The following is a 72,089-nucleotide window of genomic DNA, read 5'->3' as shown; positions in this document are numbered from 1 at the left end:
CATGTGTCTTCGTATCACTTTCGCTTTTTGTGCTATCCTCTCTCCCAAGCCACTCCAGTATCGTAATGTAACCGTTCACCCACGCCCTCTATTGATTGCAGATGCCCCTTGGGTATTTTATTATTGGCATTCTGTTCTTGCTTGGATCGCGATACATGGAACTTTTTTCATTTATTCTGTACTTTTAGAAAGTTGCAACTTTTTTGCCATAGCTATCTGGTGCTTGCAGCCTTTCTTTTGTCACGTGACTGGGTGCAGTTGACAGTTGGGCTTTGTGTATTCCTCCTTGACAGCCACACACAATGATAGCTTAGGTGTGACTGAATAGGCCATCACTGGCAGGATGGGAAGAGGAGCTGTGCCCAGCCTCACTTACACCCAAATAGGCTGTGTTACGTCTCCACACAAAAGGCTGCATACTCCCTGTAGGTAGTCTGGAGCCAGGGTAGGGAAGACAGGGCATTTGTGCACTTCAAAGGCATGCCTCTAGAATCTTCTCGCCACTTCAAAGGCACATCTGTGGATAGAAAGAGGACCTTAGGCACCACCACTTTAGTACATTTCTGAACCTGTGGATACTCTGCCAGGAATTAGGACTGCTCTGCTGCTGAAGGGCTGCAACTCCATTGGACTGCTGCTCTGAAAGAACTACTGCTCTACTGTGCTGCCCTGCTGCCCTCTTGCCTGGGTTAGAAGGAATGTACCTGCAACTCTTGAAACCTGAACCCAGATTGCTCCAGGGAGCCAGTTGGCTGGCCACCTGATCTGTAGCCTCAGGGACATAACATTCTTCAAACAACCTTGCATTACACCTGGACTCTGCCATCTGTGAGTCTACCCTGTCAAGTGGTGCCACCCCAATCATGGACCCTTGGAAGTGGGCCAAAGGGGCTTGCCAGCAGAACTGACGCATCTCCTCTGCTGAGCGGTGCATCTCCATGCAGAACTGATGCATTTCCTCTGCTGAGTAGCGCATCTCTGAGTAGATCAGATGCATTGCTGCTGCTGAATGGATTAGACCAATCGTAAAGACCCGTTCGACCTTCGCAGGCCATGGAAGTAATGCATCCCTCAAAGGCGCAGCACATCCACGGCCCATGTCCTCCCATCTGTCACTGATGGCAGCCTCAATGATGGAGTCCGCAACACAGCCACCCAGCTTCTTGGAAATGACACATCACCAGCTGCGCATCGCATCCGCAGCAGCGGGTTTCTCATTGCAAACCCTGTTGATGGGATCCTTGATGATGGGGCAACAGGACCATGCACTGCAGCCTCGCCACATCTCAGAACCGATGCATTGCTTTGAATTCGACTGCACAACTTATCTTTGACCTGAATCCAGGCAGCACTTCTCAACCAGGATTGTTCAGGAGGCCTAATGTGGTCCCTGTAGACAGCCTGTGCTCCATTGAGGTCGGCCTGAACCTATGACTTTGTTATGGACTGGTGCTTTTTGCTTTTTGGTGCTATTTTGACCTCAAATGTTAAAATTGAATATCTCCGGTTCTACTAATTGGATTTTTGTAATTGTGGTCTAGTTTCATTTATTAAATTAAGCTCTATTTTTCTAACATGCTCTGGGACTTTTTTTCATGGTAATTTCACTGTTTTGCTGTTTGAAGTGTTGCACAACTACTTTACACATCACCTCTAAGTTAAACCTGACTGCTCTGTGTCACGCTACCAGGGGATCGAGCACAGGTTAACTTGATGTTTGCTTGTGCCTCACCCTGACTAGTATTGTGCTTGCTGCATGACCAGGGCTCACACCCCAGTCAACCAGTAACCACATTTCTAACAGATATAGAGCAGTTTAAGACAGAGATGTAACTGTTCATCAAATGACAAAAACAATCAGGAGAAAGGAAAGATGCTTGTTCATGGAGGAGTGTAACACACCAATGTGATGGGTTTTTGTTGAAAGGATACTGAAAAGTTATTTCCGCTGAGTATATGTAGCCTCACTGATATATGAGATGGGGATAGGGAAGGATGCATGCTCAAAAGATGCGCCATGTTGAAGTGGGGGACTAGTGTTGGAATAACCTTCGGAGTTGGGGTGCTGCCATTAATGCAACATCATGGTGGTTAAACAATATTCTGAGTTGAAGTGCTGTGAAAAATCCAAGCACCACACACACAACAAGTAGAGCATCGGAGCCACGCCCATTCAGAAGAAGGGTATGGTATATAGCCGGTGTTTGGAACACACACAAATATTTTACTAAAGCATGGCGTGGAAGCTCTCTGTCACTTAAAGATGCACATATTCCATGAAATGGCCACAACATTTGCTCAGTCATACCGTTTTACCGTTTAAACTATATAGTGAACAACAATAATGGGTGGAATTATGTTTCAGAATATATTTATTATGTGCACATCATCAAGTATTGTGTCTTGAATTGTCTTGGCCCTGTTAAAATCTTTGTTTTAATCTCACTTCAGAATTACATAAAACGTGCTCCATTTGTGTTTTCTTAACTGCTGATATATTTTAAAATATTTCTACAGTTATTTTGAGGTTTTTAAATGTTGTTGAATGTTAGAAAAAAACGGACATACTATAGTCTTTATTTTCACACTTATGTACTCAAGCAACATTGTCAGATAGTTCCATTTCGAAAATCCTCTAACTTTGCAACTAGAAAAATGAAAATAAACTCCTATCACAGTGTTAAAGGAAATTGCAGCAATTTGCCAGAAGACATAGCCTGACATTTGATCTGTGTCTTTGAAAGCACAGCAAATGTGACAAGATAAAAACATAAAAATAAAATGTAAAGGCATCTTTATTTCTCATTCACCTTAGGAACTCCAGCAAGGGTATTTTGGGAATACTGCAACATCTTCACCACCCAATACTTCTACTCCCAGCAACTATGTGTCATCGAAGGGGAAGATTGCTTGGAAGAATTTGGGTTTCACAAAGCAGATTAGGCTTCAGAGGGTAGAGACAAGGCTGGGGTGTACTGTTTTTTCTGCCATCTATTTGATGCTCTGTGCAATTCTGCATTTACAGAAGAAAGCATGAATGAGGACTTCGCACCTCAAATTACGTTAGTTTTCTTCTAGTGAGGACGTGTGTTAGAGGATGTGAAGATGATGAGTGGGAGGAAGCATTCATTGTAGACTCAGTTTAGAGCACACCTTATTATGATACATGAATCACCAACAACTATAAAAAAAGGAACTTCACTGGAGAAATTGAATGGCTTTTGTAAAAAAAAACAATACATGAAGCCCATCTGCAGCCTCCACAGAAACTCCACATGGAACCACTCTTCTGAATGCTCTCAAGGTCAGCTAATAACAAAAGCATTACAACATTTCTTACTTGCTATCCTAGAGATTTCACAAAACAAAAAGTATTTATTTAGAAATGAAATAATTGTTATAGATTTGGTTTGTCAAAAAATCAATGTCTGACGTAAAGTAAAGTACTACACAATCTATTAGTATTTTTTAAATTATATTTAGGACATTATATTTTTCTTATGCAGGGCTTCCAGAGGAGCACCCGATTATAAATGTGGTAATTCACACTATGAGGTAGCAAAAGTTGATAACAAAAATAGTTACCCACTTTTGCTACATAATAAATGTCTTCCAGGTTCTTGTGAGATCAGCGTTGCTCGTTTGCTTTGTAGGAAAGCAAAAGCAGAGGTGTAGGAGGGGGAAGGAAAACAGAGAAATTGGTTTTAGGGCTTGTTGAAGATGGTAGGTAAGTTATGTTTTTTTCTCATTTAGGTCAGGGAGGCAAGACCATTTTATGTATGCTCCCCAATACTCCTCTGCTCATGCATAGCAATTGAAAGCACAGGTAGATGATTTCGGCAGAATACATAACATAAAACGAACAGTTAAAAAGTGAATGTTGGGATGTTTTTCAACTCGGGGTCTTTGTGACTTCATAGACAACTCGAGCTTTGCTTTTGTTTTCTATTTGAAATTACTCAGAACCCCTCAGAGAAAGCATCCCTGTAATTCACTGCTACCCAGCTATAATTCTATGGGACAGATTTAAGAAAGTGTCAACCAAAGCGGTTGCTGCCCTGAGGTTTATTTTTTTGGGAGTAAAACTGCACATAATAAGGGTAACCTTTTTGTTAGGTAAGGCATGTTTTGCCCGTTTTTCACAACATGTTTCTTTTCTGTTTTGCTGCAGATACTGTAACTTTCCAGAAGCCTTCTGTTAATTAGTGAATAGACAGTTGTTTTGCATTCAATAGTGATGTTCTCACTGGAAAGAGAGGGGACACCAGGGATTCATGAAAAAAACGGTCTGAACTGTAAAATGTGGACAAAGTATCTTTGCAAGGATTTGTGTTTGTGGCCCATTGTGAAGACATGAGAAACTGCGGAGTTTACCTTCTCCCAAGGGTTAACGGAAATCCCACTGGATGTTGTGAATGAAAAATGTAATATTTGTTTCCATCTGCAATATTGTATCTATATTTTAGTGTGTGTTCCTAGAGTAGAGAGGGGCTGCTCCCTTGTCTTTGCTGGAGATCTATCTCTAGATTTCTTGAGACCATATCTTCCTTCATGGGAGATTGCTATGAGCCTATTTCCTGTATTATTAGGATTCTGCTGATTTACAGCTGAGAATACTTTGCAGCTTGACCATTTATTTTAATTGGTGTGCAAAGGCTTTATTCTTAAGCATTTATTCTCTCATTAGAACTCTTTATTGGGTTTCTGGACTGACATCAAATTCTATTGCATTCTAATTTAATTTTAGATTAGGAAAATTAATTTATGGAACATGCATGATGTATTATTAACTGTTATTTTTACCAACATTGTATTTGTCTTTATATTGAAAATCGATTACTGGACTATATTAATTTCTGATGCTTGAAAGACTAATACTTATCGAATAAATATTAAAACCTTTTAATACAAACAAATTCTCTTTATTGACTGTAATAAAGTCTTTAATGATTTTAACTCTTATTTGGGATTGATGTAGATGATTGCTCCTTTTCACTTCTTCTTCTTGACGAGCAAAGGTCCCTATGACCAATGGCGGGGGCTATGTAATAATTATACCCAAAGATTAAGATATTGAAAGCCCCACTATGGCACAGCAAATATGCTGCACTGCTTTGTGTCACAGGGAGGGAATAGAAAAGTGCATTATCTATAGAGAACCGGTAGTAGTCTCCTTCCCGCTCCCTAGCCCCATTGCAAAAGTTTGCTGCTGAGCTCCACACACAAACCTTTGTGCCATAGTGTGACGGTGTGTGCGAGAGTCTAGCATGGGTTTTGTACTGGAATGGTTCCCTTCCAGTACAAAATTCTATGCCTGGATCAGTTTTTAAATGTTTCCTACTTTGCAGATGTGCTTTACAGTGCAGTGCACATGCAAAGCCAGGAAAGAAAGGAAAAATTAAAAAATGTTTTCAAATGGCACTAATTTTTAATGCAAAACCCTGTCCACTATGTACTAGATAGGGGTTTTCATCGAAAAGCATGGGTTGTTGCATGGAGTGGTTCGTGCTGCTTTTTGCTACTTTTAGGCAACCTTCCAGTGCAAAACAAGTTTTGTGCTTGAAAGTAAATAACAAAAGAAACATGTTGTGATGGTTTGCGTCACTTTTGTGATGCAAACCCAGTGCAAAATGTTAGTAAAACTGGCCTTCCATGTCATTTATGGCTCTCACTAAGAGCAATTAGTGTGAATGTCTAATTCTAAATACGATAATTCATTGCTGTGATGTAGCAATGGTGGTTTACAGATCTTGTAACTCATTGTTGCTACATCACTATTAAGGAATTCCAGGCTGCCTGCTGGGCTCTCTGAGAGCTCATCAAAGGGAGTAGTTTCTGAAGGAGAGGGAGGGGAAGGCACAGAGAGTGGCAGAGATGGGTGGCAGGAGGTGAGGCTTTAAAAAAATATAAGATAGGGAGGAGTGGCCATTTTATATTTGGCACCTCTATTACTCCTCTGCTACTGCATATCAGTTGAACGCTGGTTGTCTATTTTTAATGTCACTTAGAACACTGGTAGACCTGGCATCTTTGGCATGTTTTTCCCCTGTCTGTTTTTGCTTCTGACCTATTTTTGACTGTGCATTTCGTTTTTGCTGGTTTTGGAACTCTGGGCACTTTACCACAGCTGATCAGTGCCAAAGTGCAAATGCTCCCTGTGTACATTGTATAAGTGATTGGCTTATCCATGATTGGCATAATTGATTTGATAATAAGTCGCTAGTAAAGTGCACCAGGTGTGCCCAGGGACTGTAAATCAAATGTTACTAGTGGGTCTGCAGCACTGAGTGTGCCACACACATGAGTAGACCTGCAAACATGTCTCATACCAGCCACTGCAGTGTCAGTTTGGGCAGTTTTAACCCCTTCGCTGCGGCGGCAAGTCCGCCGCAGCGCTGGGGGGGGGCCGAGTGGCGCTCGCATGCTCTTGACGGAGCCGCTCCGTCATGAGCCGCGGTTGCGCTGTGCTCATAATGGAGCGGTTCCGTCACGGCCCCGCCCGCTCAATGGAATGCGCCGCGCAGGCGCGAAATCAGTGCTGCGCAGGCGCGGCGGCATGGCCATGACGGAACCCCTCCGTCATGAGCACAGCTCAGCCGATGCTCATGACGGAGCGGCTCCGTCATGAGCATGGGAGGGGTTAAACTGTAAAGTTGTCCTGGCAAGTACAACATTTTGCCAAGCCCAAACATTCCTTTTGATACATGTAAGGCACCTCTAAGGTAGGCCCAAGGTAGCCCCATGGACAGGGTGCAGTGTATTTGAAAGGTAGGACATGTAATGGTGTGTTTTACATGTCCTGATGGTGAAATACTGCCAATTCCATTTTTCACTATTGCAAGGGCTATTTTTTACATAGGTTATCGATGGAGCAGCCTTGTAATCTCTTACAAGCTGAACTTCCAGTTGGGAAGAGATAGAGATGTGGGGTCCCTGAACTCACAACTTAAAAATACATCTTTGAGTGAAGTTGTTTTTTAAATTGGTTGTTTGAAGATGTCACTTTTAGAAAGTGCTGCGGTAACAAATGATGGACCGAATGCTGAATGAATCAAACATTCACCCCCAGTCAATAGATATGGGTTAAATCCATCGTTCTTTTGCTAACTACACCACCCCAGTTTGGACCGAGTCATATGCAAATCTGTCTTGACCCTGCTCCTCACGAGAAATATTCAGGGAGGAACCTACTTGGCAGTTCCCATGGGGCCACAGCACTTTTTGCTTTAAGTGGGAAGGGTATGTACAGTCGTGGGTCCCTTGCTTGCTGTGCCACTAGATTCAAGCTAGCTTGACTGATGAGGGATTTTACTCCAAAACTGGTCCCAGGATGCTTATTTCTGGTCCAGGGAGGACCCGACTAAAGAAATTGATGCATCACCCACTTCGCGGCTGGAAAATCGACGCATCGCTTGTACCTTCGCATCGACCCAGCTTATCTGGATTTTCGATGCAGCTTTCCTATGTGCCAAGTTCTTCATCAACGTGGCCCAGCAGAAAGGAACTGAGGCAGCATGTTACGAGATAGACGCATCACCAACCCTGCGCTGCATTAAGGAACCAGAGCATCACCTCCCCTAGCAGTAAGGAACCAAAGCATTGCTTTGGGTTTCCAGCACCTCTCCTCACCTCGCCTGAGCCTGTTTTCATATTTGATTTTGACGCATCCCAGGTACTTTGTGCCAAAAGTGACACATTCATAGTTTCCCATGGACTAAACTTGCTAAATCTTTGAAAAGTGATATTTTTACTTGTGTATGTTGGATTTTTGTCGTTTTGGTCTTACTTTATTCAGATAAATACTGGTTATGTTTTCTAAACTGGTGTGGTGTTCATTTGTAGTGATTTCATTGTGAAACTGTGTGTATTTTAGCAAATGCTTTACACATTGCCTCTGAGATAAGCCTAAATGCTTGTTCCAAGCTACCAAGTGGGGGAGCATGGGTTATCTTAGCTGCAGCCGCGGTCCGAGCAGGTAAAAGCGGTGGGGCCGTGTTGGGGGGGGGGGGGGGGGGGGGGGGATTTCAAGGGACGATGAAGACAAATAATTATACAAATAATTTTCTCCCTCTCCATCGTCCCTCGAAATCCGCCCCCCCCCCCCCAACGTGGCCCAATCTACTGTTACCTGCATGGACCGTGGCTGCTTAGCTGTTTGACTCCCTTAATTTGACTAGAATAAGTGTTCCTACTTGGACAGGGTGCAAACCTCTGCCAACTGGAGACTACCATTTCTAACAAACCCCTTGGTGAAAACATCACTGTAATTCACTGTTATCTATCTATAATTCTATATGGTATGCGTGGTTCTCGTTGAGAGCCATTAGTATGAATAAATGGATTCTAAATCCAGTAATTCACTGCAATTATGTAGTTCCAGTTGATAACGGTACTTGTTATCCACTGTTCCTACATTTTGAAGGAATTCCACGCTGCTCTGCTGGGCTCTCAGGGAGCCGCTCAGAGCAGCACTTTGGAGCAGGAGGAACAGCTTCTGAACAGGAGAGAAGGAAAAGCGCAGAGCGTGGTTGGTGATGGTGGCAGAAGACCATGTGTTTCTTTTTTAAAGTTTGGGACAGGGAGGAGAGGCCATATTATGTACAGCTCCCCATTACTCATCTGCCCCTGTTTAGTAGTTGAAAGCCGAGGTAGATGGGTGGGGCCATAATAACATAAGCTTATAGCTGGGTTAAATGTGAGCTACTGGGATGTTTTCACTTGGTTTTTCTGAGTAACATATAGACAACTCGTACTTTTCACTCATTGATGATTTGATGTCAATCAGAACCCCTCAGTGAAAAACATTCCCATAATGCACCGTTATTTATGTAAATGTGGGTGTACTGGTTAAGTGCAATGCGACTCTATGGAGTATCCTGGCGCTGAAGACCGCTGGGGAACCCGTCCTGGTTTTCCCTGTGACATGGTCCCTTTCTGGGTATCTCCAAGGTGAAACCAGGCATCCCCAGCGTCTGTGGGGGGCCGTTATAGAGATGAGGCAAGCTTAATGCCCAGAGTTGACGAGTGTGTTCCCTGGTTAGAGTAGGCACTGAGGCGGGAATTATCGAGTCCGTTTTGACCTTGGTCCACGACCCTGCCACATCAGGAATTGAACCCTGGTCCCGGGCTGTTCTCTGCTTATGGGTCAGCCGCCTCTAACCAGTGAGCCACGCCACTCCACTGAGCCACGCCACTCCACTCAAATGTATCTATTGTTCAATGTGTCACTTAGTATTTAGGTCAGATATTATGATACTATACTATAAATTCACACTTCATCATGGTTTTCAAGGTCATTATTACTGTTCTGGAGTCAGTGAATTCATTCACACTTTTTGAGTTCAGTAAGACAAGAATGTGTACATAAGTAATGCAAAAATAAGTGCCCCATATTAAATAATCAGAGTTTCTGTCAGAGGTTTTTTATTATCTTAATGCTCTTAATCAGGTTTTACAAGCACAGTTTGACCTAAGCCAGGTCATCCATATAAGATACATTTACAAATGAGAAATCTAAATGGATCTTGCCGGGTTTGAGTAATATATTTAAGTTATGCTACCAACCAACATCAGAGCACTTGTCTTTATATACGGTATGATGGCAAGGCTTTCAGTAATGGACAGTTTACTCTACAACTAGATGGCCATTGGCACTCACAAATCTGTAAATTAAGACATAATATTGGAAAGCCAAGTCCATAACCCATCTCTGAACTAAGGCTGATGCATGAAACAGCACCTGCGCCCGCATCCTTTTTTTTTTTAAGTTTCAAAAACCTTTATTGTGTGAAATAAAAATGTTCACAGTACAATATCATCTTGCTGTTGTCATAATACCACAGCCTTTATTTTTGCACTAATAATGTTGATTTTCGGTATTCGGACCTATCATTCCCCCCCCCCCCCACCCCTCAGCCCCCGTCTCCTAACTTACCCCAACCTGTGTCCCCCTCCTATTTACTCTGGCATTGCTAAGTATGACAGAATTATCCACAGACAATGTCTTGGAACTTGATGTTCAGTTCTGAAGGCATTTCAATCTCTCTTCCAGTCTTTCAGAGGATCAGAATCTGCTTTCTGCCTCTCCCTCTTGTATGTATGTATGTATGTATTCAATGGTATGTCCTTTATCTGGAACACTTTCTTTAGGCCCTCTTCCCACATCCCATTCTGGACAATCTTATACATTCCTCAAAGTTACTCCCTCCTCCCCCTTGACCTCATCACTTTCAGTGTGCTGCACTAAAAGGTAGGACGTCAGAGGCCCCCAAATATCCTTGGGAAGGGGCTTCATCTGCAATTGCTCTGCATATGTGTGCAATTGTTCCTGCCAAGTAGTTAGGTCATGGATCCAGTCCTTGAATTTAGGGGACCTGCCTCTTCCCCATCTACGGGCCACCTGTCTCCTTGCAAGCAGTACTCCCATTGCCAAGAACTTCCTGTGTACTGTCACGATGTCTCCGGTCAATCTCAATAGGGCCCTAAGTGGGGACGGTTCTATCTGTACTCCTATCATATGTGTAAGGCCCACAAACACTTCTGCTTCTGTCTGAATACAGCACACTGCCCATTGTTCGTCTGTTAGGGGACTGTCAAGATCGTTATACCACTCCCTCCTTGCTCTCACGAGTTGAGTGGGGGTGCACTTCTCACTTGTTTATACAGCAAGGATATGGTATGCTTAGGGGCTTTGGCTTGCAAGATCAGGTGCAGGGGCGCAAATATGTCAGGCTGTCAGGAATCATGGGGTTTTGGCTCTCACACTCTGTCTGAGTCGGGTGTACATAAACGTATCCATGAATGTGGGTTCCTGCTCCCCAAAGAAATGTTCTTTTGTGCGGAAACGCCTCCCCACGTATAGGTCTCCCCAGGTTCTATACTGCAATTTGTCTAGCATTTTGCAGCATATCCCCTCATTTGTAACTGGCAATAGCGGAAGACGCCCCAGCGGCATTCTAGGGGAATACATCAGTGGCACCCCTCCCTCGCGTGCAAGCCACCTCCATGCGGGCACTGTGCAGTCTACTGTAGACGGGTCCCTCTCTCTTTCTTTAGTCTGTGTGAACAAGTATCCCTGTGGGGGAATCAGGCCCATATACCCATCCTCCACCGCAAGGTGTGGCATGAAAAGGGACGGGTGGAACCAATAAACTGCGAAGTGTGCTTGTGCGCAGTAGTAGTATTGCTCAAAATTTTGGACATCATATCCCCCTTGATGATACAGTAACATCAGTGTGGCCAAACTCAACCGTGCTTGCTTCCCCCCCCATATGAGCCATATGAGCTGCGTCTTTAGTGTGTTGAAAAAGAATCTGCCCGGGTGGTAAGGTATATTTATAAACAAATACAGAAATTTCTGCAGTATCGTCATTTTGATTAAAGATATTCGTCCTGCCATTGAGAGGGGCAACTTTATCCACTTAGGATAGTCTAGCTGGTGCTGAGCAGTTTTGTTCATCAGGGGGAAGACTGCGGACTTGGCCCAATTTACCTGCACTCCAGATATAGCCCCAAATTTAGTGATTTCACGCAGCACCAGATTAAGATTGTCCTGCGGTTTATGGATATACAGCGTCATGTGGTCCGCATATAAGGAGATGAGCATCTGCCTCGCTGGGTGCACAAGCGCTCTGTGGTTATGGAGCTGTCTCAGTTTCAATGCCAAGGGCTTAATTGCCAGAGCAAATCAAATTGAGGAAAGCGGGCACCCCTGTCTCGGGCCCCTAGTTATGGCAAATGTATCAGACCTGGCTCAATTTAGCAGCACCTTGGCCTGTGGCCGCTTGTACAACAGTTGTATCCAGTTTAAAAAGGTGTCTGGCATTCCCATGTGCCTCAGAGTCCCCATCAGGTAGGCCCATTCTACTGAGTCGAACGCTTTGGTGGTTTCAAAAAGACGGCCACCGCAGTGCTATTCGGGTCAATATCCTGCAGCACAGCCAGGAGAGTCCTAAGGTTGTGGGACATGGCTCGATTCGGGACGAATCCCGCCTGATCAGGCAATACCATGTGTTCTAATAGGAGATTAAGCTGTGTTGCCAGTACTTTGGCTAAGATTTTAGTTTCGCAGTTCAGGAGCAAAAAGGAGCGATATGACTCACAACTGGTCGGGGATTTACTGGGTTTCAATAAAGAAATTATTTGGGCCTCCCGCATGGTTGTCGGCAGGCTCCCCTCCTCCAGTGCCTCATAAAACACCGCTTTCAGGATAGGTGCAAGGATTTTCACATAGGTTTTGTAAAATTCAACCGGCAGTCCATCGGACCCCGGCGCTTTCCCTGACTGCATGCACATGATTGCCTCCGTGATCTCGTCCACCTCCAATTCTAGATTTAAGAATTTGCGCTGGGTGTCCCCCAGCCACGCTAATGCTGGTCCTCGAAATAGCTCTGCAAGTCCAGAGGGGGCCTCTCTGTGAGATATAGAGCTTTGTACAATAAGCTACAAAGGTATTCATCTGTTCTGGGAGGTTCCTGTGTGTCTGTCCCTGCTCATCATGTATTTCTGCTATGTATTTAGCAAATTTAATAGGGCTCACTGCATTTTCCAAGGCTTTCACCAGACGATCCCCCTCCCCATTGATCCGTGCCATGTAAGGTTTCCCTCTAAATCTACATTCCTGGTCTGCCAATTATTCATATTCTGTTATTTTGTCCCTCAGTCTGGCTCTCGTAGCTCCCATTTCCCCTCCACCTGCAATGTCTCTTTCAAGTACTTTTAACTCACCTTCCAGTCTGCGTTGATCCTTAAGGATTCCCCCCTTTTAGATATACACCACCCCGTGCCGTAACTTTAAATGCTTCCCATACTGGTGTTAAACTTGATACCGAGTCTATATTCCTCGCAAAGAAGTCCTGGATTGTCCTGCTCTATTTCAAACACTGCATCTTGTAGCTGCAGAGGGTTAAGCTGCCAATTAGTGTAGGGGGCCGGATCTATCGGGGTTCCTAAGGCCGCTAAAACAGGGGAGTGGTTAGAATATGTGCGGGCAAGGTGGGTCATCCTCTCAAGCCAGTGAGCCATGCCTACTGTCACTAGCAGATAGTCCAACCTGGCCCATGTCATATGCACTGCAGAATAGTGTGTCCCTTCCTTCTGTGTGGGATGCTTGTACCTCCATGCATCCAGTAGGTAATTAGAGTCTATTGAGTCCCGAAGAGTTTGCTGCACACTGGTATAGTGCACAGCAGAGGCGTGGGATCGATCGTATTGTGGGCTCACTACTGTATTAAAATCCCCTCCCCATATGACATACGTAGAGCTTATCGTCTGGATTTGACCCCACAACAGGAGCAATGTATGTGTATCGTCCGTGTTGGGTCCATGTTAGTTTGCAATGGTTACATCACGTGAGTTCAGTCTTCCCCAAAGCAGGCAGTATCTCCCATTGACATCCATTTCTATCCCGCACAATACAAACTGCACCCCGCGTCTAATAAGAATGGCTACCCCTCTGGAATATCCAGAGTAGGACGCAAAACATCTATGGGTTGCCCACTTAGTTGCAAATTGGGGTGTGCTGCTAGGGTGTAAGTGAGTTTCCTGCAGCAGGGCCACTTTGACATGATGTCGATCAAGATATCCTAGTACCTGTCTTCTTTTTCGCGGGTTATTCAATCCTCTCACGTTCCAAGATATAACGTTTAGCTCATTCCCATTACCTGTGGTGTCTGCCATTCCGTTTAGTTTTGTAGTTTCTACTCAAATGTGTGCCGTTTCCGTTTCTTAACTGTGTCCTGTTCGTCATGTTCCCATCAATACCGTCACCCCCCTCCCACTCCGGCTCCCCCAACATGCAGAGCAGTTACTCCCTCCCACACCCCAACTCTGTGATCAAACAGTCCCCTCCCTACAACCAAACGTAAAACAATTAAAGGGGTTCGCCCTCTTGTGGGTGTCACTAGGGGCTCACACCATGCCCACTCAACCTCCCTATTTCACCCACCTGCTGCACCGCTTAATTAAGCGGGCTGCATCAGCGGGATGGAGGTGAGTGCCTGGGCGAAAATGTTAACATATCTATGAACAAAGATAATACATCAACTCTGAGAATTTCCCAGGAAATCACTATGCTTTGTCAGTCCTGGGTCCGACAAGGGTGAATGTGATCTGGATCTCCTGCGTGATGCCGTCTCCTGGGCCCCTGGACAGCGTGTCTGCCGAAGGTAATCTTCCACCTGTTGAGGAGTAGTAAAGAAATGTTGCTTTCCAAGATGGTTGATCTTTAGCTTCTCAGGGTTCATCATGGCGTGCGATATGTCCTGTGCTTGAAGCTTTTTCTTCACTGCTGTGAACTTACGGTGGGCTTCTTGTACCGCTTGTGTAAAATCGGGGTAAAAGGCCAGGGTGGTATTCTTGCAACTTACTTTATTTTTCTCCCGGGCTAGACGTAGCACTGTGTCTCAGTAATTTAAAAAGCGTACAATCACTGGGTGTGTTTGTGCTCCTGGAGGCGAGCCCGCTGCCTGCGATCTGTGAGCACGCTCCACCGTCATATGCGCCGAGAAGGAGTCCTTGCCAAAGAGTTCTGTTACTAGGTTTTCCACGAAGTCCTCCATTCGCCCTGTATTAGTCGATTTGGCCAGGCCCAAAACTCAAACGTTATTTCTTCTGGAGCAAGCCTTCAACTCCTCATTTTTATCTGCAATTATTTTGAGCAATTTGTCCATTTGTAGCACACTTCTTTATTAGCCACCGCTCCATCTTCCAGCTCCGATACCCTGTGTTCTGCCTCCTTGATCCGCTGATCATGCTGGTCAAGCTTGGTTACCACTGCATCCTGTCTGGTGTTCATGGCGTCCATCTTTGCGTCTATGGATGTGAGGCTCTGCTTCAGGCCCACCAATAGTGCCTTCCAGTCCTCTTCCTGCTGTTCTGTTGAGTCTGATTCCGCCTGGTTCATTGAATTTGAGGGGGGCGTCCTGCGTCGGTCAAACAATAGCTTTGCCTGTTTGGCATCTGTCCTCACCATGTTGCCCAACTTTCTTGCTTTATATGCCCTTCGTGTAGGTGCTCTGCCACTTCTCTCGCAGCTGTTTCCTGTTTGGTGCCCCTCTCGATTATTGCTGCCTTTTATTATTGTCCACTATTCGTTCACTCTGCGTAAAGTGTTTGAGTGTGGAGCTGCCGAGTGGTCCCACCCTCACAAAATGGTTGCCTGGAAGCGTGTTTCTCTCGTATCACTCCTGGTGTCTGAGTGTGCTTGACCCTCTCACTTTCTCTTTTAGGGGCAGTGCATACAACTCGCCGAAGTCGGGTACTGGCCTCTATCACAGGTGTTCGCTCTTGTTGGGGTCCGGCACAGTTACAGAGCCATCCGTTTTGTGTAGGAGCGTGTTGTGCCTAAGATTGTGCCTCTGCTCCTCTGCCCCGGCACCAGCCCCAGGATTGGCAATGATGTCCACTCGCGGCGGCGCACTATGCGCTGTATCCCCTCAGGCCCTACATAGATTTGCCAATGTCCGTGTCCCCTCTGCCGCTTGATCTCTCCGCCGGCACTTGTCCTTCGCTCTCAGGCCCCAGGCGTCAGCGGCTGTGTATTGCGGTGCACGTCCCCCGGTCTCGCTCTCCCTCTTACCGCGAGGCGCATGAAGGGTCTGTATTTCGGTGGCCTCAGGGTCCCTCCAACAGTGCTGCAGCTATCTTCAGCTGTTCCGCTTCAGCACTCACAGCGCCACGGGCCGTTATCTCCCAGCGTCATTTTTCACTGATGGGCCCAGTCAGCACTGGCCTTTCCTGTTTCCCGCAGCCGGCGCAGCGCTCCAGGACATCGCCTCTGTCTCCCGCACAGTAATGTCCCGACCTGCTACTCCAGAAAGGCTCGTTGCTGCAGCGAAAGAGTGCTATCGCCGCAGTCAGTATACTTTCCGTTCTCCTTTGGTGTTCATATAGGTCTTTATATGCAATGCAGGATGAGGGTGAAGTTTATCTTTCCACCCTGTCCGGCGGAAGCCTCACTGGTGCGCAGCCATCTTGGCTGTGCTCCACCTAGCACCCCCCCCTGAGCCTGCATCCTGAATAATAAGCAGAGAGTTTATAACATGCATACCAGAAATATGGTGTCAGAAAAGAAGCTAATGAAAGCACTTCTCCCAGGTATTAGGAAATATTTTTTTCTTAAGCTCAGTCAGGGGCGGAGGAGCATCGCCCCACTGCCCAGAGCCAGCAGATACATAAATAAAATGCTAATAACAATGTTATTGTCATTTTATTTATTGTTAGCAGGAAGAGTAGTGGGCACTTATAAGTACACATGTCTGTTTGGCCGGCTATTTTAGGGCAGCCAAAAAGACATGCACACTTATGTTTTTCCAATCCAACTGTGTTACACAGATCAGTTGGAGAAAAGCCCAGGGTCCAAGGCACTGTCTGATGGCAAATAAGATCGCTCAGACCAATGCTAGTGTTGCTCTCATGAGAGCAGCTTCTGGATTGGGAGTGGAGCCTGGTCTCTGAGGCCCATCCACATCCGGGGGGGGGGGGCGAGAGGAGCAACGTGGCAGACAGGAGAATCAGCAGGAGTGGAGCAACAGGTAATTACTTTTTTATTTTAATTTTAGTACCTCAACCCCACTCCTCCTTCCCCGCCCAACGCACCACCGTAGCTAGGCTGCGGCCGCCACTGAGCTCAGTGTATATGGTGGCTAATGCTCTCAGGATTTGTGACACAAATTGATGGGCCGATCCTAAAAATAAATGTTTTCAACCTGCTACTTTCACCAAATATTGTGACGCTCTATAGTCAATATTCTAATATTCATCCCTGAATACAATCAGACAGAATTACCATGTTTACCCAGCTTGTTCAGCTGTGACCTAGGAAAGTTGAGAGATTTTGTGGTAGGTTACTAAAAAGCATTCTGGATTTATTGCTGCTGGTTAATTACGATCCAGCCGGTAATGTAAAAATGCAACAAAATGTACAATTTAAAATCAAACATTGGCAAAGCCATCAGGTTTATATCTTAGGCATTACCAATGAAGAACAGGTTTGGCAATCCTTTTTGCTGATACTGTCTTGTATCTGAAAGAAATGCTTATTTGCCGATGCTGAACAGCATGAGCCAAAAAATAAAAAAAATTGAAAACCCCCCACAATGATGTGTATGTATGAAGGCCTAATCACACATGCATATTTATCCATTATGTTGTTATGTCTCCCAGCATGATGACATGTATGTGTGAATTGTGAGGCTGCTCGATGCTTAGAACTCTTTCGGTTTCTTGCTGAGCCTTGGTAGACATTAACATGGCATGTCAACAACCCCTAAAAGCACTTTGGTTCAGACACAAAAAGATGGATTCAGCGCCTTAGTGCTCTCTCCCCTTCAATTGGAAGTTTCATTTGCCATTTGCTGAAGTAAAAATGAAGCATCTTCGATATAACATAACGGGTATTTCTAAAGTACACTTTCATCGGTGGGCATCTTAGCGCTGAATAACAGATGTTTATTGTTACCCAACTCAATGGTACTCATTTTATTGACCTCGGGAGGATAAAAGGCTGAGTGATATGATGGATTAGCTAATTTCTTATTTCTGTTTGATGCAAAAATCCTGGCACATCCAGATTACTGTAATCCTAGGTCCTGCCCTGTCTGGTAGAGTGGCTCCATACCACAAAAAAACAACATACACCAGTACCTTTGGAGTACAGAGACCAAGTTAGACATACCTGCAGGTGAAACCGGCCCAAACGCATATCTTAGTATCTTGGGAAAACATTTAGATGTCTTTATGTCACACAACACTGTAATGAGGATGCAACCTCTAGTAAATGTTAGTTCAATTCATTTCAGACCTTCTTCAAAGCAAATGTGAAAATCCGGCAGAGGAGTGAACCTGTGTCAACCCAAATCCACCTGGCTGAGGGAAGGAGTTCTCAACTGTCAACCAATTTGACAATAAAGTAGAGTATTAAATAGCCTTTGGGGGTTGTCACTGAAGAGCTCTGCTTATTTTGTAAAACAATGAGAGGCAATGACCAAAGCTGTGCTCAGAATCCAGAGGTAGTTGCAATTAAATGGCATGGCATGCCAAACATGTAGACAAGAATCCACCTTATGCCTCTTTAATCCACCACCAGACACACTGTCCCTTTTTTCTCTCTCTTGCAGCTTCCTGCAATCTCCCCTTGTTACTGTTTAACCACTTTTCTCTTCCTCCTTTTTTCCCTGTGTTTGTTTTTCCCTCTCTTGCTCTCTGTCAGTTTCTGATGAGGAAAAATGAACCCCAAAAATGAGTGCTGGTGGGTCCCACCGCCAACCGGATCAGTTTAAGGGTTTCTGAGGAGACACTGAGCAAACTCAATCAACAGTTAACGTGCTCCTGGAGACACAATCAACAACAAGCATGAAGCAGATGCTCTTTGATGGTCTTAGAACATTCCACCACACACGAAGGGAAGATTGTTGTAAACATATGGAACAAACAGAAAACATGTGAATAATGGAGCAGAAGGTCTATAGCGGCTGTTATTGGCCCTTATGGCCCTCCATTGTTCTCAAAAGAGCTCCATACACTCCAATATTGTAATAATACTTTCCAAAGTAATGCCCTAGATCCTAGGATCTCTTCTCTCAGTACCTTTCATGACACGTTAATTACACTCATGACAACGGCTTGCCTGTTACATTCTTGTTTTTGATCTATGGGTCCTGATATTGTGGTGCACATTCCCTTATAGTAACTCTGTGGAGTTACCATATCCTATGTTGTTCTCGACTATGATATTATTGGTTCTATCTGTCTCTTCTCTCTGAACATTTATAAAGTGCTCTGATACCAGCAAGGGTCATGTTCATGCTATATAAAGCTTTTGAAATAAAGATATGACAGGAGCAGCTATAACAGTATGAGAAACTTTTAAAAGGAAAAGTGAATGACTGTTCTTGTGAGAGAATCCGGGAGCATAAAAGTGGGAACCAAATATTTAGGGGTACAAGGAGCCACTACTCCAAGGTTGAAAATAATCACTGGCCAACTGCACAAATGAGGGTGTTGGCCAGCATTAGCAGCATCCGAAGAATTACAATAAAGCAATAAAATATGGCATGACCTCGGAAGACGCTCAAGGACCAAACTCAGCAACCAACCCATTCTGAACTAAGTGTCAGGATGGGGTGGGGCCAGAGCTGCAGAGTGGCAGTAGGGAGCTGTTAGCTTAAGTTTTAAATGCTCATTTTCCTTTGGACTGCCAGTCAGACATGCAGATTTTAAACTTCTCTAACCTAGCTGTCCTAGACAGCGTAGTTAGAGAAAGCGCAGACCACCAGGGCTTTGAGAGCACTGAGTGAGGCCACTCCCTCCAATCTTGGCGCTGCTGTCTTGCGGGTAAGAGTAGTGCCAGTATTGGTTAGGGGCATTTACTGAGTTACACATTGGAGACTGCCAGAAGACAAAAGGGAGAGAGCTTGACAGAGAAAAGTAAGTCTATTTTATTGTGTTTTAATATTATTATTTTTTTGTCCCCCACCTACCACCCTCGGTACATGCCAGCTGCCACTGATGTCATGAGTGGTTTGTTGGTGTTGCCCTCAGAAGGTCACAATATGTTTCAGGTAATGGGTGAAATTATAATTAAGCCTGAGAAACTTGCGAAATTCACAACATTTTGTGATACTTTGCATTGCACAGTTCTGCTTTCCTTTTTTAAGCAAACTTGCACCTTGCATAAAAAAGTATAATGAGATGCCAGTAGAACAAATCCGCAAGTTACCCATCATCCTTATCATTTATAAAGGCCAAATCGTCCTTTGCACCTTGTCCCAGATCATTGAACACAAAAAAAACACTTTCCATATAGCAGCAATATGGCACCGTAGAAGAAGAAAACAAAACAAGGCACCCCTGCCCTTCCACCTTCCCACCTCACCATACCCTGAGTCCCAGTCCACCTAGTCCCAGTCCACCCTCCACCCCCACCCAAACCCCTCCCTTCCATCCATCTCATGAGGAGTAAGGACTATCAGTCCTCTGTGATGGAAGGCTGACTTCTCTCCCCCTTTCTCCTGACTTCTCGCCCCCCCCCTTACCACAAAAAGAAGTAAGAAAGAATCTTCTCCGTTAAAAAAGGTAGGATTTGAAAAAAAAGAAAAAGAAAAAACAGATTTTCATTGACCAATATGAGCATAGACCAAAATACATGTAAATGTCAGTAAATCAGCAAAATAGGCCTCCTATTTATCCTACAATGTATGTAAAAATTCCTTTGCTACAGCTTCAGATAGGAAGAATTTTGCCTCCCCCTTAACCACTACTTTTAGCTTAGCAGGGTTCAGGAGAAATACCTGGCCCCTTTTTCTTGGAGTCGTTGGATTAATTGGCGAAACTGCCATCTTTTCTTAACTGTTGCTGGACAATAATCAGGTCTCACAAAAAAATCACATCCTTTTCCTGTCCTTTTCCTATCTGGTCTTGCTAAATCACACAGTGCCTCTCTAGCTACAAAGTTATTGATAATATAAGAATAGCACGAGGCTTTCCATCAGTTAAACCAGTATTTTTGTGTTGTTTAAGTGGGAACCGGTGAGCTCTTTGAATCTCAATTTTCCAGTCCCAATGCTTTAGTTCGGTGAATGCCTCTGTAAAAAGTTCAACAACAAATTGACGAATGTCTGTGCCTTCTTTGCCTTCTGGAATACCCAGTACCCAGAGTTTATTTCTCCTTGACCGGTTTTCCAGATCAGTCAGTTTCCATATTGTATCCGCTTTCTGAGTTTCTAAAGAGTGAGTAATATCCTTTTGTTGTGTTGTTAATTCATCCTCCAAAAAAGAAATTCTAGTTTTAGCCAGTCCGATCCTGGCAGCTAAGTCCGAGCAGGTCTTGGCGACTCTACGAATTGAATTTTGTAGCTTCCAGTATGCACCTTGGGTACGTGAACTTTCTGCACAAGTCTCTTCTCTATGAGCAAGAATGCTCTGGTAGATAGTGGAGAGGGTTATTTCACTGGAAGTGGGTTGTTCTGAACCTGAGCCTCCTAAATCTGCCATTCCATTCCTTCTGTCATTCCCACCCACTTGAGAGGAGAAAGAATAATCCCAGATCATAGAGTCGGCTAGATCGGAAGCTTTATCTAAAATCAGAGCACAGGTTCTCTTTTCTGGACAGTTGCAGAAACATGGGCAGAATTCTCTTCTGGCTCGTTCTCATTCAAGTGGATGCTGCTTGTATCACTCTCCTCCTCCACATAATCTCTCCCAAGACTTTTGTCCCCTGAAGAAATGGATGGGTCAGACTTAAAATATAATCTGTCCCCTGAGTCTCCCTCCTTCACAGGACCTATGGCACAAACTTCTTCGCCATCTTCAGCTTGGGATTCAGAGGGAGGTTTTTTGCTATTGGTTCTGAGTTTAGTCCATTTAGCACATTCCCCTTATCAACACTTGGAAGGACTATGTTACCCATAAGGCACTGCTCCTGTATTTTAGCAAAACAGATTTGGTTTATGCAGATCGATTTGCTATGTATCCAGGAGACCCACATACCATGGGGTAAGCGAGGGTGGCTGAGAAATCTTGGAATGGAAGTATTGGTGTGTATCCGGCAGGGGACTACAATCAGGGGGGTGGCCATTTTAGCTCAACAAGGGGTGGGCCTATCTAAATGAACTAAATCAGATAATCTGGGTCGGTGGGCCATAGCTGAGATCACTTATTTATTGCTGAAGCTCCAACATGTGCTAGCCCATGTGCCATCTGAACCATAGGTTGTACAAAGGCTATAGGCAACTTCCATCTATCCATCTGCTTATTCCACCAACAACCCTCGTCATGCAACTCTCCTTCTTCTGACCATTGTTCACGTTCCTTTACAGAAGCAGATTTCTGTATCTCTCGTACTTCCTGCCTAGTATAATGCCAACGCTCAGCCTGCGACTTCACTCCATATATGGAAGCAGTGCTTCTCTGTGTAGCAGTTTCACGTGCCACCTGATCTGCAAAGGCATTACATTGTCCAATCCTGTCTGTCACTTTCTTATGCGCACTACACTTTATAATAGCTATTTTCTTCGGATACATCAATGCAGTCAAAAGATTATGCACTAAATCTCTGTGCATTATCTGCATTCCATGAGATATAAGAAAACCTCTTTCCTTCCAGAGTAGGACGAAATCGTGCGCCACTCCAAAAGCATAGCGGCTATTTGTATAGATGTTCACAAATAAATCTTTACTAAGCTCACATGCTCGTGTCAAGGCTATCAATTCGGCTGCTTGAGCCAATTTCTGTGAAAAGAAAGCAAAGACAGAGTGTATTTTTCACATTGTTCAGGGGTATCGGCTGCCAACAAGATATTATCGACATATTGTATGAGAGCCACACCTTCAGGCAAGCAAAGGAATCAAGCTCTCTTTTCAATGCTTGACTATAAATACTCAGACTCTCGGTATAGTCTTGAGGAACTCTACAAAATCTATACGACTGATTATTCAAAGTGAAACTGAACAGATATTGGCTATTAGGATGAATAAGGATAGAAAAGAAAGCGTTCTTCAAGTCTATAACAGAGAACGTAGTCGCTGTTGGAGGAACCAAAGTAAAAAGTGTCGTAATATCAGAAACCACAGGGTATTGTGGTACTACAATCTTGTTCACCTCTCTAAGGTCTATAATGAACCTGTAAACTCTAGTGTCAGTGTCCTTTATCAATATCGGGAGAATCGGGCTGTTAAAGACATTAAATGAAACTTCCTCAACAACTCCAACTTGAATGTGATCATGCACAATTCGTATGAGTGCTTTCTCACCCTCCTGTGAAATTCTGTATTGTGGGAATCGTGGTAGCACAGCTCCCTCCTTGACAATAATGTGTACCGGTGGAATGACCATCAGGCTCACATCAGTGTCCGAGGTAGCCCACAAGGTTTCAGAGTGAGTGAAGCTAATGCAATATCCTCTTTGACAAGACAAGCTCTTTCAGGCACGGAGTAATTGTCGTTCAAAATGTCACACACTCCTTAAGGAGAGCATCGTATTGTGGCTCTGAAATACTTGAGCATATCAAGACCCACAATATTGTCTGGTGTGTTTGGGGAAAGCAAAAACAGACATGGAGCACTAAATTTATCAACATGAAATGCAAGTGGTTGTGAGAGTGGGCTAAGGGAAGGTGTTCCATCGAAACCTATCGAAGTAATAGTTACGCCAGACAGGGGAGCCCTTGGAACCAATTGTTCAGACAAAGCGCTACGAGTAGCTCCTGTATCAACCAGAAACCGATCAGTAGAACCCAAAACATATGCTGTAACATAGGGACCCGTCTGATCTACTGGAACTTCATCTGATTCCCTACCCCATACTAGGCAATCCTACGCATGAACGGAATCGTAAAGGTCGGGTTGCACATAATCAGACATTTGATACTGGTTTCGTCTATCGAAAGTGTTAGGCCTATCCTGTGTTCGTACATTGGTATCAAATCGAGCACGATCATTTGCGTTTTCTCTAGGCCCTGAGTAGCCAAAACAATTCCTCATTTGTCCCCGGCATTGTGAGCCCTGTTGAGCACGCAACACTGGACAATCGGCCATCCAGTGGCCAAATTGCTTACAATACGCACATTGATTGATAGACAAATTTGCACGAGTATGAGGGGGATTAAAAGAACCACGTCCGCCTTGATCATAGCCTCTAGAAGGCGGCCCATAAACTTGAGCTAACATAACTTTTGTTTTTAAATCTTTAGATTTCTTATCTTCATTGTAAATGTACTGGAATTTATATAGCGCAAATCACCGAGCGGTTTCTAAGCACTTGCTTAGAGAACCAGGCATCCCACCGCAAGGGGCCGTTGTGGAGATTAAGCAAGCTATTGCCCAGAGTTGCAGAGTGTGAACCCGTGAATCGAGTAGGCACCGGAGCGAGAATTGTCGAGGCCATGGACATTTTTAGGACTCAAGACCACGCCGAGCCGGGAATTGAACCCTGGTCCCGGGCTGACCTCTGCTTCCAGGTTTGCCTCCTCTAGCCAGTGAGCCACACTTCATTACCTTTCGCTTCTAATTCTTGACGCTCCTAATATTGAGCCATCGTTAAAACAGATGCTGGAGAAGATGTAGTCCAGGAACTTTCCCTGGCTTTTAAACGGCTAGCTATCCCTGGTAACAAATTCGTAAAATTTTTGCCGACAAACAGATGTCTGCCTGTATCATTGGTCAAAGACTGACCGCTGAAATCATGAAAAGCTTCTTCGAAACGTGTAAAGAAATCAGAAACCGATTCATCTACCTTTCGTTTGCACAATGCTAAGACAGTCCATTCGATCTTTTTAGGGGGAATAACTGTTTTAAGCTTAGTTAATATGGCTGCAGGGAGATCTAAGATTAACGTATGTGGCTTTTGAGCGGGTTTCCTCTCCACATCCAATTGTTCTTATTCTTTCCATTCCGCGCCAAAAATAGCACAATCATTAATTCTACGAACGGTCCTCCACATATCCGGTGGTAATATTAACCCGAAAAATAAATCAATGTCACATAAAGTCATAGTACAGGAATGTATAGCGCCTTCAACTTCCTCATAGAAAGAGGCTGGATTTTTACGTGGATCAGGCAATGCTACTTTAAGCGCCAATACATCTGCCCTATTCCAAGGAGTATACACCTAATTATAAATAAAATAACCCTTAGCATCGGCAGAATCTTTATCGTCATTGTCGTCCGCTCCTTTAGGAGGAACATACAAGGGTGCGGCTTCCTGCATAGGCTTCATATAAACAGCCATTTGTTTATCTGCCCCGAAGGTAGGCGACTGCGACTCTCCGGTCTGAGATTTCCGCACAGCTTCGTCTGCAAGCTTTTTCTTCTTCAAGTGAACTGCATCAGTTCATAATTTGACCAACCGTCTAATCGTGTCAGCCACCTGAGAGAAAACAAAAAGACCGTCACGCATATTTTTACAATCATTTACTACATCATCATGTTCTAAATCTAGAGAGAATTTCCGAAATAATTCAACAACTTCTGAAGAAAACGTTTCAGTAAAATACAACTGCTCCCTTTCCGTCCACCCCTGTATACTAGCTAAAAGATCGGAAGCAGGATCAGTGTTACGTAATGCTTTACGAGCAACTTGTCTGATATCGGCCGCACGTTGTGCAGACAGCATAGAACGGGTGTCCCGCGCCTTTCGTTGATCCGAGTCGGAATCCTCACCACCTTTTAACGGAGCGGACGGAACGGCATACGGAGGTGGAGGTCGATCTAGTAACGAAAAATCATCTTGTATATTATTAAGGACAGGATAGAGAGGCTGTCGGACAGGGTATTGGCCAGATACCTGCAATCTGTGTTCTTTTTCCTCTCTCTCTTTCAGTTCTTTCACTTCTTTCTTTCTCAACTCCAGCACTTTCTCATACACATTCTTTCTCTTGCTCACACTTTGCTCGTTCACGTACTTCTTTCTCCCACATACGCAGACATTCAAACATATCACGTCTAGACTTCCGCTCAAACACCCGCTCCACATACTCAATCTTTCGTAAATCAAATGACTCATGCATTGGCCAACGTAACTCAGGATCCTTTTTGGTATATCTATTTCACAATGTGCTGTACATTATGGAAGAAATACCATATTTAATATACATGTCTCTATTAGGCGTCCCCTCTGGGGGAGCCGGTTGTGAGCCTTCAAGTCTAAGTCATGCCACATTACAAAAGCAGCACATCCTTCGAAGTGCGCTGAAAACAGGCATGCCAAAAATAATGCAAAATATGCAGTATTATATACCAAGTAGCACTTAAGATACTTCTAGTACGTTGCCCGTTCAAATTTGACTCACTTGAAGAAAAATCTCCACATTGCCTGCCTATATGGGTTGCAACTCATATATTAAATCATACAAATACTCATACAAATAAGACTAATCTTTACCAAATACCAAATATGCCACAGTAAGTGTTCCTAAAACTACCTTACCATACAAGGGCATCTAAACCCATAGTACGTGCCGTAAAACGGCCCTTACCAATCATAGGGTGTCCAGGTTCCAACTGCCAAGTTCTAAATTCGACCAAATGGCCACTGCACAGCGAATCGACAGAAGAGACATCAGTCAAGGACCGGCGCCACCTGGATGGTCAGATCGGAAAGAAGGGAAAAACGACTTGGTTTGCCAAGACTCGGGTCTCCTCTGGCAATGATCATCCGCGGCGAGATCCCAATCCTTCGGCGCGACCACTCCTTCGGGCATCCGAGTCACCGATGAGTTCTGTAGGGCGCCAATTGAAGTAGCGTGCCTCAGCCAGACCCACCAGTGCAAGGGGTTCGCCCTTCTCTGCACAAAGTCCTCAGACCATCAGGAAGAAGTTGGCACAGAAACTGGAATAGAAAAAGTAACATTTATTACACCTCATGAGGTGGTGCTATGGTTCAAACAGTACCCTTCGGCATTGCAAGAAGTAGCACCATGAGCCAAGAAAGCATGGTTTATTTATACCCGCACAGGGGCTCAAAAGAAGGCGGTACAAACACAAGAGCACAGTTTATGTACATATAAGGTAATATCGAGGGGCACAATCGATCAGTGGGAGGAGCTACAAGGTTTGGGGGTCGACAAACACATTCCTATCTGGAACGAATCACTAGCAGATGTGGACCCTACTTGACATGCGCGAAAGTGAGGGATACTAAATATAACTTGTTGCCGGGCAGATTTCAAGCGCTGTGGACAGTAAGATAGGACAAAGCACATGGTCGACACAAGGCACCATGCAGCAAACAAAATGGCTGCCATGAACGCAAAATGGAGTACACAGAATGTCAAGTTAACAGCTAGAACTAAGATACTAAGATGTCAAGATATTAAGATATTAAGATGCTAAGATGTTAAGATGTCTTCTACTAATGCTTTCAAATTACCACAGCGGGGGGCTTGGCTATTCCCAACTTCCTGCTGTGCTATTGGGATGCTATTTTACAACACATGGATGGTCTGCTAGTTGGAACCAAGGCTGTCTTGCCTATAGAGAATAGCCCGTCCATATATGAGTTTGGGCTAGGGAATCAAGCAAGTGGGTGTTTAGTATCGATTCTTGAGCCCAGCTACTATAAAAATACCACATTCAAAATTGTGAAAGTAGCTTAATAAGGTCTGGAAACAGATTCGGAAGAAATGTAAGATTTACAACTTAAATGTATATACTCAATTTGTAGCTACTGAGGTACTCCCATCAATATTTCGGGACCAAGTCACCTTTAAATGGGCTAATAAAGGCATTTATCTATTGGGGGACCTACATAAATATGGGCAATTGATAATATTTGAAAAATTGCAGGAAAAATATGGTCTTCCAGGGGTGATTTTTTAAAAATATTTACAGATAAGGAGCTTCTTGGGGGAAAACAGGCGCAAAATGATATTAAACTTTGGGAAAATACCCTTGGTTGAAGCTCTGCAAAAGAACTCTAGGCTAGGAAAGATCTATCACATACTGCTTGTCTCCTTCCCCGATGACCTGGGTGTACAATCAGACAAGTGGGCAAGTAAGCTTGGGGAGGGAGCAATAGATATGGAGGATTCCCTTATATCAGCCAACCAGGTCTTGATTACTGGGAGTCTTAAGAGTCAATATTTTATGTCAATCTTTGACTTGTACTATACCCCCACGAAGATTGTCAAATGGAAGGGGCTGAGAGGAGGGAAATGCAAAAGATGCGATCTTCAGGCAGCGAACACTATCCACATGTTTCATTATTGCCCAAAATTAGCTACTGTTATAAATGATATAGAAACACTCCTAGCTACGATTTTGGGGATATCAATCTCTGTTACACCGACTCTTCTAATTTCGGGAGTAGGGAACAACATTGAAGCAGATAGTAGGACAAACTTCAAGATAGGTTTTGTTTTTATAGCTACGGCAATTACCCATCTATGTATCATATCCCAATGGTGGAGCCCTGATGCTCCAACTTTCTATAATTGGCGTGCAAAATTATTTGCTATATACAATATTGAGTCATCAATATATAAATTGAGAGGACGAAGAAAGAAAGTGATGGGACAGCAAATATGGGCCCCTATTGCGGACCTAGTTGGTTAAGGCACCAAGGGCCAGATGTAGGAGCCTTAATACCGGTCGGAAACGGCCAATTTCGGCCGTTTCCGACCTGTATTTGGCTTTTGAGATGTAGGGGGCATTAAATTTACAGAATCGGTATATTTACCGATTCGGTAAATATACAGAATCGGTAAAATACCGAATCGGTAAATTTACCGATTCTGTAAATCAAGATGTAGGTGGCACTGTAATCAGTGCCACAGGCCCTTACCGAATCGTTATTTACCATGGAATACTATTCCATGGTAAATAACGATTTCCAGTGTACATACACATCTGTGCATGTACACCTGTGCCATGTGGCACACAGACATGCCCTAAGGGCATGTCTGTGTGTCACATCGCACACAAGCCAGAAACAGGAGTGCAATAGGGTGTCAAAGTGACACCCTGCCCCCCTTGTAAAATCGGTATTTTTACTGATTCTGTAATTACAGAATCGGTATTTGCCATTGATTCCTATGGGCTTCAAGGCCCATAGGAATCAATGGCAAATGCCGATTCTGTAATTACAGAATCGGTAATTACCGAATCTTACAGATTCGGTATTTTTACCGAATATTTTACCTACATAGCAATTACCGAATAGTGAATACCGAATCTGTAAAATTCGGTATTTACCATTCGGTAAATTGCTATTACCTACATCTAGGCCCAAGAGTGATATATGTACCCCTTTACAGCACTTAGGCCCACATGCATCATTGTGACATTTTGCACTTCCTAATTTGCGAAAAATAAGGAATCGCAAATTAAGAAGTGCAAAATGCTATGCATCATTTTTTTCGGTATTTCCTTGTGATTCGGTAAAAATCGCAATTTTTACCGAATCCCAAAGAAATACCGAATTCTTAAGTTAATTTTCGCAATTCCCATTGATTCCTATGGGCCAAAAGGCCCATAGGAGTCAATGCAAATTGCGAGTGGCACTTAGAAAATTTCATGGGTGCAGGGGGGGGTCCAAAGGACCCCCCCATGCACCCCTGAAATGTATTTTTCGCATCATGTTGCACACACACATGTCCTAAGGACATGTGTGTCCGTAACATGAATGTTGAAAAAAAAGCATTTTCAACATTTTAAACACTTTTTCCAAATTTACCGAGTGGTTCAACCACTCGGTAAATTTGGCACCCTATTTGCGAATTTTCACTTTTTAAAATAATGATGCATTGCTTTTAAGAAATCGCACATCTGCGACTTCTTAAAAGCACCCGCAATTTTAGAACTCGCAAACATGTTACGAATTCTAAAATTGCTTCATGCATCCCAAAAAGCACTTTTGCATTCGCAAACGGCCGATTTTAAGAAATCGCACCGTTTGCGACTACAAAAATGCTTGATGCATGTGGGCCTTATATCTCAATTTTTGGGTAGATTATCTGATTTTAAGGAAAAGTTATGCAATAGGACAATAATGTGTCAAATATCTGTTATATGTATATAGAGATATATAAGTCTGACAGCCCTGCTTATCTAGGTAAACAGTATAATTATTGATTGTTATATTCAGTCAAAAAGATCTTTATTTCGGCAATGTGCCTTAAAAGAAACAGATATATAAAAACAGTACACAGTAGATGACAAAGTTCATGATATATGTAACAATCGCAACAAATGTTTCCACACAAACAATTGGTCGAATTTCATAAGTATCAGCGACAGTTAAAAAAGTTAAAACAATAAATAGATTTCAGAGACCCGTTTTATGAAAATGTAAAATAGTCAAAAGAAACAGTATGCCGCATGCTAAAAATGCAGGCGGGTGCTCATGTAATTAATCGCCTGCGCTTAAGCCACATAGCAGCCAAATATTTTGAAAGGGCAAACACAATCAGACCAGTTGTGTCAGTTTTTAGTATTCTAAATGCCTGCATGCATTGTCGAAAGCCAAGGTTTTTACATATCGGGACAAGCCAATATTTCCTGGCCTTGTAATATCCTGGACAAAAAAATAATATGTAAAGTTCAGTTTCGGTATCATATTTACATGCTGGGCAATTTTTCGGTGCAGAGAGTGTCCACTTACTGTTGAACGCTCGCAGTGGTAATACACCATGCCTCCACTGAGCATATAGGGGCATATTTACATGTTCTGATGCATCTCTGCAAATCAGCAGGGATGCGCCAGAACAGATGCGTCATGCAATCCTCTCCTTCCGCCATCACAGATGCGCCACATTTACAATGCGGCGCACCATGGTGCAAGGAAGGGAAGATGCGTGACGCATCTTGTGGCGTATGAGAGGCGCATTGCTGGAGTCGCGACACAACTCCTGTAATGCACAGGGGCCACCCATACTCAACGTGGTGCGTCACTCCTCACGCCTGCTTCAGGTAGGCATAAGGATTTGACGCAGCAGCGTCGTAAAACTGACTCAGTGAAATCTTGTAGATTTCACTGCGTCAGTTTTACGGGGCTTTCCTGCGAGGGAACGCCCACCCTGTGACAGAACGCCGACATGAAACCTGACACAGGTTTCATGTGGCGCAGGGCTTTACAACGTGACGCATCTGACTAGATGCGTCACATTGTAAATAAGTCGCAACGTGGCGCATTGTTTACGCCGCCGCCGCGTCACAAAAGTGACGCAACGGTGACGTGAAAGTGTCGCAAGGGGCTTGTAAATCTGCCCCATAGTTTTTTAGCTAGAACAGGTAGATGTTATCCAAAAATTGCTCAAATAAATAGATATCTTTGACCAAGAGGAAAAAGGCTTTTGTAGAACCAATCTGTGGATTGCATTGTACAGCATCAAGTCTATCAGCACGAAATATATGCGTGAGCTATTTCCGTGATATTTTTGAGAAGCCCTGCTCTGGTTCGGACCATTGGTCGATGATTTCTAACCTTGTAAATTCTTTCCTTATATATGCAAGCCAGGGAAAGTTCCCTGATCCGGTATGAGTCATAATCTCCTTGAGTTCTTCTCTATATTGATTCAGCTCCGGGGTAACCCAGAGCCTACGCCAGAATCTCAGGGGTTTTAGTGCTAACTCATCTTTAATTGGTCTGATGCCCAGACCGAGCATTAGGGGAAGTAGTGGGGTACTGGACGGTAATGCTACTAATCCGCGTAAAAATGTATTTTCAGTCGTGGTGATTTCAGGCCTGACGGAGTAAACCCATAGTTCACCCCCATACATAATGGCACCCCTAGCTTGAGCCTTATAAATCCATAGGGGGGGCCAGAGGTTTCAATGTAGAATTGTTGGATAGTTTGGGAATGCCACCCGAGAGTTGGACCACTTTTAACTGTGACTTAATCTGTTGGGGGCCCTATGTAAGATTTTCATTAATTGTCTCCCCAAGATAGTCAAACGTGATTACCCTTTGCAAAGAAATAATCCCTAAACTAGGGTTTGGGCGAGTGGTTCTTGGAGGATTGAAGATCATAAATTTCGTTTTTAAAGAGTTGATCTCCAAACCTCGGATATTACAAAATTCCTGGAAACCATCCAATATTCTCTGTTCTGTGGGTTCTAGACAGCAGGAGAGTGTCGTCGGTGTTCCCTGCCAGCTTTGGGTCATCATTATAGGGAACTCCATTGAGGTGCTTGATTACTCCGTTAACATAGAGGCAAAACAGGGTTGGTGCAAGTACACAACCCTGCCTTACCCCCCAGCCAACAGGGAATCTAGATGAGAGTGTGCCGTTTTTCCCACATCTTACTTGGCCAAAATTGGCCTCGTGTAGCCTCATCAAAATAGATAGAAGGCCTTGGAGATGCCAAGATCGAGAAGGACTGCCCAGAGTTTGCCCCTGGGAACAAGGTCAAAGGCGGAACGAAGGTCAACGAATACCATATAGAGGCTGCCACCCTCTATTCTCACTGTTTTCCAATAAAGAAGCTGTAAATGGAAAATGTGGTCCACAGTGGAGGTATTCTTTCTGAACCCCACCTGGTAGGGGCTGAGGATTGCAGACGCCTCTATCCAGTTCTGAAACTGATCCAGAATTAGTCTAGCAAAAATCTTCTGGGGGACATCAATGAGGCTGATCGGTCTGTAGTTGGATGGGAGCAGAGGAGAGCCCTTTTTAAATATGGGCACTATCTCTGCGCCCAGCCAAGTACATGGGACCGCCAAATATGGGCACTATCTCTGTGCCCAGCCAAGTACCTGGGACTGCCATGCCTCTCAAAATCGCATTGAACAAAATCTGGAAGTATGGACGCCAGATTTTCGGTTCCTGCTTAAAGAGGTCCCCCGGAAGTTTGTCCAAGCCCAGATTTTTACCTGAGGCAAGTTTGGAGATGACATTACAGACTTCTGGTACCGTGAACTCAGTCATCTCATGGGGCATTGTCAGTGCGACCTGGGCGACTGAGTCCTGAGTGTGGTCAATTAGTCCCTCAGAGGAATATAAGGCCCGATAGTGACCTTCCCAGACTTCTGGGGCTATGTTTGGTTCTATTGCTGGTTTCCTCTCGCTGGTACCATTATTTATTATGGTCCAAAATTTGCGGGAATCTCTAGCCACAAGCGCCTGAGATAAGCTAGACCATTTTTCGTAGTCCCACTCTTCCTTGGCGCAATTAATCAACCATTTGTATTGCGCCCTCCTGAATTTAATTATAGACCTGTCGTTTTCTTTTATGGCCAGCAATAATTCTTTTTTGGCTTTCCTGCATGCCGGATTATACCAAGAACAGTGAGGCGCCCTTTTTGTCCTCCCCGACACCCAAGGAATAAGTATCTCCACCAGGTTTATCAAAACGCCCTCATTGCATGCCTCCAGCTTGGATAGATAATCATGTGGTAGTGGTAGGCTGGATAGAGTTGCAATCTCACTGAGCAAGGGGATTATTGAGCTGTAGAGTTTCCCCAGTAGTTCAACTAGTTTGTGCCAGCTAACTCTGTGCCTATCATTGGAGACGGGAAGATTGCCGTCATTGGCATCAAGAGATAGAGGGTCACTCCCCCTACTATAGGATATACCCAGTTTTCATATGAGGGCGTTGTTTTCACTTTCTGCTCTTGTTGTAACAACATTAAAGTCAATGACAATTGGCCATAACCTTGTCTCAACCAAAATATAATCAAGAAGAGACATTTGTCCTGGTTTGTTATAGGTGTACTTAGATGAGATATCGAAAGGAGTACGAATGTTGCATGCTCGTAAAGAGTGGTTTAAGGTGAGTGGTGTAATTTGAATCGCTAACGGGGACCATGCCTTGGGAGCAGGAGCCTGGGATGCAGGAATAGACCAGTGCTCATCCTCTGCGGTTATTGCTTCATCATTTAGACCCTTGAGGGATTCATAAAGACAGTTTAGGTCTCCGCCCACCAGCAAGCGGATACCACTCGGAATTGTTGGAATAAAGAGGGATAGGTCCTCGATAGTGCTTAACTCGCTGGTGGGACTTACAGGGCGGGAGTATACATTAATCAGCGCTAATTTAAGCATGTTAGGCCAGGTGAGAACCACACACTGGATGTCTTTAGAATGTGTATCTAAAATTTTAGCTGCACAGCCAAGGTGGGTTCCAACCCAAATTGTAAGGCCCCCAGACGGTCGGCCTTTTCCTCCCCAAACAGCCGGTACATAGAATGTAGCAAAGCCCGTACGATGTAAGCTGGTACAGGCCCATGCCTCCTGAAAGAGACAAACATCGCTTTCGTCCACAAAGGATCCCCAGTCAGGACAGGTCAGTTTGTTTTCGGAGCCCTGCCACATTCCACGATAGTATTTTAAGTGAATCTGGCCCAGGACCACCACCATTAGCCTTCGGTTAAACCATGCTACCTGTGTCTAACCGGGTAACTGCATGCACTAAGGGCAACTGTGGATTATTAGCCTCGACTGCGGGGATACTAGATTCGCTACTTCTGTGGGAGGAGAGCTGGGTATTGCTAAGATTACATTGTGTTGGTGTAGCCTCCCTAGTCCTTCCCACCAACTTGTCTTCACTGGAGCTTTCTCTTTCCCTTTCTTTTGTATTTCTGCCCGCCGCTTTACCGGCCATGTCGGTATCTGTCACTTCCCCCTGCATTGGCCACCGTCAGTCCACCTGGTTCAGGCTACTGTATCTTTTGTGTAAGCTTATTGCAACAGGGCCTGGAGAATCTCTATACCTGCACTCGCTAATTCCAACCGCCCTACGGCGCCCTGCCTGATTCCAGGGTTGCTCTAAACCTTTACTGGGACGTAATTGTCCCGGAGGGTAAAAGTAGGACAGGGGAAGGGACTGTATAGCTGTAACAGAGTGTGACTCACCCGATTGACAAATGTGAGACACCGTGCGTGTGTCTCTGAAATTTATTAGTACACAATCCCCAGGTAAGTCCTTGACCCTATTGCCCACCCATGGCACCCTACGAACAAGTAAAATTTCACTAGTTACAGTGGGCGGGAGAGGTCTATTTTGATTGAGCCATTCTGTGACTTTGTTCTTGAGTGAGGTGTATGACTCCTCACTTTCATTGTTCAGTGCAGCGACCCCAGCAAGAACCACCACATAGGGGCTACATTTGGGTGGTAGATTAATTTGGATGGGCCTTGAATTGCCAGCACGCTGAGTAGATGATTGGGATCATTGGGTGGTAGTAGATTGTGTCGTGCGTTTAAGCCCTGGCAGGCAATGGAAGTAGCCACGGTACACCCTGTAGTGCCCATTGCCACACTGCCAGGCCCTTGTGATTTGGGGCCAAATACAGGTGTCCCGGCCTTGCCTGCAGCACCAGAATCTAGAGGAGCTGGTTCAACTGGAACCATAGTATTTGGACCATTTGAGGTAACAGGAAGATGTTTATCATTGGCTCTTGGTCGTTCCCCTAAAAGCCCTTCAGACCGTTTGGAAGCTTTAGTTAAAATTAATAGGTTGGCTTCAATTGCAGCCAGTCTATGCTTAAGAGGAGATAGAAGATCTGAAAAAAGGCCCCTTACTTTTGTCCAAAAGTCATTGTTCACTCGGGTATTTTCCATGTCAGTCAACGTAATGTGGCACTTGTGCCGGTTCTTCTGGAGATTCCAATGGTTCCGGCTCAACCTCCTCCAGCCTCCTTTTCTTTGATTTGGTGAGGGGCCTTTTCATCGAGTGTCCAGTGTCCCGTTTCTTTTTCACAAATTGTTCATGGAATCTCATGAACATTCACAAAAATTTTTTTGCACAGGTATATTAATATACCTGTATGTTCTATGAAAAGTTATTTGGGACAAACGCCCACTAAGAAAAGCCCCTGGCCAGGTCTGGAAAATAAAATGGTAATAAACTTTATTTATTACAATTTTATTTTTCAGCAACCAACTCATCCCGAACTGATTGTCAGGACAGGGCAGGGCCAGTGCTGCCAATTAGCAGCAGGGAGCTGTGGACTTCACTTTAAAATGTATGTCCCTTTGGCCGGCTGTCTTGTGACGGCCAGCCAGACGTGCTTATTAGGTTGAGGACTCCGCCGCACTGCTGTAAGCAGTGTGGACGGAGCCCGAAGATTTAATTTTTCCTAGAGGGGGCTTGGAACCCGCCCTTCTCCATTGGCTGGCCTAGTAAATGGTGGCCAGCCAGTGGAGGACAGGGGCGTCACTCCCTTTAAGCCCCATCTTTTTCGGATTCGGGGGTGTGTTTTTTAGGTTCTTTCTATCTGTGACGTCATCCGTCACTCAAACCTAAAAAATATCACAAAATGACCGTGTGTTTCTCCGAGGCGAGGCAGCCCCTTCCCGTGCCTGCCCCAGTCATCAGAGGCTTGTAATCTCTCACCTGCGTTAGTAAACCTCCTGCCTAACACAACCTGGGATGTTCAGCACAAATCCTAATTGCAGCTGGCGGTAGGGAGTGGTCACTGAAGTTCTTTTGCTGTTGCCAAGCTGATGAGTCAGCCACGAACATCGTTCCTAAATCGTGTTCCGCCGCAAATCGCTGTAGCTGCTTTGGAAGCTGCCAAGTGGATTTTTTAATGAAGTGGCTCAACATGTGCCGCAGCTGAGATGCGGCAACAGCAATACAACAGCATTCCGAGCCGCTGGACAGGACGCAGCCGAAGAGCTGCTGCGCGGTAACCACAGTGTGCGCCTCCGAGGGTGGGTTCAAGTGCCCGCCTGAAGCATCTTTGCTCAGGATCTAATACCTAGGCCTTGGTGCGAATACCTCGATGGCGATTACAGTCAGCGGGGGTCTGATATTGGGGGTCTTATCTCGGCGGACTCCGTGGGGAAGTGTCTCTCCACGCGCGTCCCTCGCCGCTCCCACCCCCGTGTGCGCTTGAAGGGAGCCCAGTGTGCGCAGCCTGGTTTCCGGCGACCACAGGCCAGGTCGGGTCAGCTGTATATTTTTAGTCGCTCTGCTAACAAGGACTTCCTTCTGACACATGGGTGACCGTGAGCAGTGCGCATCAAGGTCCATAAATGTACTCCTGAGTGACCGGAGCCTTCATCTAACATCTAAGCCACAACCCTGTTCACTCTGCCCGGTTCATCAGCGGTTTTTGGCAGTCGACGACAATTGACACTTCCGTCTGACTGCAGTAGCTGGTTCCCTCGTGTTCGTGAAGGCAGGCATCATATACAAGTCACTGTTCTTCATTTGGAGTAGAAATAAAAAATGCATTTTTATACCAGCTGGGGTGGTCGGGTATGCATAGGTAAAAACTAAACATGACCACCCATTAAAACATACCGGATTTTGTACTAGGCATTAACCGATAGTCTCACGAACTTTCAAACGCCTAGTGAGCTGTAAATTTGGTAACCAACAGCACTAATGTGTAGACTTATTTCTTTTCAACTAACTGTACATAATAATAATGTCCGCACACACCTCTTTCAAAGACCGTCACATCAGATCTTCCAAATACAGCTTGTAAATATCTGGATGGTTGGCGCTATGACCAGGTCTTTTCACCTGCAAGATGGGTGAAATGGTCCCATCAAAACCAAGATACTGTCCTTTCATTTAATATTGTCCAGCACGGAGTGCTTCTAAGAGTATAATAAGTGACTGCTTGGGTATCAAAGTACCCTTGCATCTTCTCTTGCCAGACAGGTAACTGCTTCCACTGTAAACTACCCTTTACCCTTTTCTATCTTAACCTACACTGCAATCGCTGCACACACTACATGACCATAACTATCGAGGCATGTGCGCCCCATGATTGTCATGTGACTGACTGCTGCCTCCCGTCATGTTATGACAGCGAGGCAGCTGTCAGTGCGGATCTATTCTACAAATGACGGCCTGCTTACACAACAGAACCCCTTCCGTCCAGCGGGGCAAGCACTCTCCCCTCCTGCCTGACAAGCAGCCCGCTCTGGAAGAAATGCGCCTTCCAGACGACTTTCCCCAGGGCAGTTGCGATGATTTTTGCCGCCCTGGGTAAAATGTCATTTCGCTGCTCCTCCCAACAGTGATGGAACCTCCTCGGATGCTTTTAAGAGTCTCATGGTGCCGCCCTATTTAAAGGCGCCTAAGCAGCTCACTACATCCAAGCTACTCTAGGCTGCTGCCTTAGGGTGCCACACAAGATGCCCCAGGAAGGTGCCAGATAATGATTACACAAAAGGCTGTGTTGCTAGTGAGGAGAAGCACTCAAACGGTAAACTGCAGTGGTGTTACTATTATTATTCACATATAGTTACTAAGTATTATACCTAATATTATAATGTTGTTACCGTCATTATTTTTTTAAATAATTTACACAAATAACTATTTTTGTTACTTGTATTAATACGAAGAATCATGATAATATGATAATATTAGCTAATAGTAGTGGTGGGGGCAATACTGCATTGAAAAGTTACCCTGTGTCAGAGAAAACAAAAGTAAACTTCAGTAGTATGTTCAGGTAGACAATCCCTCGTTATCATTGCCAGGGTGTGTACTTATTTGTTATCATTTGTATGTTTACTTGTTCTTTGTACTGCTACTTGTAGCTTTCGTTACCTATAAGAATTGCCACTCAAGGAGGACAGTCCTCTTTCTATGACTAACATCAGCGGGCAGGCGTTACCTAATAATAGCCTATCGTTGCTCCGTCCCTGTGGAACCTAGGCTCGGCTCTCCTTTCATGCATGAAAACGCTGCCCAAATGGTAATTTTTTGTGCCATTCCTTTGTGGTTGCAGGTGCTCTTCACGAGCTGTACGCCCACATTTACTTTACTTACATCGTGCTTTGGCCGATTTTTTAACTACTCATTTTAAAAGGAGCGAATTACTTAAGTTTTTTTCTCCGATTTCTTTTCATTTGAACAGCTGCCTGAACTGTGTTGAAAGGAGCTTTGGATGTACCAAAAGAATATTGAATCGCGATAAGGTAACTGTTGTAGGCTATTAATTAGCCTTGTTCTGACTTACAATGATCCAGCTCAGTGGACTGATGTTGCCTGTAATTCTCTAGATACTATCAGCCCAACTTTGGCGCATACATGGAACATTGTGCCCACCCCTTAATTGGATGATTGATCCGTCTACTATTAAGGTAATTTCTCATCCACAATGACTCACAAACATGGGTTGGATGGATGATCCATAAACTAAATCGATTAAGTCTAGACGTACTGTACAATTTTGTTTTACAGGAGCACGCACTGTTGTAAGAGGATACATACCTTGTTGGTTCTCCAACCTAGGGTAAGCGCAAGGCTCCCATCTCTTTTGTTTGTTGATTGAATCACTATTGCCACTACTATTGGGTAATACCCCCCCATATTATTATTTTTATAGGGTCATCGACACCCCTTGGTTGCCCATCTTCCATTTGTCCTGATGAAGACTCGCATGCCCCAGGTTCAAATGACCGGTTGGCCCTAAGTCGAGTCGAAACGTCGAAGCTCTCCTCCACCTACCTTGGACCATAATCTCGACCTTATATAGTGCACACTGAGGGCATAAATGTCCCTGTAAAATCTTGAATGTAATGGTTTTATAATAATTTCTGTTTGGCCAGGTACTCAATACGGCAAAATTAGAATACCGTTATTGACTGACAAGTAATGTGAATTTGTGATGTTTATTGCTGTGAATCTCTTTTCTTTTCTTTATTCACTTAACACTCTGATCACTCTCTTTTGCACGCACTGTTTGGGAAACCTATCTGTTGGTTTTTACTTATTGAAACAACTTATTATTGTATAAAATGAATTCAAAAACATGAGACAATGAATTAAATACATTACATCTCTGCCTGGGTTGTAGTGTTCTTTCGCCTAAGACTATTAACTAAATTGGAGCAGATTCAGTTGAAGTGCTCTGGAATGTCAAATTTAATGAATGAAGGTTGATTGGGTCGAGTATCTTTATCAATAGGTCTAGGACCACTGTTTATTTATATCGACATAGTCCAGAGGACTTCCTGCGAAGGAAAGCAGTAGCCGGCATGTGTGTGTGCGTGGCTCTGTCTGTGTGTGTGCGTGGCTCTGTCTGTGTGTATGCGTGGCTCTGTCTGTGTGTGTGCGTGGCTCTGTCTGTGTGTGCGTGGCTCTGTCTGTGTGTGTGTGTGTGCGTGGCTCTGTCTGTGTGTGTGTGTGCGTGGCTCTGTCTGTGTGTGTGCGTGGCTCGTCTGCGTGTGTGCGTGGCTCTGTCTGTGTGTGTGCGTGGCTCTGTCTGTGTGTGTGCATGGCTCTGTCAGTGTGTGTGCGTGGCTTTGTCTGTGTGTGTGTGCGCGGCTCTGTCTGTGTGTGGGTGTGTGTGCGCTGCTCTGTCTGTGTGTGTGTGTGTGTGGCTCTGTGTCCGCGAATACTCTCCACTACTCTCTAATGCTCACCTATTGCCATTGTAAATGACAATACCATTTATTTATGTTTTTTTAAAAAAATGGAAAAAAATGTCATGAGCAATGCCAATAGCTCTACCTTTAATTATGGCGAGACCATTGCATTGTAAATGCTTGTTTAACTTTTCTAACCCAGCTGGGTTAAAAAAAGCCAGGCCTCCAGTGGTCTCCCCCCAATCCTGGCGCTGCTCTCATGCTGGTGAGAGCAGCGCCAGGATTGGTTAGGGGAGTTTGCTGGGTCTTACATTGGAGCCTGCCAGATGACCGAAGGAAGAGAACGTAACTTCGCAGAGGAAGGTAGGTCTATTTTTATTTTTTTATTGTCACCGCTTCACCACCCTCTGTGCAAGCCAGCTGCCGCTGCTATACATGTATAATGGACTGATGCATATTGTACTTCATTACTGACTTTGTATTCATTTCCTGGTGATTTCTGCCCATGTTTGCTGGTATGCTACTGCCCTTTAAAACCATTTCTTCATTGCGCATCCAGAAAATCAGGTAAACATATGCAATGATAAGGGCTGGATATGCATTTACATTAATGCTGCTCTGTATTTTTTCTCCTGCAATTTATTTGTTCTCTGGTTTTTGAGGTAATCAGTTGTTCTCCTATGCAGTCCTTGAATCCATTCACATTATCATCACACAACATTTTGCCTTTGCATCATTGGCAATCATCAGTTGCCTGGAAATTAGATATAATGACCCGTTCTTCTCAGTATGTCTTTCAGGGGTGCATGAAAACGCAGGTTGCGACAGATCAAGGGCCAGAACCATCACAGGCTGCAAAAAACCATTAGCTTTGAAACGTATAACACACAACGACTTCAGAATGGGTGGTAAAGTTGTTTCAGGCTGACGGTTCTTATGCATTTAAGGGAGTATCAGCCTGAATCATAAAGCCGAAATCGGCTCGCAAAGGGCCAGATTCTGAGAATCTGGCCCTTTGCGAGCGCTATTTTTGCATTTGGGATTCATCATCCCAAATGCAAAAATCGGTAATAGCGATTTCGCTATTTTGCGAGGAATTACATTTAAGGAATCTCTATTTGAGATTCCTTAAATGCAATTCATCATCCATTTAAAAATTGCGAATTCGCAATTTCGGCCCGCTATTTACCGCGAGGTCAAACCTCGTGGTAAATAGTGGAAACTTAGAAAAATGCTTTTAAAAGCATTTTTCTAAGTTGCATGTTGCACGCACACATGTCCTTTGGACATGTGTGTGTGTGCGCAACACCTGTTTGAATTTGCATTTAAGGGGTGCTACAGGGTGTCCTTTGGACACCCCTGGCACCCTTTAAATCGCTATCTTATTTGTGATTCGCTAATTGCTAATCGCAAATAAGGAATACTCCCCATTCATTCCTATGGGCCTTTTGGCCCATAGGAATGAATGGGGAGTTATTCCTTATTTGCGATTAGCAATTTGCTAATCGCAAATAAGGAATGTGTAGGAATCGCAATTCTTTTTGCGATTCCTACATGAATCCCGTTTTGCGAGTCTGTAATAGCGATTCCTTATGAATCGCTATTATAGACTCGCAAAACGGGTCTTTGATGAATCAGGCTGTATGGTTTTATAGATGCTTTTTTCTTTTTAAAAAACATAGCTTAATCACCATTCTAATTCAAAGTACATTTTGCACTCAAAAGTTGACGCAAGCGCAAGACAGAACGACTTTGCTTAAAGTACTACCAAGTTCTGAATGATTAATGCAAACCCGACAGCAGCAGAGCAAATACCCCTAACATTTCTTGCAAAGGTGTATCGACTAAAGTAGCTCAAACTAAGGTGTGGAACCAAATGTCATGACCTAAATATCATCCAAGGCCGGGCTGGTCTTTTACTACACCAGGCATTCCAGTGGTGGGCTGGGACCCCTAAAGGCCGGTTTGTAGGGTGGGGGGCCTTTCCTGATGCCTCTGTCACTTTCCTCAGCTCCCCGAGGTACAAAGAGGCTTCAAGACAGAGAAAGAGGGAGGGGAAAGGTAGAGGAAAAAGAAAGACACTGAGAAGGAGAGCAAATGGATGTATGGAAAGAGAGATTGTGTGAGGAGACGAAGGTAGGTTTGAGAATTTTTGACGGGTCTGCTTTGGTTCCCCAATTAGTCCCCGTATTGTTTGAACCCCAAAATTTGCTCTTAATATTGTTCAGAAAAATATCACCCCATTTGGGTTATTAATAGAAATCCTACACACAAAGGAGTGAGATTTTTGTAAATATCACCACATTGGAGTAATTTATGTCATACAATATTTTTGTTATCAATATTCTGGCATACAGCCCAACCTTGTCTTCCGTTAAGTCATTGTGTCGACTGGACTCAATCCACAACAAGTGTGTAGAATGCCACTCACATAATTTTCATGAAGATACACATCACTATTGTCTTTGCGTAACAATTTGTACTAGACACTGCAGGCCTCGTATAGCAACTTTTTGGTGCAGGGCAGCACTACAAAGCTTCTTGCTGCACTGCCCTGCATCAAAAGCATAGCACAGGAATGCACCATATTAATGAAACACAGCGCATTACTGTCATTTCTACCAGCGCCGGTGCACAAATTGGTGCCTAGCACCAACACAGGCACTGTGCAAGGGTGTCTGTGATGTTGGGACGATTATTGTTGTGCAGGAAGGGACACTTTCTTGCACAAAATCATTTGAGGCATTTTCCTCTTTCTATGTGCGCTGCATAAAGTTATTTCTCCTTGTTACGCCTCCCCAGTTGAGACGTACAGTTTTGATGCATTATGTTTACAGATCCTTGTACATCTGGGAATGTATCAAAACCCTCCTTGATGTAGAGTAATGCAAGCTGCCTTTCCTTACTCCATATCTATGAGGCCATCCAAAGCCACGCAGGGTGGCTTTGCGTCACGTAATAGACATCATTAAGAGATCTGCGCCACTGGAAAGGTGACACACCGGCGGTGCAGACCTCTCATAAATAAGGCCGTGTGCCTCAAGTACAAACGTTATCCGGGACCGAGCTGCCGGGCAAAATGTGTAGCAACACACGAAACTAACAGCGGGATTGATGACATAATTAGCAGACAAGCTTTGCTAAGACGGAGGTGCACAATTTTCCTTTATTCACACAACTCAGTGCCTCATGTTTTCATGCAGCCCTGGGAGTAAGGCTGGGCATGATGAAAAGTTAAAACACTGGAAATGTATTTAAATATAGTGGGCATAACACTCGTGTGGTTTTCGATTCGCCTCCAACGTGGTCATTGTCTGGGTTTTGCCCTCTGATGGATGACGTGATCAGCTTGAAACTGCATGATCTGTATGTAGCATATGGTCAAGACGTATCCCATAGCTACTTGCTTGGAGGAATTTGGCAGGCTGTGTATGGTTGCCTTTCGCCTTTACAAGATGCTGCAGTGGATTTAGGTCTACCAGGCATTTAAGGTAACGTTATAAAAAAAACTAGTGATTTTTATAACTTTTTAATAAAGTTAAATACAAGTGATTTTCTGTCAGTGGTGTGTCGGATTTTGAATGTTCTAATTTTTTTCAGAAACTCTGTTTTCGCACTTTTTCTTGCCAAATCTTTCAATGATATTCTGTTGAATTTTTAATTCCAATGAAAACTTCGCTTCCTCTTTACCAGCAGATTTTACGATGTCATATTATTTTGCCCCTGGCATAGGAGATTGCCGGTGTCTCTCCCAAGATGCAACCAATTCCTTAAATCTTTGAATCCAGTTTGTGTTATCTTTTTGCTGTCATTTTAATAGCCCCTCCACAAGCGAGCAGAGCATCACCTTTCATACCCTGAACAATCGGTGCTGCCTATGTTCAGTAAGCTTCATCATTCATTGCTACCACTCTGCAGTATCTTTCTCTGTTCAGCTTCGACGACTGTTGCCAAGGAGAAGAGAGCGATCCTACCTTAAATTATTTTGTTTTGCCCGTGGGTCTTTCTGGGTGTCAACTAGAATTGCTTTCAATATTTCAAATCTTTAAGAACTTAGCAATGATTTCTGCCTGTGGAGAAAAGCCTGTCCGAGTCCATCAAAGGAATGTATGACGTTACAATGCATACTTTTACCACGCATGCCTTTACAACGCAGTATTTACAATGTAAACCTTTACAACGCATAGCGCTTAAAGGTGCTGGATAGTGAATAGTTTAATTTACTATTCCAACTCCAGTCCCCGTGGACACTAGGGAAGGTGTTGGATAGTAAATTAAACGTATTCCCTATCCTAGAGCGCCCCCAGCGCAATGCGTTGTAATGGTTGTCGTTGTAAATACCGCGTTGTAAAGGCACTCAGTTGTAAAAGTTGCGTCGTAAAGGATGTTTCCCCCATCAAAGTGGTAGAAACATTCCCAGCCTAGTGGGTCTGTGCCAATACCTTTATTCACACTGCCCCTTGATCATTATAATTAATATTCACCTCTACGGACGTTACCAGTCTCTTCTTCTTGTATAAGAGAGAAAGCCCATTGCTTCAGTGGCAGGTAAAGAGAATGATCCTCCACGTGGCCTCACTTTGTTGTGAATTTAATATCCCTTTATCCATCTCTTTTGGGATTTATTGCCAATGAGCCACTCCACATTTCAGGAAAAATTCCACACTCTGATCCAGGATATCTAGCAGTGACTTTTTGGGAAGCTAGGCCGTTTGTAAGACGATGGAATCAACAATTTGCGATAACCAATTAAATGTCCTTACGGTCTATGATAGGAATTTTCTATGTTCTGAGAATGTGGTTGTTGACCACTGACATAAGTGGTCTAAATGCTCTGTATGCTGGAAAGCACAAACTAAAAGCTCACCAGCCAAAGTAAAACATGTCCTCTCTTGTCCCCTTCCTCCTTGCAAATTAAGAGTCCACTTTGAGCCATGTCCAATAGTGGAGATGTGGACAGCCACTTAAGGGCTGACACAAATAAAAAAGGTCTGAAAGAGAATGCCTTCTCTAGAGAAATGCTAGATCCTCAGAAGAACTGTCCCTTTGGAAAGCACCAGAATGCCCAACGTTGTAGACCAGTTGATCATGATTGGCTCAAGAGGACTTTGGACGGACACATCAACTCCAGAATGGTCTATTGTCTGATGTTGACAATGAACAGTTTTCTTCTCCTATGCCTTCAAGTTTGGCAGTTGGCTTACTTCTCCACCCCCTTTCATCTTCACCATTGCAAGGACATTTTTCCACCTTCTTCTACACTCTTCATCCACAACTAATAAGCCCTGTACTTCCTCTAAAGTTTAAGTTCCCTACTGCCCCAAGGACTACATGTAACACAGCATTATACTTCCAGGAGTCCTCCTCACATGGTTCAAAATATGCACCATATGCCCCTCATTAATCACCATCTTAATTTAGCACCATAATATTTAACACTTCACTCACACTCCACTTCAACTGTGTTTTCATACTCTACCTGTTTCACACTTCTCATCTCCTAAGGATAGCCAGTTTACATAAACTTCCTATGGTACAATGGTGCACATTTTCTTTCATACTGTCTTTGTTTATGGTTGCCATATCATCACTTTTCAGAACAACACTCTAAATCCAGTTCTGTGCTTTCATTTCACAAATCTTTTTTGTCAGGTAGACAACTTTGGTCATATAGCTCAAGCAATTTATAGTAGTACCAGAATGGCGAGATGTGTTAAACTGGAGCTGTGTGGGTTCTTTATATGAATGTATCATCCATGTAATTGCTGCTTCTGCAATCAGCGATTGGACAAACTGGATTTTTTCCCATCATAGGGACTTGGTTTAGTTCACTTGAACCCAACCCTTTTACTACTTATTGGAATTCTCAGTCACAGGACTGTGCCTGGAACGCTGTGCAGGTTTCCAAGTGTAATCCTGGTAAGGTCATGTGATATCCTATTCCCACTGTGCAGAGGTCTCAATGGCAGAGAAGTCCTCAGAGGAGGAATTGGAAGAAACTCCTGTCTAAATGCACTTTTTGTCTCTCCAAGGGAAACGGAAGAGTGAATGCTAATATGCATATTGGTGGGTGTTCCTAAACTCTCAAGCTAGACAAGATCTGTGAATGTAGAGAATCAACCCCTAGATTCATCAAAGTTCCGTTTTGCGAGTCCTTAATAGCGATTATTAAGGAATCGCTATTAAGGACTTGCAAAATAGGATTCATGTAGGAATCGCTAAATAAATTGCGATTCCTACACATTCCTTATTTGCGATTAGCAAATTGCTAATCGCAAATAAGGAATAACTCCCCATTCATTCCTATGGGCCTAAAGGATATGTGTGTGTGCAACATGCAACTTAGAAAAATGCATTTAAAAGCATTTTTCTAAGTTTTCGCTATTTACCACGAGGTTTGACCTCGCGGTAAATAGCGGCCCGAAATTGCGATTTCGCTATTTAAAAATGGTTAATGAATTGCATTTAAGGAATCTCAAATAGAGATTCCTTAAATGTAATTCCTCGCAATTTAGCGAATTCGCAATTACCGATTTTTGCATTTGGGATGATGAATCCCAAATACAAAAATTGCACTCGCAAAGGGCCAGATTCTCAGAATCTGGCCCTTTGCGAGCTGATTTTTCAATGATGAATCCATATGCAAGTCCTTTCTTTTTTGTTGTTGTTGTTGCAGTTTCATATATTGCGAACTCAGCCCAAGGACACTGGTGGGCTTTATCTGAGTACTAGTAACATTACACATGGTCAGAATCCCAGGAGTTGGTTATGTGACTGTGGAGATCTCCATACTCTTCACAGAGATCTCTGCACCCATAAGTTGGTACACGTCTAAAAGAAATCTCTCTGCAAATTCCTGGCAGGTTAGAAGAAAAGTATACTTGGGTGTGAATGCACATTTATGACCAAATTTACCTTGCATACATTTACAACAGAATTTACCTTTGTGAATAGGCCCTCAGATTTCTGCATTCAGTCTTTGCTTTTACAAATTACTGTTGAGGTGTGTCCGGTTAGATCAAGTGAAACTTAGAACATCTTACAAGTCCCTAAACGAATCAATGTGTTAAATTGCATGATTTCGAGTTGTATTTTTTTAAATTTATAGTTGTTTTGTAAATCTCGGATCTATCGTATAATTTTTTCTAAGAGATGTACTACATATAGTTAAAAAATGCAATATAAATATAATAATGACTGAAGAGAAACGTAGCCATGTACCTATTTTAACAATCAGGGTGAAAAGAAATATGAGATTAATAGCGTACAACAGTATATAATATAAATTCTAAAAGGTGCATCATCAATTCATATCTTTTTGCCAGATTACAAATGACATTTTGTGATTGTTTTATTACAAGACTTTCATATATGGATGCGAAAAATGCAAATCCTTATTTTAAATTCTTTTGCGAGAGTACAAATATGAATAGATGACGACAATCTGACAAAATAACAGAGTTACACCTACAATGATGGTTCAAATAATATGTGTCAATGTATACTTTAGTCCAGAGCAGTAAAAGTAAGAACAAACAGTGAGAAATATCTAAAACAGAAGTGCCCTCAATCCTTCTATGAAGTGTACTATGCATGGGTGTGAATAAATAGATGGTATGGGTGCATATAAGAAAAACGGAGAGGGGCATCACGTATAAACATATGACCTAATTACAACTGGCCTATTAAAATTCGATCTGTGTGCCAACACATGCAAGCACCAAAATCTGCATGTTATTTCCCAAACTTAGAATATGCAATAATTATTGCATTTGATAAATTCCAAACACCTAAATATCAGATTGTTATTGGATGTGATAATTATCGGATCTGCTCATGATGAGGTCTACAGGCTTAGAGTAGGATGAAGATGTGTACTTAATTTATGTATCCATATGTATGCTACTTTTATGAAAGAAATTGTTTTGTCAAGTGTATATTACTTAGCTGTATTTCAAAAATACAAGGGAGCTATACTGATGTGAAGGCTCTGGCAAGAGTGTTTTTCATTAAATACAAGAGCATCATGGAAGAGTTAGATCTGTTCCTGGATGAGATAAAACCACCAATGGTTCTAGGATGTTTTGTGTATTAGGGTGGTCAGTAATTCACGTAAGATGTACTCTTTTGAGTGTGCATTGGAATCTGATGGGAAACTGTTTGAGAGACAATGATGCTGGAGTGATGTTGTCAGATATTTTGTTTTGTTAGATAGTGGATTGCTGCACAGAGGACCAATTTCAGTGGGGCGAGGGGGTTTTGAGGTAGACGAGTAATACCAGCACAATCATACTTCAGACAGGTTATAAATAAAATCTCAACTGCTGCTTTAGATGCTTGATGTTTTGAATATGCTACCTTGCAGACTTAGCCATGGTCTGGTAGTGATCATTTAGAAGGAGGGTTTTCCTAGTAGGAGGCCTACAGATTTGGCTGATGAGGCTGCTCTGGGAGTTATGCCAGCATCACTGAAAGAGAGATGATTTTGATTAATTAAAAGTGATGTGCCTAATGTTTTGAACATTTTTGCATTAAAATAAAAACACAGCATTTTGAAAAATTGCATTTTCTTGTGCCTGAATAAACTAAGCCCGACCTAGGCATAAGCTCTATCATAAATCTTTACAAAGCCATGATGAGTGCTTTCACTTCACTTCTCGTTTTCAAGGACAAGGGAACCCAAAGGTATACAAGGAACCATTGGTAAGGATTGTTTATCAAGGAACAAAAGGCCCATTGGTTTGAAAATGCATCCAACAATACACATAGAAGTTGAATAAGTTCTATGTCACAAAACTTGCAAAGAAGAATTTCTGAATATTTATTTAATTACATAATTGAAAGGAACTCAATGAAAATGGGAAACATAAGACAACATACAAAGGAAAACAGGAGGGTAAAACCGTAAAAACTCAGACATTTAAAGGGGAGTGACAACTAACAATGTTGCAAGGATCATATCACAATTTTTGGTGCCAATGCTATTGTACTTATGACTCAGTAATATGCAATAGTCATGATACTGTGTGTCGATGGCGTTTCAATCCCGTTAAGCGATATAGGATTCATCATCAGGACTTATATTGTGCCTTAGATTAACAATTGTCTGTGGCAAAGCGGGGAAGGAAGAAAAGGAAAGCAATATTTATTGAATGCTGTGGTAATCATGAAGATCCAATCTAGATACAGAGAAGGTTGTGCATGGATGTGAGTAAGTGTTGTGCAACTGAATATATACAAGGAGGTGTCAAAAACTATTCATCGTGTAAAAGTGCCTAACTGGTGCTACTGAGAGTAATCGAAGGAAGTGAACCTAGAAAGAACAAACCCAGTCACAGATCCGGTGTGATGAGCCAATGGAATCTCTGGTAGGAAGGGAACTCTATGTGGTAGAGGTAACAGGCAGTGGTAGCGAATCTGGGGGAAAAGGAAAAGGGAGGATGAGGGTGTTGTGGGATTGAATAACAGTGGTGGAATAATCTGGAGATTGGAACCACAGCACGAACTTGGTAATGCTGTTAATTGATTATTGCATGTCTCAAGAAAAATCCAATGGGCGCGGGAAGCCAGTAGAGGGCGTTGCGTCCAAATATGTAAAAAAGGCAGTAATTTGTGCGCATGGAAAGCGGTAATTAATTTTAGTCCCTTTAGTAGGAGGATTTCGTGGTGGGGGATCAGCAAATCTGAAAACAGAATAGCTCAGAGGATAGGAAGCCAAACGGTCAAGTGACTGGGATAGAAGTAACTCGGTGAGCGGGAAATTTGCCATGAGGACAAACGGGTTCTCCCCAGGAGAACATTTGTACCAGTGTAATGATCTGTTTTGACTCGCAGTTCTTGAAGAACTCTGAAGGAACCATTTTGATACATATCAAGACTCTTCCTACCTGTGCTACTGAAGTCTAGTCATTATAGAAGCCTGTTATTGTTTTGGGTGTAAGTAGATTTGGGCTGATACCTCTGCTGACATTAGGTCAAAAGGGGTGATTTTAATATTCAGTTAGGGGATGGTGTTTTGATGGCTCTAGACAATGCTGCATTACCTTTTGTATTCTGATTTGTCAATTTGAGTAATGACACGATCAACTTATGCCGACACTTTGATTTTGAATGTATTTTGTTGTAGAAGGAGACTATTTTGGAGGTGTGCCAGTCTGGTTTGCCTCAACTTCAGAAAGCAGACTCACATTAGTCTGTCTTTTACTTAGGATTTAAAATATTTTCCTCTGAGACTTGACTCCATGTCATTCTCTTTTGCATTTGAATGAGCCTTAATAATTCCTTATATTGATTTAAAATGCTATTTGGCTAACTTTTTGCATTCTATATCGCACGCCAATATTTAATAAACCTTCATAATTTCAAACTTTAGAACGCTTAAATCACTTCTTGACTTGAGTCTTATTTATTTGACAAGACTGATTTATCTGCTGTTCAATTGTTATCTGTAGGGACACATTGCCTTACATGGGCTTGAACTTCCTATTGCCTGTGACCCTGCACAGCTGCTTTAGCGTCAATTATTTGAACAGCATCAACAGTTTTGTGGAGAAAACAATCAAGGAAGATAAGAGATTACATATCATTTAGAAATAAAATGTTCCTTTCCTAAATTTCTCTCTACCCTCTTGGTTCCTATGGTTTGTCCAAAGTTGGATTAATTGAGTATTCTTGAGCAGTTCCTGAGCAAAGGAAAGTGAGCATCGGTAAGACAAATGAATTGCATCCGATTCTGTTGTTGATCACAGTACATTGTAGTATTTGTAGTTTCAGATTGTTGATGCATGCAGATTTCTGTAGTGTCATGAATTATACTGTGGGAGAGTTCATTGTTATGTGATTTTGATATGTGGTTCATTTAGAGGATTGATTACTGTAATGTTGGTGAATTTGATTATTTGTAAATATATTGTAGTTGGATTTTACTCAATATTTTGTTTTCATATTATTGCCAAATACATTAAAATTGTTGTATTATTGTGATTTCCTATGCTAGATTTCATGTTTGTTTGGTAAATGGATCAGTCAAAATCCAAGATCTTGAGATATATTCATTTTGTTGAACTTGCACACAAAGAGGATTGGGCATTGTGAGATGCCACATACACACCAAGTAGGGACTATCCTGAATTACTAAACCTTTGGTAAATGTTAGTTGAGTCTCTTTGTTTATATCACATGGTTTTGAGTAGACTTAGATTGTGCAAAATGAAGGGGGGAGAAAATTGCGTCAAATGATTTGCCTGACTCTAAATAATGTTGAATCTGGGCTTTCCTGTGTGCCTGTGATTAAAATAATGGAAGAAGATCACATCTGTTGATAAGAACATACACTTACCTTCAGAGGGTACTTTCAATGAGAAAACGTTAGTATTTGAGGGGTATTATGTCCGAGAGAAAACCCCAACATTGACATGTACATTTGGAAGCCTTGAATGAATGGGATTATGTTAGAATTGAGACAGAACAAAAGAAAATAAGAAGCCAGATAAAACATGCTATGAGCCTCTCCCTGGGTTATGGACACAGAGCTGAGAGAAGAGCGTGGATATGATGTTGGGGGTTGAGGTGTTTACTGCAATTGTCAATGAATCAGATAGAAGGAATATTGTTGACTTAAAGGATGAAATTAAATACGGGAAGGAGAAGAAAGTTATGGAGAAAAATTCAGATGAGGAGGATATTTTTTTAGATGATTTATTAGACTCACGACCTCTTTCATATGTTCTACAAACACTAAGCCCACCTCAGGATATGAGAGCAGGAGAGACGAGTACGAGCGCCTTACACTCCCTGTGCGTACTGCATAGACAGTAAATTATGCAGGTCCTAATAGAATTATTCCTGCTCATGCTAATTCACTGGCTGATATAGCTGCTTCCAGTTCAGATACTACGATGACTATTGTCCAACTAAGTAAACCAGCAAGCAGAGAAATTAATGTTATCCACATAAAGACTCAATTCGGGGAAATTTTTGCATGATACAGTGGGCATAAGATATATTGACTACATATAGTATAGATGAATTAAGATTTCTAAGTTTCTATGTGTGCATGTGATGCATATGGTAGGTTTGAGGGATTATTTGGCAGAAGAGTATGACATGAATTTATATAATAGAAAAGAATGGTGAAGGAACTATAGATCTGGGTAATGAGGATGTGAATGAAATGGGTTTGATGATTATTCATGCATATATGTTAGGGAATTAATGAGCATCAATAAAATGTGGACACATTTGAAAATCCATAGAGAAAAATTAAGTAACAAAAGGGGTGTCAAAGCGCTGAAGAAAATGACTGAAGCAGAAAAAGAAACAAAACCTGAATTGGTTGTGTCTGGATTTCCTTTGCGTGAAGTACATGGAAGTGAATATGTGCATTTTCATTGGTAGAGATCTGATCTCCTTCAATTTACGATAAATTTTAAAAAGCTTATGGAAGATTCAGATAAATGGTATATGGAGGTAGAGAGACTATTGATGATTTTAAAGGTGCATTGGGTAGATTTAAATATGTTGTTTGAAATTATTGTTCCAAAGGTTTTCTGCGCAAAATGCAAAGTGGCAGTAACATTGCCAACAGAAGAGCCTCAAAGAGTACCTTTTTCATAATAGTCTGACTTATTCCATTATAGAAAAGTACAAGAAGTGATTGCACATTTTAAAAAAAAAGATTCCAGAAAGAAAGATGAATTGGTCAATACATGAGGGCTACTCAGGAGCGAAAAGAATCACTGCATGCAAATCTATAGAAAATATAGTGTCGTCGAAAATCCAACTAAAGAAGGCATTAGCGGATTTGTGTCAGTGGTCATAATGGGTTTGTGGCTTCAGCTTAGTTCTCATATACAACAGACTGTAATGTATTGGCAGACTTAGAATATTGATGAAATACTCCAAAAATGAAGCACTGCAGTTATTGATTTGATGCAAAGGAAGTTGAAGAAGAAACTAATGATTGGGCAGACTAAAAATGTTAAGAGAGGTGATAATAATCAGATTATAGATTCAGGGTTTGATTTTGGTCTGTGGATGTTGCTAATTTAAACATGCAGGATGCAAGGGTGCGGTGAAGTAGTGTATCCAATGTTGTTCCTCAGAGTAGAGAACATAAACAATAAAGTTAGTAGGCGAAGTGGACACTGGAGACTGATATATAGACCAAATTCAGGTTGACTTCAAAATAGTTTTGGTCTCCAGATGCAGCAATCCAAACCAAATGCAGCCAAATGGGATAGCTGACCTAGCCCAACTGGGCTCTATAGAGAACAAGCAAAATCAAAGGCAATTCAATGTTAATCTACCTGTAGCTCCAGTATTGCAACAAAGCATGATAAAATGGCTATCTTCCAACAAAATCCTTTAACAAATATTAATGATTTTCCACAGTTTTCAGAATCTATGATTAATTCTCAATAACAGTGCCTGAGAGTGAAGGAAGACTGCAGGCTTGGTGCAGTTGTAAAAGTAGACCAGGGTGGGCCATATGTAGGTGGAGAGGCAAATGGCTTCCCAGTATCATTTCTCCATGGTTCGTCCCATGTGGGTTCCCAACCTACCCCTCTCTGGAACAGATGTCCAAGTTGTTGGTATCAGTAACAAACAAATCACAAATTAGGTCTCAGCAAATGTTCCTGTAAAAAGTGTTCCACTGGAGAATGATCACAAATTTATAATATGTGAAATGAGTCCTTTAAACCTTTTAGGTAGAGATCTTCTCTGCAAAATGAATTGTGTGATTTATTGTACAATGGATAGTATAGACCAGTGATACTCAAAGTACGGCCCTGGGGCCACATCCGGCCCTCCTGACCTTTACATGTGGCCCCCTGAGCAGCAGCAGCACTGGGATGCTGTTTGATCGACTCACCACTAACATACATTTTTTTAAAATATACAGCAAGCACTTATTTAAAGGTTAATTGCAGTTAAACAAAAGAAAGTAACTAGACCCTTAACGTTAGGAACACATTCATACTTAAAGACCGCAAAAATGTAAAAATACCATAGACTTTTCAAAATTAAAAAAGTGTATTTCATTGACCTGTAGAACCTCTTCATCTTAGTAAATCAAATTTTAGCGGTGCAAACAGAAGTATTTTTTTAAGTAATGGTTTTCAAACATGAATTTAGAAACGTTCATGATTCCTCCCTCCCAAGCCACCCCACCCTGACAACAATGCCGTTAGAGATTACATCCAAGCAGAGGAGATGGTTTAGTACAGCACGCATCCTGAAGTCATGTATTTAGAGGTCCTCTGATAAGAAAAAGAAGAGAAATTGAAATAAAACAATTGCCCATGGTCACACAATTTGGTCAAGTGGAGAAGCTGGGATTCATCCCAATTTTTCTGGTTTCACAATGCGCATTTGAGTCCAGCTAGTAGATATACATGCTTTGCTTCGCCTACACCTACCATACATCGCTCCTCCCCTGCTGGCATCAGTGCGGCCCTTGATCACACCGAAGACCAAACTTTGCGGCCCCCGGGAAAATGTTTGTGGGTACCCATGGTGTAGACATTCAGATGCAGGAAAAATACCTTCGATTTAAAATAAAATTGCAAGAGTCAAAGGTCCATTATTCTCATTTCTCACAGAGATATTTGCCTCCTAATTTAGGATATACTGTGAAAAAGGAGGTATGGGAATTTACAGGTAAAGAAATAGTACTGGTTAAAAGTGCAGTGCCACTGAAAATTGCAGTAAAACTAAATGCAGTTTACTGTAGAACTTCACAGTACAAGCTTACATGGAAAACAGAGGAGGGCATGAAACCAGTAAGTGAGAAAATGATAGAGCAAGACATTCTAAAAAGGTACTAAGTAGCCCAGCAAATCTCCTGTGATGGGGATAAAAAAAGTGAGTGGAAAATGGAGAATCATACCAGACCTGAGAAAAAAGTATTAAAATTGTAGCTCATGTTGTCCTGTTGTACTGAATCCTGCTGTGAATTTATTTCAGATTTCTGCAGATGCAGAATTGTACTCCTCTTAATCAAGCAAGTGAATATCTTTTAAAAATCAGATTCCTGAATAAAGTTCTTATGTGGTGCCACATCCAACAAGGGTATATGGTTAACCCTTCATTCTTTAATCAGAATCTGGAGGAATATTTAGAAAATCTACAGCTGCCATGTAATTCAGTAGTGGTGCAGTATAAATGACCTGATGTTTGTATTTAAAACAAAAGAAGATTGCAAGTTAGATACAATTTTGCTTTTGAACCATCTTGCTGGCATTTGTCGTTAGGTGTCTCCGATAAAAATTATGCAGTACTGTATGAAAGGAGTTATCTGTTTAGGTTACCATATTGAAAAAGGGGGGAGAAAAGTGTTTTAGGAATGTGTTTTTGCAATCCTTAGAATCAATCCTTCAAATACTCAGAGGAGAGAATATTTCTGGGAATTGTTGGCTACTGTGGACACTTTGTTCCAAACATTTCACTAATTGGAAAACCCTTGCTGAGGCTCATTCACTGTAATGTTTCTGTTTCTGTGCTATTCAATGAAGAATGCACAAGTGCTTTTCTCAAACTCAGAGACTAACCCTGTAGTGCACCTGCACCAGGAATGCCAAATTATGCTAAAGATTTTTGGCAATTTTGTCATGACAGAAAAGGGGTGTTTTTACCCAAACCCTAGCAAAAAGAGGAGACCTGTGGCTTACTTATCAGCATCATTAGATATAATTGGTCCCACACATCATGTCTTGCAATTCAGCAAAGAGACGGGATTGTGATGGAGTATACACTTATTGTGATAGTACCTCATTCAGTTTAGAGTTTGGTGATTTATCCATGAACACAGCATTTTGACGAACAGTCAGCCAACTAACATGATCAACCGATCTTTTGTGACTGAAGTCCTCATCCTGGGAACCATCCCCGCTACCTGGGACAACTCCTGGTGGCCCACAGCACTCAGAGCCCCCCACACCTACCAACCAGGCATGTTACCTCTGCATCATTTTTGACTCCTCGCTCACAATGAACTGCCAAATCAACGCCATCTTATTCTCCTGCTTGCGCAAACTCAATTACGGCAATGCACTCTACGCCGGCACCACCCAGAAGCTTCAAAAGAAATTGCAAAGAATGCAGAATGCTGCTGTGAGACTTAACCTGGACATCCCCCACTGCAGCCACACCTGGAAACCCCCACTGGCTCTCGATCAACAAAATAATCACCTTTAAGCTCCTCACGCACACCTAAATGGCCCTCCACAACATCGAACCTGCATACCCCAACCCTTGCCTCTCCATCTACAATCGCACTAGACACCTCCGCTCTGCCAACCTGGCCCTGGCCACTATCTCACAGATCGGCAAGACCACTGCCGGAAAAAGATCCTTATCCTACCTCGCCACAAAGACCTGGAACTTTCTTCCTCTACATCTCAGCCAATTACCTGCACTGCCTCAATACATGAAGGACATCAAGACCTGGCTCTTTGACTGAACTGACTCTTCGACTGAACTGCACGAATCCCCTGCGCCTTTTGACCCTAACAGGTGATTAGCCGCACTCTATAAGAATCCTGATTGATTGATAACATTTTATTCAGAAGATGCAGTACCCTGAATGTAGCAATGCTTTAGCCAATTCCAAATGGGGATAGTAATGATGAGGTTTGGGACCACGATTGCACTGATATGTCAGAATTGTGTTCCAAGCCAAGACCTGACAAAGAAGATGATCCACTTGAGCAGACAGATCTATTTTGTTTGTGGATGGTTCAGCATCTGAGCTACACACAATGTCAAATATTAGGGACATATCATACTTGTGTGATGTATCCTCAGCACAAATAGCATAAATAATTGTTTTTATAAGAGCTTCCTGTTTATTTGATGGATTAAGTGTTACAATCTATACTGACAACTAGTACGGTTTTGTCATGGGATACAATGTTGGGCAATTATTAGCACAAAAGGGTTTATGACATCTCCTACCCCTATATTAAATTGTACATACATTTTAGAATTTAGTACATTGCAGCAATCTAAAGAGCTTTCTGCAGTAAAATGTGCAGCTCACAAAAAAGGAGCCGATATGGTTACACTGTGAAATCACTACGCAGAGGAAGAAGCAAAATATTGCGCTCTCCAGTCTGCTGTGATCACTTCAAATAAATAAGAGCAATGTAAAATTGAAAATGGAAATATAAATTGCTTTTTATTAACTTCAGACCAGATATTTAATGATGTAAAGGACCTCCAAGATCAGGCTCCAGCAGCTGAGAAAAGAAAATGGAAAACTGCATTTTGTACAAAGGACCAGAATAATGTGTGGGTAATGACTTAAAGATAATATATTCTGCCTAACTCCATTTTTTTTCTATTTGTAGGCAAATTCATGGTCTGATATCTTGATTGAGATTCAATGATTATTCTTCTTAATAAATATTGGTACAATCCACACTTCAGATCTGGTGCAGAAAAGTTGTGTCAGTGTTGTGTTGCCAGTCAGCATAACAACCAGAAAAGAGAACCTAGGTCACAATGAGCTGCATAAACAAGTCCAAAGGTCCATTTACTTGGATACACTTAGATGTTATTGAGATGCTAGTTTATAACCATCTTAGGTACATTCTTGTGATTGTATGATTGTTCTCTAGGCGGATGGTAGCTTCCCCAACTGGGCTAGCCGACAGAATGACAATAGCCAAACTATTGATAAGGGAATTGATCCCTAGATTTGGTTTGGCAATTTCTTCAGTCAGCTAAAGGCACATGCTTCATGAACAATGCAACGAAGCTGCTGTGCACAGCTTTGTAAACTGAGCAGAAATTCCATTGTAGTTACAGACCAGAAGCAGCAGGAGTTGTTGAGCATTTTAATGGCTCACTGAACCCTTCGCAATGGGCACCAAAGACTTCACCCTGCTAGGTGATCTCAACTTTTATCTAGACGACCACATAGAGTCCAACTTTACGGACTTGCTCAAAAGTCTACAGAGCATTGGCCTCACCTAGCTCATGCAAGGCCCTACCCACATTGCCAGACAGACCCTGAACCCCGTCTTCTCCTCCAGTGAAAAGGTTAAAGTAAGCCACATCATTCCACTCAAATGGACTGTCCACTCCATCAGTAGAAAGCTATAGAAATGGAATGGCTCGACTCCCTTCAACTAAACTATCCAGACCCCACCAATGACCTCATAAATGACACAAACAACTTCAATAACAGGATCATCACCTGCACCAATACCCCATTGCCCCTGAAAAAAAAATATATTCAGCAAACAAGCTAGTTGGTACAAAGTTGACCTCAGAGAATCCAGGAGACTTTCCAAACAACTTCAAAGGAAGTGGAGAACGACCAGAGGACGACTGCAAAAATCTAGCTCCAACAACTGCAAGGAACTTTTCACTATCATCTTCCACAACACACTCATCGCCAGACTACACACAGTGGGAATAGAAGAACCAGCACTCAAATGGATAGCTTCCTTCCACTCTGGAAGAACACAATGAGGCAGGCTCACACCACTCACATCAGAATCCAAGGACCTCATTTGTGAAGTCCCACAGGAATCATCACTCAGCTCCACACTTTTCAATATGTGTATAACTTCTATGGCTAGCATCGTAAGATCCCACAGAATCACATCATTTGTACCCCTGACAATACCCAGCTAATTTTCTCCCTCTCAGAAGACACCGTCACCACCAAGACAAACTTCAAACAACACATGAACAGCAAGGCCAATTGGATCAAATAAAAATACCTCATACTCAAAACCGAGAAAACGGAAGTGATGATCTTTGGGAATAAGAGCTCACCTTGGGACTCCACCTGGTGGCTCACTAAACTCGGACCCACACCCACCCCAACCGACCACGCAAGGAACCTAGGCATCATCCTGGACACCTGTCTCAACATGAGTCCGAGGTCAATGCCATCACCTTCTCATGCTTTCACATCTTCCACATCTTACATAAAGTATTCAAGTGGCTCCCACTGGACACCAGACATACCATCACACAGGTTCTAATCACAAGCAGATTGGACTACAGCAACGCACTCTTTAACAGCAGCCCAGCCCATCTTCTTCAAAGACTTCAAACTATTCAAAACACAATGCCAGTTCAAACTTCTCACGCACACATTCAAGTCACTACACAACACAGGATCCTCATACCTCAACCACTGGTTTCACTTCCACCAACCCACAAGACAACTTTGCTCAGCATCACTCTCACTCACACACACACCCTGCTTCCACTGAAGCCAAATGGGAGGTCGAACATTCTCCTACCAAGCTGAAGACCTACTTTTATATTAGCCTTCTTGCAGGATCATCAGGACTGCCAGGCCCAGCATCACCACATGGCTACACTCAACGACTCAACACCTAGATAACCTCACGGGTTGACAAGCAGCGCTCTACAAATCCACTCTACGTTGCATACATTATGTTACTTTACATTACAAGGCATTCTAAAATCCAAGCTGGTAATAGTGTGTACCTCAACATCATTGAAATGACTAGAGACACTTCCACTTGTGCTCATGAGCCTCAGAATTACAACAGATAAGGGGAAATGTGTCTCCTCTCATTCACTTCTGTTGAGAAGGGCCACGATGATCCCTTGCATTCCATCAGATGCAATCCCTTGTATTCCATCAGGTGCACTTGTGTCTCTTAGTGATAACATTGTACTTGATAACTGCAAACGTCAGGTTGATATTGTAAACTCTGTATCTCATTAGGTGAACGTGGCAATACCTTCATCAAAAGAAGAAAAACATAAGTCTTTGCTTGGAGACTATAAGACTAGGGTCATTAAAGAAAAGCAGGCCTATTTCTCTAAGCTAACTATGTCCCTTATCTCTTCTAGGGAACTATTTAAGATCGTCGATTCCCTGTGCTCTCTACAAATTCCTGATCCCATCATAGGTTCCCAAGAGCTGTGGGACAAGATCTCACAGTTCTTCCACACTAAAATTGCCGATATCTACTCTACTCTTGAAGTTCAGAGAGATTTAATGAGTTCTCATCCTGTCCCTGCTCAACCGGCTTTAGAGTGTTGGGTTAAGGATCCCTCCAAAATTCTGACCAACTTCCCTCCCCTTACTCTCGATCAACTTGACTCGCTTTTGAATAGAACTAAATCAGGATCTACTCTGGACCCTTGTCCTCTGAGGGTCCTGAAAGAGTGTAGGGAAACTCTGCTGCCCCCTCTCCTTGAGGTGATGAATCGTGCCATGTCTGAGGGCCTGTTTCCAGAAGTCTGGAAAAAGGCTATAGTCAAGCTTCTTCTTAAGAAGCGGACTCTGGATCCGGAAACCCTAAAAATAATTCGACCAATTTCCCTGCTGCCTGCCCCAGCAAAAATGCTTGAATCCCATCTTAATCAGCATTTGACTACCTTCCTCGATGCGTCTGGGTTCCTGGATCAATCTCAGCATGGGTTCCGGAAATTTCACAGCACCAAGTCGGCTCTTATGGTAGTGGTAGACAACATCCGATCTAAGGTCGACCGAGGCCAGACTACTTTTCTGGTCCTGCTCGATCTGACCGCAGCCTTTGATACCCTATCTCCCTCAACTTTAACAGCTCGGGCCTAGCATTGAGCCTTCTGACCTCTTTCCTTAACCAAAGAGAGCAGAGGGTCAAGCTAGGAGAGTACCTCTCCCCTGCCACACCTGTGCAATGTGGGGTCCCACAGGGGTCGGCCTTGAGTCCGACCCTCTTTAACATCTATGTGGCCCCACTTGCCAGGCTAGTAAGATCGCATGGTATAGAGGAGGTTTCATACGCCTATGACACCTAGATCATGGTGTCCCTCTCCCACTCGGTGAGTACCTCTGCATTCAGCTTCAGGAACTGGATGCAAGCAGTCTCTGGTTGGATGGTCTTAAATTCTCTAAAGCTGAACGGAGAGAAAACCGAGGTCCTGATCTTCGGTAAGGATCAAGACACATGGTCAAGCGACTGGTGGCCCCCCTCTCTTGGAACCCGTCCTCTGCCTTCGAAATCCGCCCGAAATCTGGGCGTGATTATCGACACCTCGCTTGCCATGACACAGCAGGTCAATAGAACTGTGCCCACCTGCTGGGGAGTTATCAAGACTCTTAGAAAAATCTCCCATTTCCTCTCCCCCCAAGCCCGTAAACAGACTGTGGTTGCCTTAGTTACATCTAGGCTGGATTACTGCAACGCGCTTTATGCAGACATTAATAAAGGCCGTATCCAAAGTCTTTAGACAGTCCAGAACGCGGCTGCTAGAGTTGTCCTGGATGTTCCTAACATCTCCTCAGCCACTCTTGCCAGGAAGAGCTTGATTTGGCTCCCGATCCAGGCCAGGATCTCTTTCAAAATCTTGTGCCTGGTTTTCAGGGCTCTATCTGGCGGCTGTGCTGAAGCTATAAGTTCCCTTCTGGTTCCTTACACCCCCAGTAGAGACTTACGCTCCACTAGCAAGAACCTTCTATCTATCCCTCGGACAAACAGAGTCAGATGGGGTGGAAGGGCCTTTTTCTCTGTGGCACCTAAACTGTGGAATGCCCTCCCCTCCGAGCTTAAAACACAATCTTCCTTAGCACTATTTAAGAAATCCTTAAAAACGTGGCTCTTCATTGAGGCCTACCCATAGACACGCTCTCTGGCCTAAGATTATGTTTTTGGTTAGGCGCCTTGACGCCCGATGGGCTAAGTTGCGCTATATAAGTTTATTTTCATTCATTCATTCAAGAATGATGCCATACCCTCCTGCCTGGGGACTTGATATTGGTGAAGAAGCTTGTTCACAAGTCCCGTTTTGAGTCGAGGTGGAAAGGGTCCTACCAGGTCATCCTTGTGATGAATAATGCTGTAAAATGAGGAGGTTTGCCTAACCATATCCAACTATCTCAGAGGAAGAGAGTGAAGACTGCCGGTGAAGTAGTGGTGACAACAACAACTGGTTCACAGGTTTGCTACATGGATACAGAGGGGGGAGTCCAGATCAAGAAGATTAAGATCAAATTGACAAAATCGAACACAATCAGATAGAAAACTGAACTGAGATTCAATATACTCAGAATTAAAGAGTGTGGCTAAAGATACTGGTGTTCCAGAACAGCCAGAAGAAAACAGTTTGTTGTGGAGCATTAAAAAATCAAACTGTTCTAGATAGAACTGTGAATCAAGTGGCAAGTGAAGACGAAGAAATAGCAGATAGTCATATGTGAACCTGGAAATGAGAATGTGTATTAGGCAGACCCTCCAGGATTTCACGTTTTCGCGATTTCGCGGTTTGCTAAATCGGCACTTTTGTAAAAATGCTGCGCTTTTTACAAAAGTGCCCGCGAAATTGCGAAATCCTGGAGGGTCTGCTCAATGTACCTCAAAAGTCTGGAAGGCTTCCGGTGATTATTTCTAGCTTTTCATGCTCCCTTCTACTTTTCACCAACAATCTGATGGTTAGATAAAATGTACAAACAAAACATTGGAACAGTATTTCAATGTTTTATTAATGAAGATTAAGATGAGAGGTTAGAGATACTGGTTTTGCTCAACTTGTTTATAACAATATCTTATTTTGTTCCGTAAGCAGACAGTCACAGCAGCATTCCAGCTTACCCATATCTGGTTACTAACGTTATGGCTCAACAGCTGCAACAGGTTTATGAAATTGACTTTGAACACTTGTTGAAATCTAAGGAATTCATGTGTCCTATGTAGACTGAAAGACGATCATTATATGTGGAAGGTTTGACTAAATTATACGACAAGAAAAGGCAAATTATGCTGCATAATGTGGCACATTTTGTGACAGTATTACATCATTGTTTTGTGTTTTTGGACACGTTTACACTTCCAGGGCAAAGTTTCACAAAGAATGTTCACTAGGCGCTACAATAATGTGCACCATCAGTGTATTACTGCATGCCCCCAATACTAGTTCTTCACAATGACATGCTGAAAAAGTGTGCAGCTGTTTCTGCTCTTGACAAGTGTCAAACCTCCTGCAGAGGCAAAGGGACAGGGCTTTCACCCTCAGTGTATTGTGAAACTGAAAGTAAACTTTCGAGTATTCTGTCCATTCCAGGTGTAGCAAGGTCAGGTGGTACCCGGTGCAGAAAATCCCTTGTCACCCCGAGGTTAATTAATTGTTAGACGAAGTTATTAAACTTGTTTTGGTTTACATTTCTTTTATGAGTTTTACCCACAAAGAACAAAGGAGCCATTGTGCTCCACAAACATCGGGTTGCAACCCGGCATATCGTTACTGCGTGTTTCAGGCCTGAACAAACAAAACAAACCTCTACTAACACTATGCAAATCAAAACACATAAAAAAACCCTAGTAACACTCTGAAAATAAACAACCATATACAACGGATACATGGAATTCTAGGACCTTGAAAATAGGTCCCCAATTAAGAAAGTGCTTCAGGGCAATACTGAAGGTAGAGGCGCTTCACAAATGCTGATAACGTAAAGTCCAGTCTACCGCTGGGCGGCTTGTCTTTGCACTTAAATGCCAAACTGTTGCCTCCATCTAAGGTTACATTTGTTCCAACAGAAAGCCAAAGTCACCTTTAAAAAAATCTTTGGCCTGCATAACAAAATGCTTCGATGGCCACATCTTTCAGGTTAACAGCCTGATGAGGATGGTGGCAAGGGATAGCTCACCATGATACCACCCTGTGTAGTGTCCTCAAAAGGGCACTAAGCCGGTGTAGACACCTCCTGCACTGCCTTTGGGGGCCACTAATGTCTCGCTGTCACTAACCACATAGGTGCAGAACCCCTGACCAGTCTGCTGTGGCTAGTCCAGTATCGGGAAGTGGAGTTAGTTCTGTGCAAGAACAGCAGGGATTAAGTGGTGGGCCTTCATGGAAAGGTAGTCATGGCACCCCAAATCTGTGCCAAATCCAGGCTGATGTGTGGTGCATACCTTGTATTTCCACTTCACGTGACCTTCCCAGTGGCCATGTTTAAGCCGGGTCCTCATAGTCACAGGTTCGAATCCCGGTGGATCCACTCAGCCTTTCATCTTTCTGAGGTCAATAAAATTAAACCACGTAGTTGGGTAACAAACATCTGTTATTCAGCGTTGGGTGAACATTTGCTTTACAAATACTTAAGCTATGTTACTGGTGGATAAAACATTAAGGCCGAAACCCACCAAAGTATTTCTTCCCGTGGCGGATGCTGCAACTTTGGTGGACAACCCTCCTGTGCCCTGCTGGTCAATCCTTCATAAGGTGAATTTTCAACAGCTGCCTTGCTAGAGGGAGTAAGTCCGCCATCATGGGGGGTGGAAAATTCCGCCAACCCGAGTCAAAAGGCCGCTGTTTGTTGTGTAATTAAAAACAAGATACAGGGTTTTACTGTCATTTCAGTAATCCCATTTCGGCCACATCCAGTAAAGCGACCCTAAGCTTAGCCGCCCGTCTCTCCGTGTAGGACAGAATAAACCTGCTTTAATATATGAAAGTATGGGTTGCCTTAATGCATCAATATATATTTTAAATACAGGCACATTGGACATGGAAGTTGAGGGGGTAACATGGCCAACTAGAGCATGGACGTCAATTCATTAAAATGCTAGGGGTAGTGGAAGGGGACATCAAAGGAAATGACATCACATGAGGGCCTATTTCAAAGTGGAATACTCTGCTAAAACAGCTTCCATTGTTTTAAAGCTCAAAATGAATGATTATGAGTAAAATAAAGTGCCACAAAAATGCTGCTAAAGTTCCATATTTGTGCCGCTAAATTTCCATATTTGTGCCACTACATTTGCTTCTCCATGCCGCTATATCCTGGGGGGTCTGTTAGGAGATAAGTGTCTAACCCTGTGAAAAGTAGAAAAAGTGTGTTCAAGAAAGTCCAAAGACTGTAGACAATCAGAGAAGAATCAGATCAAGAAGAACAAGACTCTGATTGTAGTGAAAGTGATCAGTTGGCAGTTAAGAAAGCAAAAAAGAGTGAAAGTGCCTAACAGAAAGTATGCAACCCCTGAATGATCTAAGTTTGGCAATATAGAAACAGAGGATGATGATAGGAATGCGGAAGTCTGTGATATGACAGGCTGTCAATTTATTTTATAAGAACAACCATGCACTAATAAAATTAAGAAAAGAAAAAAGATTTTTCTTTTGGATTTTTATGCACAACACTTCATAGTTAGTCTGTTTTCTTTTGTACCTTAATTATCCAGTTGAAAATCTTTGGTGGCTTTGTAAGCTCAGAAGGGCAAACAAGCTATCTCTTACTTGTCATTTCCCTTTTTGAATACTAAGGGCCTGATTACGAGTACAGCTGTCCCAAGACCGATGTACCTGAAGTGCCAGTCCAACCGCCACCTCCTCAGAGGTCGGAACACCCGATTACAACCATGGCAGTCGGACCACCTCAAGACTGCCGCTACCATAGGTTCTTGCAGTGGTGGAGAAAGTGGTGGTTATTGGCAGTGGTGCAGATGTTGGTACCGCCGTGCTAATTATGACCTGATTTTATGCCGACCTTTTTATGACAGTGCCCCTGCCATGAGAAGGTAAGCAAGAAAGGCAGGGAAAGGGCCCCAACAGGGCCCCCAGGCGTTTTAGCCCTTTGGGCATTGTGGCTGGAAGCACTTGTCGTGCCCACCTATGCCTGCACTATAGTGCACACACTGTGTGCCATGTATGACATGATGCATGGCAACAATACACGCACAACTTTGCCTTAGGCTCTCTCTATGAGCCGAAGCATGCCGCCACCACATGACCACCACCGGCACACTGCCAGCCTAACGGCAAACTCCAAATGTGGCAGTCGGGATGCCGCCGGCTTGGCGGCCTTCTCCCAACCGCCAATGCGGCAACCTTTACCAGTAGTGCCTTACTTCAAGGAATTCAGACCCCATTCAAATCAGAAATGTTTCCACATTTCAAACCTTCAATAAACTCTAAAAACATGCTCAACAAAGAAAGACTGGAAACTTTCTCACAGACATATGAGCTCTGAGCACTTGCCTCAAAAATAGCATTACTCCAGAGTACAGTGGACCTATAAACATTTTAGATAATTTCCCCATTATTATCCAAAAAGACTTGAGCCTTATTTAGAGTTTGTTGTGAGGGTACTCTACAATAAATGTGGTGAAGAACACTGTCTGACAAACTTTCAGTTTCTCCTCCTCCTTTAGGTTAGGTGGAAACACCATGTTTCTGATGGTGGCCCGTGGAAACCACTGACTGATAGCTTGATTAACATTGGGCTGTTGGTCAAAATACGTAAGACCATTTGCCCCACTACAGATGAAGTGTCCACCGTAATTTTTTGCTGATTGCCTCAAACATGAAAAGAAAAGAAAAAACACACATGCACTGGGAGAAAACTCCATGCAAGTTAAGGAGATTGATTCAACCACTCTATCAATCAATCAGGATCTATAAAGCACGGCTAATCACCTACAAGGGGATCCAGGCGCTATGGGTCCTTTCCAGAATTTTAGAAGAGAGGAGGAGGTCTGGAGGTAAAGGAGTGGTCATTCCAGGATTTAGCTGCGAGATAGGAGATGGGGCATCCTTCACTGGTGCTTCATTGGATGTGGGGGGTGTGCACAAGGGAGAGGGAAGGAGAGCGCAGTTGTCTGGATGATTGGTGGAAGTTCAGGTGGTGCTTGATGTATACTTGTCCTTGGTTGTGTACGGTTTTGTAGGTGTGGATGAGCACCTTGAATTCACATCTCTTTTGAATGGGGAGCCAGACGAGTTTCTTGAGGAGAGGGGTGATGTGGGACTTTTTGGAATGAGTCTGGCAGCTGAGTTCTGTATGGTTTGCAATCTCTTCAGGAATTGAATGGTGATTTCTCTGTATAGTTTGTTGCCGTAGTCCAAACAGCTGTCGACTAGGGCTTGAGTGACGGTTCGAATGGTGTTGACAGTGAGCCTTTGAAGATTTTCTTGAGCATGCACAGAGTGAAGAAGCAGGTAGATGAAATTGCAATGATCTGGATTTTCATGGTAAGTTTGCTGTCCAGGATAATACAGAGGTTGCGGGCATGGTCTGTCAGAGTGGGTTAGACCCTAGTTCGGAGGGCCATCAGGAGTCGTTCCATAGAGAGGTTCTGTTCTCGAAGATCAGCACTTCAGTTTTGTCTTTCTTGAGTTTCAGGCAGCTGTTTTCATCCAGTCAGAGATGCTTGTTATACACCGGCGGAAGTTGGTCATTTGGTAGAGGGGTCTTCTCAAAGTGAGAGGATGAGCTTGGTGTTGTCTTTCTAGATATGATGCTTAGTCCATGGGATCTGACGTTGTCAGCCAAGGGGGTCATGTAGGTGTTGAACAGTGTGGGGCTGAGAGACGAGCCTTGAGGAACGCTACAGATGATGTTCTTGGTTTCCAAAGTGAACAGTGGTAGACAGAGTCTCTGGGTTCTTCCAGTGAAGAAAGAGGCAATCAATTTGATTGTAAGCTTGGATTCTGATGTGATGAAGCCTTTTGGTATGGGTGTGGTGGGATATGGTGTTGAATGCTTCTGAGAAGATGAAGAGGATCAGCGGTGCCATTTCTTCCTGGTCAAGAAGGGTTCTGATGTCATCAGTGACAGTGATCCAGAAGATTGTTGCTCTCCAGGTGTTTTGTGAGATGTAGGTTTATGGCCCTCTTGAGAACTTTGGTGGGCAGGGGAGCAGAAAGATAGAACAGTAGTTCTTGAGTTCTCTGGTATCGACAGACAGTTTCTTTAGAAGGGAATGACTTCAACGTGTGTCCATGCTTAGGAGAAGGTGACTGTGATCATTCATGCATTGGAAATGGGGGTGAGCTTGCTGCTGATCTTCTTGCTTCCAAGATTGAAAATAGTATGGGGGCAGGAGTAGATGGGTGCTCCTGAGTTGACAGAGTTCTTAATAGCTGTGGTGTTCTGTGCGGTGAGGTGGTCCCAGGAGGTGAGTTGGTGATTGGGGCTCCATCTGTGGGATTGAGGATGCTGTAGAGGTTGGAGGGTGTGTGTTGAGGTTGTACGTTTTTGTAGCTAGTGGAAATCTTGTTGTGAAATATGTCCACCAGGGTGTCACAAGGTTCCTGGGAAGGGGTGATGATGATTTTGGTGGCTGAAGGGCTGGAGAACTCTCTGATGATGTTGAAGAGGTATTTTCTGTGTTTAGAACTGACATGCTCTATGATATCTTAAATAATGTAATTGATGACATCGCAGATGACTTCATTAAATGAGTGTGCAAGTTTGTTTTCCACAGTGGCGAGTAACAACCATATTCATTCTACGTCTTTTTGCACAGCTTGGGTGTAGATAATAGGTGTAAGTATTTACAATACAGTCTGCTCCTAATGCACCATAGGTATGTAGAGGCATTGAACACGTTGTTAAATGTTTGCATTCAAGAGTGACTCAAGTGTAAGTGACAATTGACTTGTATTCACGATGCTCCACACAACTTTTTGGTTCTGCAGAAACAGTTTCCAACTGCAGAAAGATTCTACTTATAAGATACTAACTTTTGTAAGCAGCCTTCATTTCTTAGAAAGAATCGTGTCAGCATAATAATTTATCCTTAATGTGAAAGAGTGTGTGCACCAGGTACTAAAGTATGTACGCAAGCTCGTTTTGCTTCAGACAAAGGGGTATCTACCATTTTCATCACAGTATGAAGGGTGCAGGTATTATGATCTTTATGTAACTTCGGATGTTGGCTATTTTGAGCAAGTGGTGTATTTTTTAATAACTGTTGCATAGAGTGTACACTGTTCTTAGTGGATTCTTTTGAACACTCGGTGCTGTATTTCTCATGAGAGTTTCACTGTTTGCAAACAGTGTGGTATAGAATTAACTCTCTTCATAGATTGAACACTGTTTACAGTATTAAGTTCTCTACTGATATAAAGTTGATTTCTTAATGTAGGTTCAGTGTGTGTCAGGAGTTTGATACAGATAAAAGCTGTCGGTAGTATGGCATTTATTGTATTGGCATTCACTATTTTACCTTTCTCTGAAAAGTTGTATACAGATTGCACACAGTACGCTATGAAGGTTTACCATATACCTGTGGTTGATTGTTAATGTGAGCTATGCTACATGTAAAGCTATAGCAATTTATACAGCAATATGCGGGAAAATGGAGCTTGGAGTGTATCATCCGCGATGACATCAAAGATGTCATTTGAGATGTCATGAGTGATGTCATAAATATTTTCATGAAACATGTCTTGAGTGATGTCATATGTGAAGTCATAAGCAGTGCAAGGAGAGGTGCAAGTTATAGTTAGTGCTGCTAATTATAACTGGGGAATTTCTGTGTTTCTTTTAGTTCAAAATGTTAGTCTTGACAGTGGCAAATTCACCTAACTATAATGTTACTTTTTATAGCACCTAATTATAATGTCGGGGTGATCCAAGGGCCTGACTTGGAGACCCCATCCCCCAGGGTCAATTATTAGCATTAAGGGGAGAGGGCCCCACACCCCTCTCCCCATGCCTTAATATGCCCTGAGGACCGCATCCCCCTGGGCCTTTTTTGTATTAAAGAGAGGAGGAGACACGTTCACCCCCTCCTCTAAATATGAAAGGCCCTTGTGACTGCATCCCCTGAAGCCCCTCATTAAAATTAAGGAGAGGTGGCAAACAGCCCCCCCTCCTATGGCCGGGTCCCGTATGCATTTTGAAGGGGAAGGAGGCGTGTGGTTCCCCTCCCAGGGTTGATTTTGGCCTCTAGACATCCCACCGGGCCCAGCATTAGTATTTGGAGATGGGGGACATGCAGCCCCTCACTGAGGACCCCATCCCCGAGGCTGAACACTGACATTAGAGGGGGGAGGGCATTCAGCCCCCCTACCCAGCCGATTTTGACCCAGAACCCCAGCCCCAGGGCCCAGAATGTAAATGTAAATTGATACTTGTATAGCGCACTACTCACCCGCAAGGGTCTCAAGGCGCTTGTATGAATACCGCTGTGGAACCCATCCTGGCTTTCCCTGTGAGGCGTCCACTCCTGAGCACCCCAAGGTAGAGGCCAGGCATCCTTAGCGTTGTGTGGGCCATTGTAGAGATTAAGCAAGCTATTGCCCAGAGTTGCACTCCATGATTGGAATAGGTACCGAGGCGAGAATTATCAGGTCCGTAGAATTTTGAGCCCAAGACCCGCCGAGGCGGGGTAATGAACCCTGGTCCCGGGCTAGACCTCTGCATCAGGGTCTGCCGCTCTAATCATTGAGCCACACTCTAATCATGCAGCCCCCCCCTCCATAATCTAAATCTCGCACCCGGGGGTGGGCTCCTCGGGCACCCTCAAGTTATGGGAATTGGGGCTGGGTAGGCCCTCTCCCCATAAATGATAATATCACCCAAGGGGTTGGCACCCTGGGCCCTCAATGGCTCCGTGGGGGAGGTGTGCATTCTCCCTCCTCATAAAAAGTGTTTTTGACCTAGGAGCTAGGCTCCCCAGTGATTATATAGAAAAAATGCAGCCTGGCCACAAGTGGTTTCTAAAGAGCTACATGGAATTGTGGCAATTTTTGCTGTTTTTTTCTTTTGTGGCCCCATTGTGGTAAATTTAAATTACCTATACTTAATTTATGCGGTAAAGTTCAATAAGAATAACTCAGTCAAAAAATAAGAGGCAGAATCCGGGGCATTTGAGTTTTGTAAGGGTTTTATTCCTTAAAAAGGAATTGGTTCGAACCAGGTATCATGTTCCATCACCACAAGGGTTCAGGAAGGGGAATGGACATGGACATGTACAATGTTTTATTAACAGAACATCATATATATAGTCAATGCATTACAGTAGAGATAGATGCAGAAGGCGTAACAGCTGAGAGAAACGAGATAAGAACACATGTGCGTAACAGAAGGTGTGCATGAGGGCGTACACGGAGGTGTGTGCTAGACAACGTCATATGAAACGTATCACAGGTGGGTGGATTCATAGGAGAATCCTGCAGTGTCAGCAGAAATACATGGCAGAGATGCGCGCGCAGCAGCATGACGTGTAATTGACGTGGAACTGGAGGGTGAAGGGGACTTGACATTTAGCCCTACATGAGGAGACAGAAGTCTGGGGTGTCAGAACAACCTAATCCCAAATCATATCTAATATCTTGTGTTTGAGGAACTGTATTATCTAGAAGGAAAGGTCTCTCGGGCAGAGGCTATTCTATACTGACTGCTACTGCGTGCATATGTGGCTACGTGTCTACATGAGATGCGAGGGGCCATGGGCCTACCATGGTAACGGGAGCTATGAATTACTTGCATGGAGACAGTGAGGCCGGGCCCTTTGCTCTGCAGCTGGGAAGGATGTTTTCCTAAACTACTAGACAGGAATGTATTTTCGAGGAGCGGAGCAGATAACTTGAAGGCTGAATACAGTCTTGGCAGGCAAGCAGGCCGAGCCAGGCACCGCTCGCCACACAGGGAGTAAGGCAGAGGTCAGGAAGCAGCAGACTGTAGGTTTCAGAAACAGAAGGCAGAAAGAGCTCGATGGCAGGAATCAGGGCCTAACTCACCAGAGCTAGAAAACATGAAAGTGCACCATGTAAAGACGTTGGCAAGGCACACTTAGGAACCGAATATCCGACCCATTCATGGTGGATCTGAAAGAGGACATGTTAACGTTGGACGCAAATGTATTTGCGTCTTCATAGCTGGAAGTGGAGGGAACATACATGTACTTAAAGCACGTACATGGAGCCGTTGGGGTCTACGATAGGGGACACAATTGACCATGAAAATTCATATTACCTCACCATGAGGGTTTCACTGGGCTCCTCCCCCCACCACCACCACCACCATGGGGCCAATCCCTACCCTGCCACTTCCTATCTTTTTTTAATGCAACTTCAGGACATGGGACTTTGTCCCCGACTTCTGTAATGGCTGACTGCAAGATTTTTCTGATGCTACCTGAGGCCAATCAGAGTGCTCGGTCTGGCGGTAAACTGAGTTCCGCAGGAGCAAGATGGCCAAGGGAAATAGACCTCCCTGGGCCAGTCAAAATGCTCTATTTGTAAATTGACCCTCCCTCAAGAGTCACAGAGACTCTTGCAAGCCTAACTGCCAAGCCATACAATTAATTTGACCTTTACATCTCTAAAACTACTGAATGGATTTACATCAAATCTCAAAAAGCTGAACCTGTGGACCAATATCTAGCTTTATGCCGAATTTGGTGTAATTCTGTTCAGCAGTTGTTAGTGTAGCCCTGTCTAAAAAGAAGTCTATGGAAAATGCAAGGAGATGTTATGCCCCCCCCCCCTTTCCTCTCAGCCCGCTTGACGGATCACCCCATAACTCTGTTTTGTGAAGATTCGTCAAACAGGGCTAAATGTATTGGCAAACCAAAAAAGTTATGCCTATGGAAATAACTAGTGGCTCCATATCTTTTGTTATTGCTAACCTTATGATCTCCCCTTGTTTAAAATTCTGATCCGCAA

The sequence above is a fragment of the Lissotriton vulgaris genome, chromosome 5 (genome assembly GCF_964263255.1).
Source record: "Lissotriton vulgaris chromosome 5, aLisVul1.2, whole genome shotgun sequence".
Lineage (NCBI taxonomy): Eukaryota > Metazoa > Chordata > Amphibia > Caudata > Salamandridae > Lissotriton > Lissotriton vulgaris.
The sequence above is the reverse complement of the archived record's forward strand: the minus strand, read 5'-3'. Positions refer to the sequence as shown.